This window comes from Cetorhinus maximus, chromosome 14, assembly GCF_964194155.1.
Source record: "Cetorhinus maximus chromosome 14, sCetMax3.hap1.1, whole genome shotgun sequence".
NCBI lineage: Eukaryota > Metazoa > Chordata > Chondrichthyes > Lamniformes > Cetorhinidae > Cetorhinus > Cetorhinus maximus.
The window spans coordinates 14,833,995-14,894,942 of record NC_135892.1 but is presented as its reverse complement, the minus strand read 5'-3'; the positions used below and the strand labels follow the sequence as shown (position 1 = coordinate 14,894,942).

General features: G+C 43.0%; 1 protein-coding gene across 2 annotated transcripts; it reads left to right on the top strand.

Moving 5' to 3' along the window:
- Window positions 1-211: 211 nt before the first annotated feature.
- On the top strand, window positions 212-57,121 carry b3gnt2b (UDP-GlcNAc:betaGal beta-1,3-N-acetylglucosaminyltransferase 2b). 2 transcript variants are annotated; one of them, XM_078556551.1, is made up of 3 exons: window positions 212-321; window positions 51,330-51,759; window positions 54,849-57,121. In XM_078556551.1, the coding sequence occupies exon 3, from the start codon at window positions 54,858-54,860 to the stop codon at window positions 56,043-56,045; it is 1,188 nt and encodes a 395-aa protein (XP_078412677.1). In that variant the 5' UTR covers window positions 212-321; window positions 51,330-51,759; window positions 54,849-54,857; the 3' UTR covers window positions 56,046-57,121. The 2 variants fall into 2 exon arrangements, with proteins under 2 accessions (XP_078412677.1, XP_078412678.1); XM_078556552.1 differs by lacking the exon at window positions 51,330-51,759 and having other exon boundaries at window positions 244-321.
- Window positions 57,122-60,948: the final 3,827 nt, after the last annotated feature.

The following is a 60,948-nucleotide window of genomic DNA, read 5'->3' as shown; positions in this document are numbered from 1 at the left end:
TCAGACTCCGCCCTCTCGTTCCCTGCTCCTCTCCGAACCCGGCCCTCTCTCAGACCTCGCCCCCCTCATGACCCGCCCCCTCTCAGACCCCGCCCATCTCAGACTCCGCCCTCTCGTTCCCTGCTCCTCTCCGAACCCGGCCCTCTCTCAGACCCCGCCCCCTTTCATAACCCGCCCCTATCTCAGACCCCGCCCATCTCAGTCCCTGTTCCTCTCAGACCCCGCCCTCTCTGACCCCGCCCTCTCCAGTCTCGCTTTGGGTTTTGCTGTCCGATTGTGCGAGGGGGTCAGACTGGTAGTGGATGCGGCGTCAAGCGGCAGGTAGGCGGCTTCATCACCATTAACCCCCAACCCCCCACCCAACCGTCCCCGAACAAACCAGGAGCCGGGCCACACTCCCGTTGGATTACAGGCTGCGGCGGGGAACCTTTGCTTGGGGATCCCTGGCCAGCCTCGGGTTCCCAGTTCTCGGGCCCCCGGGTTCCCGGCGCTCGGGCCCACGGGTATTGGGAGGAAAAGGCAGTTTATGTGAAAAGGAACTCGGAGCCGAAGAGAAAACAGCGGCCGCGATAAGAAAATTAGTCAGAGTGCTGATCATATGAATATTTATAACAATACCTTTATCATTATTTGTCAACCACCACTCATCAAAGATATTAATAACTTGAGCAATATCATTGATCAATATTAATCTGACTATCACTGATCAATAATCTGAATATCACTGATCAATAATCTGAATATCACTGATCAATATTCATCTGAATATCACTGATCAATGTTAATCTGAATATCACTGATCAATATTCATCTGAATATCACTGATCAATATTAATCTGAATATCACTGATCAATAATCTGAATATGATGAGAAGACAGAAGGGTGACGAACTGAATCCTGCCAAACCCTTAGGGCAATAGAAATGGGCGAAGGGCCCCCAATGATTTATTTTCCCCCCTCCCCCAAGTTTTATTTGGCCCAGGTTTGTGGGGTAGGAATGGGGAAAGAGAAAATAGTGTCAGGCAATCCTAGTTTGAATTTGTGAATTTCCCAGTTGCTTTCAATGCAGCAGTTTCCAGCTATTGCCTTTGTATGCTGTGAGGGAGTTTGCATTTTGAGGAAAAAATTTAAAAATTGTATGGAAGAAAAATAAGCTTCAAGGTTAATGTAAAGGCACATGTTGCCCAAATAACTAGTTTGTTCAGCGTCCTAACGGGATTGTTTACTTAGTGATTGGTTAGTTCTTGGGATTAGTAGGTAGTGTAAGAACAGTGATTATGATGTTTCTGTGTTTTATATCTGTTTAATTCTGATCGCTGAGAGCTTTAGGGTAAGAATAATAAGGAAATTCCGACATCTAAGTGCTTCTGGAGAAGACAGAATTTGCATTGCAGCTTTTCAATTGCAAATGAAGAAAGCACCATTGTTAATGGATTTGTAGGAGTGATGTGTTATAATTTTAATACAATATTTGGTAATACTATTTAGTTGCTTTTTCAGCATTATCTGACTACTATATACTGATTTAGAATGCTTATTTTCATCTAGTGAATGGTGAAATGATGGGATTTAAAATGAGCCTACATTCTTGATTAATTGTCGTGAACCTTTAATTTGTAATAATTGAAGATATGTATTATAAATAAATTCCACAGCTTCACATGGCCCAGAATTATCATGTAGTACATTTGTTCCAAATAAACTGTCTCCCCTAGTCAAAATTTTACTGACTACCAAACTAATGATTTAAAAAATTTTTTTTACGGGTTTCGGGGTTATCACAATATAGTTTAAAATGAAAATGTGTTGCAGACACTGCAGACAGAATTATATCCATGTTGCTGAGAGGTTTTCACAAGCAGTATGTCCCGCATAGCTCTTTGCAATCAACCAAAGTTGAGAAAAACATCTATTCTTATTTTTAGGAAAATCATGCTATGGTCAGAAACATGGATACATGTCAGATTGTCCTGGGGCTGTTGTGTGAGGCTGTAAATCCTATTAATTATGCTAATAGTAATAGTAATTGATCTATCACCTGGGATTGTGTGAAGCACTGCTTCGTGTACCTGGAGTTTTCACTGATCAGGTGTGAGGTTTTGAAGTCCTGCTTGGGGTAATTAGTTGTTACTGAAATCAGACCTAGTGGTTTCATTAGTGTCCACTATGGATCCTGGTTTTAAGGAAATGGCTTCAATAACAGGGAGTTATATTTTTGCTAAGTTCCTTTTTTAGATAACTGCTTTACTTGCTAGCTCAAAGATCTGAAATGGAATCCTCCTGTTGTGCAAGGATGCATTGACTCACTTATACCATTCTTGTCTGTCGAATCATCATAGAGTCGCATCCAGAGAATCACCATCAGTGGCCTATCTTCCCACTCCTGCAGTGTAGCGTGTAGCTTCTGGTATCCTCTTCCCAAGGATCTACACTTGCCCTCTCTCTCTTTCTCTCTCTCTCTTCCCCCCCCACCCCCGCTCTATTTCTCATCTACATGCTGCTCCTTGGTGACATCATCTGAAAACAGTGTCAGTTTTCACACGTACACTGGCAACACCCAGCTCTACCTCACTACCACCTCTCTTAATGCTCCCCCTGCGCACAATGCTGTCTCTAGATTGTCAGACTGTTGATCTGTCATCCAGAATGAAATATTGGGAAGACTGGAGCCAAATTCTGCTCCCCACCACCACTTCAGTCCCTCTTCCTGTTTGAAGCTGATCCAGCCTGTTTAGAGACTTGGTGTCATGATTGAGAATAATTTATCCACACAATCATTGAGACTGTCTATTTCAACCTCCACAGCATCACCCATCTTCACTCCTGCCTCAGCTTTTTTGCTGTGGAAACCCTCATCCATTACATCTAGACTTGACGATTCCAACACATTCCTGGCTGGCCTTCCACATTCTATCCTCTGTAAACCTCAGGCCATTCAAAACACTGTTGTCCATGTCCAAACTCACATCGAATGTCATTCGCCCATCACCCCTGTGTTCACTGTTCTACATTGGAGCCTGGTTAAACAATGTGTCAATTTTTAAATTCTCATCCTTGTTTTCAATTTGCTCCATGGCCTCATCTTTCCCTATTTCTGTAATTTCCTCCAGCCCCACAATCCTAGAGATATCTATTCTCCTCTAATTCTGGCCTCTTGAACATCCCCAATTTTAATCGCTCCAACATTTGTGGCCGTGCCTTCAGCTGCCTGAGCCTGAAGCTCTGGAGTTCCCTCCATAAACCTCTGCCTCTCTACCTCGCTTTCCTCCTTTAAGATACTCCTTGTCTACATCTTTGAGCACGCTTTTGGTCATCTTACCTAATGTCGCTTTACATGGCTTGGCGTCATGTTTTAATTTATAATGCTCCAGTGAAGTGCCTTGGGATGTGATATAAATAAAAGTTGTTGTTGCATTTGCTCTAGTATGTTTGAATTGATTTCATTGGGGTGTATTTAAAATGTGCATGTACTCAGTTTCGACATTCAATCTGTATACAATATAAAACATAAATGCAAAACACCAGTCAAGGGTTACAAACAGGAAACTTAAACTGGGCAAAATTATAACCAGAAATCTGGTTCTGACTGTGCAACTTGGATGTGAGTTTCACTCACCACCATTATTGGCTTGACATACTGACGGCACTATGATATGTAAAGCAAGACTGAGAACATTTCTTCATGCTACTCTGAGTACCAGTTTGCAATGCCATAAACCTTCAATCCCTATATTCTTCAATTTATTTTTAACTCTTGTACTGTGCTAACCTGCCGACCAGATATTAATAAGAAAAGTAAAGCATTATTCAGCCAGACTGTATACTGTATCCAATACATGAGCTGCAGCCAGCATTGATTTTAAAGCTGTAATCTTGACCCTTCTTGATTATAAAACATCATATTTAGTTTAAGAAGTCTTTCTAGCCACTTGATTAAATTAGTATTTTGTAATCTGGTGCAAGATGTTTGGCTTTCTTTGAAAGTACAAGAAACATTTTATTCTCCTCTTCCAAGTTTTGTTGGGCCAATGTGCTGAGCGATTGGCAGGACATTGGCTGCACTGTTAGGAGATGCACAATGTATCCTGATATTGGATTCAACATCAGTTTCCCTGGTGTCAAGAAACTGAAACCACTTATGTTTCTCTGTAACAAAGGAGCTGAGATTTGCAACTTGGAGTGAAGGGTCTGTAACCCTTGGTTCCAGATTGCTGCATGTTGATGCTCTTTATATCCTGTTAATTCACCCACTGTCCATGAACAACTGTGTAATGACTTTCACTTCTGTAAAACCTTTGACCTGTAAACAGCCCAGGCTGGCTTATATAGTGGGAAAGATAGATGAAAGGAGTAACGGAGCAGACACCGAGTCCCGAGGCAGTGAGGCTTAGGAAGAAAGCTCGAGACGGCTTTGCCAGCAGTGGTTGTACAAAAGAAGAACGGAATGAAGGAAAGGCCAGAGTTGCTGAGACAGCCAGGAGAATGTGAGGCTGTATAAGAAATCAGACAGGTCACAATGCTGGTAATGCTAATTTCTGGCTTCCTAACTTCAGTGGCAAAATCACAGCCACAAAAACAGTGGGATAACGTGAGGGAGCTGGGCTTGGTGTAGCGATGTCTGCAGTCGGCCAATAGATCCCAGACTCCCAGAATGTGAAATGAAACAATAGCAATTTTAAAGAGACTATAAAAACTTTAGATGCTGCTTGTCCTGCATGAAAATAAACATATTTAAATCTGACAAGTCACCGCCTAATGTTTTTTGTTTTTCCTGTTTTTTAGGTGGGGAGGATGACTCCCTTATCTGTTAATTGTGTAATATATGTGAGAGAACAGGAGAGAACTTTGTAACTTTTGTTGTTTATTTTCACAGAGCGAAGTCAAGTACAATAATTTGCTTCAGATTCTGTTTAACCTTTAAAAGTATAATTGTTTTATCCTGAGGTAGCAGTCATTCTATGTGCTTATTATCACCCAAAGAGGTTAAGGTGCGCATCAGTGTTCTGTACTGTTGGTGTGCGTGTGTGTCAGTGCTCTGACCTGTTGGGGAGGTGTGTGTGTCAGTGCTCTGACCTGTTGGGATATGTGGGGATGTGTGTGTGTGTCTCAGTGTTCTGTACTGTTGGAGCTTGTGTCAGTGTTCTGTACTGTTGGATGTGTGTGTGTCAGCGCCTTGTACTGTTCAGGTGAGTGTGTGTGTCAGTGCCCTGTACTGTTCGGGTGTGTGGGGATGTGTGTGTGTATGTCTCAGTGTTCTGTACTGTGTGTGTGTCTCAGTGTTCTGTACTGTGTGTGTGTCTCAGTGTTCTGTACTGTGTGTGTGTCTCAGTGTTCTGTACTGTTGGAGCGTGTCTCAGTGTTCTGTACTGTTGGAGCGTGTCTCAGTGTTCTGTACTGTTGGATGTGTGTGTGTGTCAGCATCTTGTGCTGTTCAGGTGAATGTGTGTGTCAGTGCCCTGTACTGTTTGGGGGTGTATGTGTGTCAGTGCCCTGTACTGTTTGGGTGTGTGTGTGTGTGTCAGTGCCCTGTACTGTTTGGGGGTGTGTGTGTGTGTGTGTGTGTGTGTGTGTGTGTGTGTGTGTGTGTGTGTGTGTGTGTGTGTGTGTGTGTGTGTGTGTGTGTGTGTGTGTGTGTGTGTGTGTGTGTGTGTGTGTGTGTGTGTGTGTGTGTGTGTGTGTGTGTGTGTGTGTGTGTGTGTGTGTGTGTGTGTGTGTGTGTGTGTGTCAGTGCCCTGTACTTTTGGGGTGTGTGTGTGTGTCAGTGCCCTGTACTGTTGGGGTGTGTGTGTGTCAGTGCCCTGTACTCTTGGGGTGTGTGTGTGTGTGTCAGTGCCTTGTACATTTGGGGTGTGTGTCAGTGCTCTGTACTGTTGGGGTGTGTGTGTGTGTGTGTCAGTGCCCTGTACTGTTGGGGTGTGTGTGTCAGTGCCCTGTACTGTTGGGGTGTGTGTGTGTGTCAGTGCCCTGTACTGTTGGGGTGTGTGTGTGTGTCAGTGCCCTGTACTGTTGGGGTGTGTGTGTGTGTCAGTGCCCTGTACTGTTGGGGTGTGTGTGTGTCAGTGCCCTGTACTGTTGGGGTGTGTGTGTGTCAGTGCCCTGTACTGTTGGGGTGTGTGTGTGTCAGTGCCCTGTACTGTTGGGGTGTGTGTGTGTCAGTGCCCTGTACTGTTGGGGTGTGTGTATCAGTGCCCTGTACTGTTGGGGTGTGTGTGTTTTTTGCATTGCTCCCAGTGAAAACCTCAATGGTAAGATGGTTAACTCACTGCTGGAGCCCCTTCTTGATACATGCATACTAGATGAAGTTTTAAGTGTTATCAGGGGTGTACCAGCATGTGGATGCTAACCTTTGTAGTGAGCACAATGGAAACTATCAAACGAAGCCTCAAGTTGTAATCCGCAATCTCTATTGTAATACATACATTGTTGCAATAAGCTTTGCTCCCAAGTTGAGAATTGTAGTGAGAATTGTCTGACTGTTGCTTTAGATAATAAGATGGTTGTTAACTTGACAAAATCATTACTATTTACAGAGTCCATCTAATCATTTGCATTTGTGTTGCTCCTTGTGTTGAATGCCTCACTAGAACTTTAGTCTGCTCAGTGGAGAGAGCTTTGTTCCTTATTCCAGGACGTATCTGCAGTCTGATGCTGGAAAATATATTGTCAGGCTACAGTTCTTTTAAAATTGCAGGTGAGCTTGTTTGACTCTAGGATTAGTGCCGATTTAGAGTACCAAAAACAAGTGCAGTGGTGACATGAAGCTGCTGTCAACATGAGTATTTTTAAAAACATGTTCCGAGTTTGATCCCCAGACTGAAACAAATGGACCAGAGGACAGTAGAGTATGGGTATGGTTGTGCTCTTCTTGCGTTACAGGGCCAGTAATCCAGAGGCCTGGTTGCAAGCTCAAATCCCACTAGGGCAGTTTTGAACTCAGTTTGGTAAAAGATCTGGAAATAAAAAGCTGGTACCAGTAAAAGTGACCACGGAGCTGTTGGATTGACATAAACACCTAACTGCTTCATTAATGTCTTCATCTGGTCCTGCCTTTATATGACTCCAGTACCATACCAACTCTTAACTAGCCTGATAAGCACTCAGTTGAATAAAATTGCTGCAAAGAATATTGCAGTGTTTCAGAAAGTGTGAAAGAAAGATTTGGATATATATCATGACTTCCCCAACCTCAGGATGTCCCAAATATAGTCAATTAAGTACCTTGTGAAGTCTGATCACTGGTATAATGTAGGAAATGTGGCAGCCAATTTCAACACAGCAAGATCCCACAAACAACAATGATAATGATCAGATCATCTATCTTAATGATGTCGATTGGGGGATAAATATTGGCCAGAACACCGGGTTTAATTCCCCTGTTCCTCTTGGAAATAGTGGTCATGGAATCTTGAGAGGGTGTCTGAGAGGACAGACAGAGTCTTGCTTTAACATCGGAACCAAAAGACAACACCTACTGCAGTAGGAATGCCAGCCTTGATTGGTTTTTTCCTCAACTACAGGCTTTTTGGGTCTCACTGGCGATTCCCAATTCTCAATGAATGAATAACAAAATGTCTCATGTCGTCTAGATTTCTATTGTTGCTTATGGTCCAACTGTAGCCTCTTGTAATATGTACTTCCTTTGCCCCACTGATGATAACCAGGCCATCAGCCCCATGTTCTGGAATTCCCTTCCTAAACTCCTCCACCTCTCCTCCCTTTCCTCCTTGAAGATCTACCTCTTTAACCAAGTTTGACCATCCTCCCTGACATCTCCTTGTTCGTCCCATCATCCATTTTGTCTGAAATACCAGGCGATGAGTTTTGAATTTAAAGGAACTAAGTGCAGTTTATAGTTCCAAGCCTTTGGTAATTGATTTTCTTGAATATGGTTTTTTGTGTATTTATTGTGAGTTGGTGCCAGTTTGATTCATACATTGAGTTTGAGATACTGAATTGACAGTACTCAATCTGGGCCTAGCTTTGCTTAGATGGATAAATCAAGTCGTTTTCCTCCAAATGATGACCTTCTGTACTATAACCAACCTATGATTGCCCACTTAGATTAAATTAATGGTGTTTAGATTGCAGATGCAATTTCTCACTGGAAATCCACCTTGTGGGAATGATTGACAAAAACTCAGCTAATACTGTTGCTCCTGTGAGGGTAGGAATGGGAGAACACAAGTCTGTCAGGGAGTGAAAAAGTCAGTCTGACCTTTCAAATGGCTAAAGGTGACCCCTGTTGTTGATCTCAACTCTAGCTCCTAAATGAAGAATGACTGACGTCAAATGAAACAATCCCAGCATATCACACTTTTCAGGAGTGTGAAGGAGTTTGATTTATTGTGATTATTTTTCCTCCCTTATTCCCATTTTTCCTGAAGGTTGTTGAATTTGTTGGAGTTGGATTTGCTGAGTGTTGCTTTGTTACCTTGCCAAAACACTTTTTGTGTGAGACAGTGTAGCAACTGTCAGCATTGATGGGGGTGTGCGAGACAAGCTTGGCTGTGTGCATACGTTAGAGCATTGAACAAGTATCCACTGGTGGATGATGTATCTGGCACACGGCTGTATTGGTGCTCTTAATTATTAAAGAACAAATAAACTTGCATTTACTTTGGGTCTTTTACATTCTCAGGACATTCCAAACTTGAAGAATATACTTGTTTGTTGCAACCCCTGTAACAAAGACAGAGGATCAGTTCTGCAGGCTTGGATTAGGAATGCTGTGATTAAACAGCCCTGGATAAAGTCCAGACTATAGTTTCCATGTTTATCTTGTGCTATTTTAAACATCCTTTCATGTATTATTGTTTCAGTTCATACAATCATTACACAATACAGGTACACACAATGTACGCGCATAGCACAACTGGGCCAGATTCTGCTGTACGAGTGAGTGACTCTAAAAGTGTCTGCCGTTATTTAGACTTGCTCTTCCACATTTAGGATTTTAAATATTTTGCGTGGCAAGTTGTTGAGTGAGAGTTGATAATGTCATAGCGGGAGAAACAGGGCACCAGAGATCGGAGTGGACAGGCCAGGTAACTGTGTATTTCTTTAACCAATCAAACTGAAGGACAGTGAAATCAACAACACACAGGCTGTGAAGGAAGTGTAAATTAGAATGAGTAAATTCAATGTCAAATAAAGTACAGAAAGACCAGTAACAAGAGGGAATTAAAGATTGGGTTGAGGGAAAGAAAGGAAAAGCCAAAGTAAAAATGAAAAGTTAATCACAGAATTGTTACTGCGCAGAAGGAAGCCATTCGGCCCATCATGCCCGCACTGTCTCTCCGAATGTGCAATTCACCCAGTTCCATTTCCCTCTCTTCTCCCCGTAACCCTGCACATTCTTCCTTTTCAGATAACAGTCTAATCCCCTTTTTGAATGCCACAATTGAACCTGTCTTCACCACACTCTCAGGCAGTGCATTCCAAACCTTAACCACTGACTGCATGAAAATGTTTTTTCTCATATCACTTTTGCTTCTTTTACCAATTACTTTAAATCTGTGCCCCCTCATTCTCCATCCTTCCACCAATGGGAACAGCTTCTCCCTATCTACTCTGTCCAGACTTCTCATGATTTTGAATACCTCTATCAAATCTCTGAACCATCTTTTCTCTTGATGATAACTTCTCCAATCTATCTTATAACTTAAGTTCTTCATTCCTGGAACCATTCTCGTGAATGTTTTCTGCATTCTGTCCAATGTCTTCATATCCTTCCTGCAATGCAGTACCCAGAACTGGGCGCAGTACTTGAACTGAAGCCGAACTAGTGTCTTATACAAGTTCAATGTAACCTCCTTGCTTTGACTTTGACTCTAATTTGACTTTTATAAAAATCTCTAACAATTAAAACCTGAGGGATTTAGACTCCTCACTTGTAATAGTTCATTTACAGGGCCAGAGATGTTTATTGGCAATAATTAACACTTATCGCATTGTTAAAAGGATACTTGGACTGAAATTACAAGATTTAACTTTCTGTGGCAAGTTTAATACATATCTATCGCACAAATGCAGTAACCTCACACCAGTCAGTGTATCTCCATGGCCGTCTGACAGGGAGATGCTGTTTTCGTGAAGCTTAACAGTGGAACTGTGCAGCTCAGAAACCAACGTTTGGATTTCTGCATGTCTGCCCCGTCCTGAACTTACTGTACCATTCAACTTTCAGTGACGCCCTTAGCCATAACATTACTTTGAGAGCAAAATCTGGGCTATTTTGGGTAAATTCGAAAAGGAAATGGTGGCTTAGTTAACTTCAAGCTGTTCAATAATTTGAAGACGCTAAAGACCTTTTTTAAACAAATCTATGGTTTAACATATGATTCATTGAATATTGATATGCATTCTGTGCTCTACATGTTAATGATTATACTTGTCTAAAGCAAATGCCATTTACCACCATTTTCTGAGTTTGACTTGTTTTGAAGCTTTTGAACACATTGTGTGTGCCTGCATCTTATTTTAAGTCAGTCTGAAGGGTCAAGGTTGTAAGTGCAGAATACCATAAAAGAAAAGCAAGGATGAGTTATATGTCAAACTTGTGGAACCAATGTCTGAAGGTTTGTTGGAGATAAATAGTTGCAATTTTGAGATTTTGGAATAGAATAATTTACAGGTGGAGGTTGAGAATGCAGGAATTGAATATAGCACAACAGAGGGCAATAATGAGAGTAAATCAGTAAAATCAAGACAAATACAATTGTGGGAGGTGGATAGTGGCATGAAAGTGAATGCTTCTTAAGTGACATTCCAGCTTTTTATTGCATGATGGTGGTGAGGTTTTGGTTGATTGTAGGGGTTTGAAAGGTAAGGGTATGGGTGGATGTGGGATGGGGCTTTTAGGGCGTGGGTAGATGTGGGGCACTTTGAGGGTGGGTGAGGTTTTAGGGTGGGGGTGAGTTTGAGGATGAGGGTGGGAGTATAAGTTTGAGGATGAAGGTTTGAGGGTGGGTTTGAGGGTGGAGGTGCGTTTGAGAGAGGTATAAGTTTGAGGGTGGGTGAGGGGGTTGAGTGAGAGGGGTTTGAGGGTGGGGGTATAAGTTTGATGGTATGGGGGGGTTTGAGGGTGTTGGTATAAGTTTAAGTGTGGGGGTACAAGTATGAGGGTGGGGTTATTAGTATCAAAAATGCACCCCCCCCCCACCCCCAAAAGATATGGAAGCAGTTGTCAAATTTTGGGTAGACTTGAATTTTGTAAAAAGTACGAACACTGATTTGTGGAAAGGACTTGGCACATGTTGAAAATGTGTGTGGTGTTTTACATTTTGAGAATTTCATTGTTTATTTAACAAGTCAGCCTGAAAACCAGTGCAGCAGGCTTCTTGTGACACACCCAGATTTCTTTCAGCAGAAATCAGCTGGGGGATCACTTGCCAAAACATGGGGAATATGGAAGAAACGTTAAATAAATGTGGCGTTTTGGATATTTTTGGAAAAGCCTATCTCCTAATTCTATGAAGATGAAAAGTAATCTGGCCTCTTTATTCCGATGATATTGTCTGCTGGAATCGACAAATTATTAGCATCTGGTGCATTTAAATGAGTTAACCCTAAGCTGGAGAGAACAGGGTTTCACTTGTAGTATTTTGTGGTGTTCTAAAACGGAGGATATTCCATGCAGTAGCTCACCTGAAGATTTTCAACGGATTTCTCCAGGTATCCAATAACTCCAATTGCTGAAATAGAAACCCAAGGGGCCTGATGGCTCACAGGATCAGACCTACAAGATGCCAACTGCACTTTTTCTTCAATTTTTTTAATATAGAGCAAGATTACAAGCATTAAGTGACCGTTACAAAACCAATAGCAATATCGTCTCACCCCTTCCGATCTCTGTAATCTCCCCTAACTCTACAAACCTTAGATCTCTGCGCTTCTCCAACTCTGGTCACATGCGTATTGCCAATATACCTTCAGCTGCCTAGGCCCCCCGCTCCGGAATTCCTTTACTAAACCTCTCCGCCTCTCTACCTCGCTTTCCTCCTTTAAGACATCCCTTAAAGTCTATTTCTTTGATGGAGCTTTCCATCATCTGCCCTAATATCGCCTTGTGTGGCTTGGTGTCAGATTTTGTTTTATGATGTCCCTGTGAAACACCTTGGGATATTTTATAATGGAAAGGCTCCCCGCCCCCAGATTGTCTGTCTTTAATGAGTTAAATAATTCTAAGATGAATCTTTCACATGTCACAGTCCCACCAACTCTCAACCCCTCAAATGAGGCTGAAGGTTTTTAAGGGTTTGGAATTTAGTTGTCATTGTGCAGTGGGACAGGTTCTGGAGATTAACACGGCAGGAGCTGTTATGATCCCAGTTGCGATTATCCCTGGACAAGCCTGATCCCAGGGTGGAACCCAGCTTGATAGATCCTAACTTTTATTTGTTTGTTTAGATACATGGAAAGTAGCTACTGAACAGCCACAGCGGTCAGCTGATGAACTTTTAACAAAAGAATAAAACATTTATTAATCAAGAAAATATGAGCTATATTACAATACTCCTTCACCCACAACTATACATTTACACATATATACAGATTTGTAAGGATACCACTAGTTACAAAGCTACCTTATACTCTAATGTCCACAGTAAGTACAGAATCCATGGACCAATAGACACCCTGTGGTCAGACACACCACACTCTGAAACCAAGTGACAGATGCTGTGGATCTGTCCTCAACTCCCCCCAGACGCTTATCACACCATGCCAACAGTCTCACTGCACTCTGTCTTTCACACGAGGGTTTCCACTCTCCAAGAACTCACCTTGGAATCTTCTCCCAAACCGACGCTTTCTCTTAAAACGCCTTCTGCAGAGGTTCACTTCCAGGGTTTCGAACTCTCCTTCTTGTTCCTTTTTCCTGGGTCACCACATGCATTCAAGCTGTCTTCCACATGCTCTCTCTCACCGACTCAACCGTCAACAGTACCACTGCTTCATGTACCCATAGCAAAGAGTTGCAGACCTTCAGTTGTCTCTTTGGACGTTCTTGCCTCTTGCAAGCTGTTCTCACTTTAAATCTGTTTTTTGCAGCTTTTGTCTCTTTAAATCTGAAGCTTGGAGCCTTTCTCTCTGCCCCTCACTCTTAACTTCACTTAACAGGACTTTTTCCAGGTTCCCGTCCTTCCTTTGACTAGAAGGTGGTCTTGGGGCTTTCTTCTGTTCCACTCCTCTGGATCTTGGGGTATTCCCTTTAGCTTGGGACTTGCTATCTGTCCCCTTTGCTCCAGTCTCTCGTCGCAGCTACTTTCAAAACCAACTGAACTCAAACAGCTTCCAAATTTAAACTGTTGTTTTTCTTCTTGCGTGTGTGTCTGTGGGAGGGACCTGCCTCTCTCGACCCATTTTGCTAAAGCTAAATTCATTCCTAACGCCCACAAATACAAATATAACTTATTTAAACTGTCTATTTCCCAACAGAGCATGCCCTGTTTTACAGCCTGTCCCCATAGTCATAGTAACAGTTGTGTTTTAGGTATTAGGTTTTCCCAAAATTAACCTTGTGCGAGGTACTTTTCATTCAAAAGTTAAGACCATCCTGCAGTGTAATTTTCTTAAAAAATGAACAATCTGATTTGGAATTTGAATACAAAATTGAGAGTATTTTGAAACACCAGATTATAATTTGAGGAACTGGGACAGGGGTATACCCGCCATGCACTGAGATTGCTGATGGAGTATCAAAGTGTATTAAATTGAAACACTGCACTAGGGGTTCCATGGAGCCATTAGAATATTAATTACTGTGGATGCAACTAAAATACTGCCTGTGCCTGAAATCAGTGTTTGTCTAATAAGAAATACTTTATCCGTTTCCTTTAAAAGTACTTTACATCATTTACAAACATACAACAATATAGACAGGGAAAAACCCTCCAGCCCACCCAGCCTCTCCCACACAATGACATGTCACACCTAGTAGGGAGAAAGGAATTAAAGGATCTGTAATGGCATGAGATGAATTAAGTGGAGGCTCTTCTGGAGGTTAAGGTGTTGCTTTAAAGCAGGTGATTATTGCTTGAGATTAGGAAATGCTGTCTCATTGAGGAAGCTGAAATTTTGGATCAAGAATTTAATTCCTTTTCATTTAGCTACACAAATTCTGACAGCCTTTGCATGTTTGAATAACCTGAGCATTTCTACAAGCTTGTGAGGACTCCGATTTCGGTGCTTGTCTTATTCTGAAGATCAAAGAAGTGAAGGTTTTAAATTTGCAGTGGGTTGTTTTGGTGAAACGGTGGAGACAAGAACTTAATGGGTGCCGTGCTAATAAGACACACCTATTTGAAAGTCAAGATTTAGCGCACAACTTTGATCTTAATTGCTGATTACCATAATTTGAACGTGCCTGTAGGTGCTAATCGGAAACCAGCAGCTTCAGCACTCAAGTGCTGATTCGATCTGTTTTCCTTGGGTAGTGTATGTGGACCGCTCGCACTCACTTCCACAGAAGAATGCACTGGCTGACGTGCACTGACATGTTACAGGATGGCTCAGAAACTGAGGGAGAGGAGGCATGGGTTCTTCAAGGAGGTGATACTGGACATTCTGTTGGAGGAGGTCCAGAGGACGAGCAATGTCCTGTCCCACACCTCACCCTCCTGCCCCTCTCTCCTGCAGCACTGTGGTTCTACCTGTACAAGATGGACTGCACTGGTTCAGGAAGGCAGCTTACCACCACCTTCTTGAGGGCAATTAGGGATGGGCAGCAAATACTGGCCTAGCCAGAGACACCACATCCTGTGAAAGAATTTTTTAAAAGCTGGTTCTGCACTGCCTGGGCTCAGGTCCTGCTCCTATTCCTCCTGAAGACCAAGGGCCTCCTAGCAAGATTCCCCATGACAAAGCACTCCCTTCCTGGTGACTGCTATAAAGTGAACTAGCACAGCACTCAGTCTTTATAGGTGAAGTCCTTAGAAAATTTGCAGACTAAATGTTTATAGACCATTGCTGAAGGCTAGACAAAGTGTCCCAGAATCATAGAATGGGTTACAGCACAGACGGAGGCCATTCAGCCTGTTGAGTCCATGCCAGCTCTCTGCAAGAACAATTTAGCTAGCCCACTATTCCCCACCTTTACCCTATAGTCCTGCAATTCTTTTCTCTTCAGGTGTTTATCCAATTATCTTCTGAAAGTCACAATTGACCTGATTTCCAGCACACTCTCGGGCAATGCATTCCAGATCCTAACCACTTGAGTTAAAATGTTTTTCCACATGTCTCCATTGCTTATACGAACATACAGCTAATCTTAGGAGCAGGAGTAGGCCATTTGGCCCCTTGAACCTGCTCTGTCATTTGATAAAATCATGGCTGATCTGATTGTGGCCTCTACTTTCAACCCTACTTTGCTGTCTACCCTCCATAACCTTAGATTCTTGATTGAGAAGGGAGTCAATCCAACTCAGCCTTAGAAATATTCAGTGACCGTTCCTCCACTGCATTCTGGGGAAGTGAATTCCACAGACTAAAGACCCTCTGAGAGAAGAATATTTCTCTTCATCTCTGTCTTAAAAGGGAGACCTCTTATTTTTAAACTGTGTCCCCTAGTTCTAGTCTTGCCCATAAAGGGAGACATCCTCTCAGCATCCACCATGTCAAGTCCCCTTAGGACCTTGTGTTTCAATAAGATCACCTCTCATTCTTCTGAATTGCAATAGATACAGGCACAGCCTATCCAACCTTTCCTCATAAGACAACCCCCTCATACCAGGTATCAGTCAAGTGACCCTTCTCTGAATTGTTTTGAATGCAATTATATTATTTTTTGAATAAGGAGAGCAAGACTACACACAGTATTCTAGACTTCCTCTAACCAAAGCCCTGTACAAGTGTAGCAAACATCCCGACTTTTATATTCCATTCCCCTTGCAATAAATGCCAACATTCCATTTGCCTTTTTAATCACTTGCTTGCAGTACCTGTGTACTAACTTTTTGTGATTCATGTACTAGGACATCCATATCCCTCTACCGTAGAATTCTGCAATCTCTCTCTATTTATATAGTGTATTGATTCTCTGTTCTTCCTGCCAAACTAGACAAGTTCATTTCTTTTGCCAATCACCTTAAGTTGGTGTTCTCAGGTTCTCAATCCCTCAATCAGTGGGAACAGTTTATCTCTACTGCCTGGAAGTTTCAGAGATTCTCTTAATTGCTCCAGCAGCAATAAACATAAAATGGTGAATATTCCTTTAAATAATGAGCAATGTTCCCTCTGAGCTCAACAGCCACACAGCAACCCACTAGTTCCCACGCAGGCCGAACTTAAGCCAGCCCTTGAAGTTATTTTGTGTGCGCAACAGTGTGAAAAAAGTTTAATGGTCCCACTCACTAAAATGTATAGACTGTGTAAAACAAAAAAAAAATGATGGGATGTTGGTGGTGAGTATCCCTTTAAGTAACTTGAAATCAACATCAACACTGTTTACTTCTCGTCAGCTGGTCAATGTTGATGATCGCTTACGGATGTTTTAGGTGGCCATCAGCTCCTTAATGAGCCTCCAAGCAGCCATTCCTAGTGTTGGCTTCAACTCCTTTACCAAGATGGCATTTTGTGTTGAATGTTAAACCAGTGTTTCAGCCTAAGACCCTACTCTGGCTGACTCAGAGGATTGTTAGCATCTGAAAGCAATGCTGAAAGGCACACCCCATTACTGATCAGAGAATTGTTATAGCACAGAAGAAGGCCATTCAGCCCATCATGTCTGCACCAGGATCTCCAAATAAGCAATTCTCTTAGTGCCATTCTCCTACTTTCTCCCATAACCCTGCTCATTCTTCCTTTTCAGATAACAGCCTAATCCCCTTTTGAATGCCTCAATTAAACTTGCCTCCACCACACTTTCAGGCAGTGCATTCCAGGCCTTAACCACTTGCTGCAAGAAAAAGCGTTTTCTCATATCGCTTTTGCTGCTTTTGCCACCTACTTTAAATCTTTGCCCTCTCGTTCTCGACCCTTTTATGAGTGGGAACAGTTTCTCCCTATGTACTCAGTCCAGACCCTTCATGATTTTGAATACCTCTATCAAATTTCTTCTCAACTTTCTTTTCTCTAAGAAAAGCAATCCTAATTTCTCTAATTTATCTTCATAACTGAAGTTCCTCATCCCTGGAACCATTCTCGTGAATCTTTTCTGCACACTCTCTAATGTCTTCACATCCGCCCTAAAGTACAGTGCCCAGAACTGGACACACTACAAACTAATGTCTTACACAAGTTCAACATAACCTCCTTGCTCTTGTATTCTATGCCCCTATTAATAAAGCCTAGGATACTGTATGCTTTATCAGTTGCCCTTTCAACCTGTCCTGCCACCTCAATGACTTACGCACATATACACCCAGGTCCCTCTGCTCCTGCACTCCCTTGAGAATTGTACCCTTTAATTTAGATTGTCTTTCCATGTTCTTCCTACCAAAGTGAATCAGTTTGTGTTTCTCCGCATTGAACTTCATCTGGCACCTGCCCGCCCATTCCACCAACTTGTCCATGTCCCATTGAAATTTTACTCTATCCTCCTCACAGTTCATAACGCTTCCAAATTTCCAATCATTCCAAACTTTGAAATTGTGCCCTGTGCACCAAGATCTAGGTCGTTCATATATCACGGTATATTTACAGTGCAGTTGGAGGCCATTGAGCCCATTGAGTCTGCTTTGGCTCTCTGAAAGAGCATTCCACCTAGTCCCACTCCCCTGCCTTATCCCCATAACCTTGCACATTCTCTCTTTTCAGATAGCAATCCAATTCCCTTTTGAATACCTCAATCGAACCTGCCTCCACGACCCTTTCAGGAAATACGTTCCGGGATCCAACCACCCTCTGGGTGAAAAGACTTTTCCTCACCTCATATTTGCTCCTTTTGCCAATGATTTTGAATCTGTGCCCTGTCGTTCTTGATGTTCTCTTGAGTGGGAACAATTTCTCACTATTTACCCTGTCCATATCCCTCAGGATCTTGAATACCTCTATCAAGTCTCCTCTCAGCCTTTTTTCTCCAAGGAAAATAGTTCCAATCTCTCCTCATAGCTATAGCTCTTCATCTGGGAATCATTCTTGTGAATCTCCTCTGTACTCTCTCCAATGCTTTCACAGCCTTACTCAAGAATGGCGCCCAGAACTGGTCGCAGTACTCCAGATGAGGCCAACTTGTGTCGTATACAAATTCAACATGACCTCCTTACTCTTGACCTCCTTACTCTTGCCTGAGATACTATATGCTTTATTAACTGCTCTCTCAACATGCTCTGCCAACTTCAATGACATATGTTCCTCTATTCCTGCACCTCCTTTAGAGTTTCTCTCTTTATTTTATACTATCTCACTGTATTCTTCCTGCCAAAATGAATCACCTCACACTTTTCTGCATTGATCTTCATCTGCCACTTGTCTACCCAATCCACCAACATGTCTATGTCCTTTTGAAGTTCAAGGCTATCCCATCACAGTTAACAACACTTCCAATCTTTTATCATCTGCAAATTTTGAAATTATGCCCTGCACACAACAGCCTAGATCGTTACTATATATCAGGAAGAGCAAGAGTCCCAACACTGACCCCTGGGGCACCCCACTACAAACCTTCCTCCAATCAGAAAAGTAACCATTTATCACTACTCTGTTTTCTGTCACTCAGCCAATTTCTTATCTAAGTGCTTACTTTCCCTTTTATTCCATGACCTAGAATTTTGCTCTCAAGTCTGTTGTGTGGCACTGTATCAAATGCCTTTTGAAAATCCATATACACCTTATCAATCTTCCCTGTTACCTCCTCAAAAAACTCCAAGTTAGTTAAATATGATTTTCCCTTAATGTATCCATGCTGGCTTTCCTTAATTATCCTGCACTTGTCTAAGTGACTATTGATTTTATCCCTTACTATAGTTTCCAGAAGTTTCCCTACCACTAAGGTCAAACTGACTGGTCTGTTGCTGCCTTTTTACACCCTTGCACCCCTTTTTGAACACGGGTGTAACATTTGCAATTCTCCAGTCCTCTGGCATCACTCCTGTGCCTTAGGAAGACTGGAAGACTATCACCAGTGCCTCTGCAATTTCCACTCTCACTTCCCTCTGTACCCTTGGATGCATCTCAGCCAGTCCTGGTACCTTATTTATTTTAAGTAAAGATAGCCTTTCCGACACCTTCCTCTCGATTGTACGTTCTTCAAGTGTACCAGTTACCTCCTCCCTCACCATGGCCTGGGTAGCATCTTGTTCCTTTGTAAAGACAGGTGCAAAGTACTGTTCAACACCCCCATTATTTCTCCAGCCTCCACATGCAAGTCCCCGTTTTTGTGTCTAATCGGCTCTACTCTTTCTTTTACCACCCTTTTATTATTTACATGCTTATGGAAGACCTTGGGATTCCCTTTTATGTTAGTTGCCAGCCTCTTCTCATGCTCTCTCCTTGCTTTTCTTATTAGTTTCTTCACTTCCCCTCTGGTCCTTCTATATTCAGCCTGATTCTCCATTGTATTTTCTACCTGACATCTGTCGTACATGCACTTCTTCCTTTTCATCTTTACCTCTATCTCTCTCCTCATCCAGGATGCTCTGGATTTATTTGTCCTACCTTTCCCCTTCAAGGGAATGTACTTTGATATTGCCTGCAGTACCTTTTCTTTGAAGGTGGCCCATTAAGGGGAAGTGGTAGCATAGTGGTATTGTCACTGACTCGTGTTCCAGAGACCCAGGATAATGCTCCCGGGACCAGGGTTCGAATCCCATTTCGGCAGATGTTGAAATTTGAACTCAATAAGAATCTGGAACAAAATCTGATACAAAAACGTATCTAGTTCACTAATGTCCTTTTGGGAAGGAAATCTGCTGTCCTTGCCTGGCCTGGTCTACATGTGACTCCAGACCCACATCAATATTGTTGACTCAAGGGCAATTAGGGATGGCCCAGCACCGTCCTTTCTGCCAACATTTGATTCCAACTCATGACTCATCTCATCAAAGTTGGCTTTCCCCCAATTAATTATCCCTGCTCTGGATTGTTCTCTGTCCTTTTCCATGATTAGCCTAAAGCTTATGGTCACTGCCCCCTAGAGGCTCTCCCACTGATATTTGATCCACTTGGGCCAATTCATTCCCCAGAACCAGGTCAAAAAGTGCATGTCCTCTCATTGGACTGGAAATATACTGCTGCAGAAAATTATCTTGAACACATTCCAGGGACTCTCGCCCCTCTTGTCCCATTGTACTATTTCTATCCCAGTCTATATTTGGATAATTGAAGTTCCCCATTATGGTTACTCTATCATTTTTGCACCTCTCTGTAATTTCTTTGCAAATTTGTTTCCCCACACCCCTTCCACTAGTTGGTGATCTGTATACTAATTATTGTACCTTTTTCATTCCTTACTTCTAGCTGGAGAAATTCTGTCCTTGGAGCATCCTCTCCAGTACTGTAATGCCATCTTTAATCAATATTGCCACTCCACCTACCCCACCACCACCCCATGCTTCCTTTCCTGTCTCTCCAAAACATCTTGAACCCAGGTATATTTAACCCCAGTCCTGCCCTTCCTTGAGCCAGGTCTCTGTTATAATTTCATTTGTCAACCTTTGCCTGCAGTTCTCCAATCTTATTAACCACATTCCGTGCATTCACATACATGCATATTAGCCTTGATTTAGGCTTTTTTTACTTTCCCCCTTATTCTGACCCCATCTAATGACTTACTGTTGCCAACACTAATTCTATCAAATGTTCGAAGCATTCTATCTACCTTGATACTATTCTCTGATATATCCTCCTCTGATTCTTTACTACTTTCCACTGCCAGTTTTTCTTCTCTGCACTCTGAATTTCCTTCCAGGTTCCCATTCCCCTGCCAATCTAGTTTAAAACCTCCCCAAAATCACTAGCAAACCACCCCTCGAGGATATTAGTCCCAGTCACAGAATCACAGAGTTTTAACAGCACAGAAGGGGGCCATTTGGCCCATCGTGTCTGCACCAGCTCACCAAATGAATATTATGACCTAGTGCCATTGCCTTGCCTTTTCCCCCACACAATATTTCTATCGAAGTAACCATCTAATGCCCTCTTGAATGCCTCGATTGAACCTGTCTCCACCGCACTTCCAGGCAGTGCATTCCAGACCCGAACCACTCATTGTGTGAAAAAGTTTTTTCTCATGTCACATTTGCTTCATTTGCAAATCACTTTAAATCTGTGCCCTCTCATTCTTGATCCTTTTACGAGTGGGAACACCTTTTCCCTATCTACCCTGTCCAGCCCCCTCATGATTTTGAACATCTCTATCAAATCTCCCCTTAGCCGCCTTCTCTCCAAGGAGAACAGTCCCAACCTCTCCAATCTATCCTCATAGCTGAAGTTTCTTATCCCTGGAACCATTCTTGTAAACCTCCTCTGCACTCTCTCCAATGTGTTCACATCTTTCCTCTAATGTGGCGCCCAGAACTGTTTCAAATTCAAGCTGAGGTCTAATGAGTGTCTTACATAAATTCAGCATAGCCTCCCTGCTCTTGTACTCTATGCTCCCATTAGTAAAGCCCAGGATACTGTATGCTTTATTAACTGCTCTCTCCACCTGTCCTGCCACCTTCAATGATCTATGCACATATACACCCAAGTCTTCCTGCTTCTGCACCCCCTTCAAAATTTCACCCCTTATTTTATATTGTCTGTTCATGTTCTTCTTACCAAAATGCATCACCTCAGACTTCTCCACATTGAACTTCTGTCACCTGTTTGCCGACTCCACAAACTTGCCTACGTCCTCTTGAAGTTCCACACTGTCCTCATTGCAGTTTACAACACTCCCAAGCTTCATATCATTGGCAAAATTTGAAATATATATCAGGAAAAACAAGGGTCCCAATACCGATCCCTGGGGAACACCACTACAAACCCTCCTCCAGCCCAAAAAATATCCATTGACCATTACTCTCCGCTTGCTATTTTTCAGTCAATTCTGTGTCCATTTGCTACTGTCCCTTTTATTCCATGAGCAATAACTTTTCTCTCAAGTCTGTAGTATGGCGTTATGTCAAATGCCTTTTCAAAGTCCATGTACACCACATCAACAGCATTACCCTCATCGACCTTTTCTGTTACCTCTTCAAAAAAACTCCAGCAAGTTAGTTAAACACTGTTTCTCCTTTAGAAATCCATGCTGGCTCTTCCTTATCAACCCATGTTTTTCCATGTGACTACAAATTCTATCCCGAATAATTGTTTCTAGAATCTTGCCCACCACTGAAGTTAAACTGACTGGCCTGTAATTGCTGGGCTTATCCTTACAACCCTTTTTGAACAAGGGCATAATGTTTGCAATTCTCCAGTCCTCTGGCATAACCCTGAGTCTAGGGAAGACTGAAAGATTATTGTCGGTGCCCCTGCAATTTCTACTCTCACTTCCTTCAATATCCTTGGACGCATCTTGTCCACTCCCAGTGCCTTGTCAGCTATAAGTACCGACAATCTATTCAACACTTGCTCCTTATCAATTTTGAGCCCTTCTAGTGACAGAGTTTCCTTGTCCATCACCATGGCCTGGGTAGCATCTACCTCCTTGGTAATGACAGATGCAAAATATTCATTTAATACCCCAGCCATGGCCCCTTTGTCCATGTGTAAATTCCCTTTTAGGTTTCAAATCGGCCCTACTCCTCCTTTTACCACACTTTTACTGTTTATATGCCTATAGAAGACTTTGGGATTCCCCTTTATGTTGGCTGCCAGTGTCTTCTCATAATCCCTCTTTGCTTCTCTAATATGCTTTTTCACCTCCCCTCTGAACCTTCTGTATTCCTCTTGGTTCTCAATTGTATTTTCTACCTGACACCTGTCATAGGCTCACTTTTTCTTCTTTATCTTAATTTCAATCTCCTTTTTCATCCAGGAAGGATTTGTTTGCCTTACCTTTCCCTTTCGTTGGAATGTAACTTGACTGTGCCCGAACCAGTTCTTTTTTGAAGGTAGCCCATTGTTCAGCTACAGCTTTCCCTGCCAATCTTTCATTCCGGCCTATCGGGCCCAGCTCCGTTCTTGCCCCATCGAAGTCAGCTGTTGTCCAGTTAATTATTCTTACTCTAGATTGCCTATCATCTTTTTCTATCATCATCCTAAAACATACAATACAATGATAACTGTCTCCTAAATGTTCCCCCACTGAAGCTTGATCTACTCGGCCTACCTTATTTCCATGTGGATTGGACACATACTGCTGTAAACAATTTTCCTGAACACCCAATCCAGGAAATTTTGCCCCTCTCCGCCCTTTACACTACCACTGTCCCAGTCTACATCTGGGTAATTAAAGTCACCCATTATAACTACTCTATAATGCCTGCATCCCTCTGTAATTTCCCTGCAGATTTTTTCTTCTACGTTCTTCTCACTATTTGGTGGTCTATAGACTAAACCAAGCAATGTAATTGCAGCCTTTTTGTTCCTTAGCTCTAGCCAAATTGATTCTGTCCTTGAACCCCCTGGGACATCCTCTTTGTCCAACACTGCAATGGACTTCTTAACCAACACCCCCCCCCCCCCCCCCGAATCTTCTGAACACCTTGTATCCGGGAATATTTAACACCCAGTTCTGCCCTTCCTTGAGCCAGGTCTCTGTTATCGCCACAACATCATATTTTCACATGGCAATCTGCACCTGTAACTCCTCAATCTTATTTACTATACTCCGTGCATTTACATGCATGCATAGTAACCCTGATTTAGATTTTGTTACTTTCTCCCTTACCCTGACTTTATCTATTAACTTACTATTCTCTCTACTAGTTCTATCTATCCCTCCCAGTATTTTGTGCACCCTGGTATCCCCCTCTAATATTTTCTCTTGGGTCCCATATCCCTGCTGAGGTTAAGGTGTAAACCATTCTGGTCCCACCTGCCTAGAACTGATCCCAATGCCTCAGAAATTGGAACCCCTCCCTCCTACTCCATTTCTCCAGCCACATGTTGAACTGCTCAATCTTCCTATTGTTATGCTCAACAGCAGTGGCACTGAGAATAATCCTGAGATTGCTGCTCTGGAGGCCTTGCTTTTTAATCCCCTTCCTAACTCCCTAGAACCTGCTTTCAGGAACTCACCCTCTTTCTTACCTATGTCATTGGTCCCAATGTGGACCACGACCTCTGACTGTTCACCCTCCCCCAAAAGAATGTCCTGCAGCTGCTCTGTGACATCCTTGACTCTGGCATAAGCAAGGCAACATACCATCATGTCTACAGCCACAGTAACACCTGTCTGCCCCCTCTAACTATGGAATCCCCTACCACTACAGCACTTCCACTCTTCCTCCTCCCCTCTTGTGCAGCTGAGCCACCTGTGGTGCCATGGACTTGGCTCTTGCTACAGTCCTCTGAGGAACCATCTCGCTCACCAGTATCCAAGATGGAAAAGCGGTTAGAGAGCAAGATAGCCCTGGGATTCCTGCACTGACTGCCTGTTTCTCTTAAATACTCTGGTGGCCACCCATTTCCTCTCTGCCTGTGTACCTCTTAGCTGCTATGTGACCACCTTTCTAAACGTGCTATCCACATAATCCTCAGTCTTGCAGATGCACCACAGTGACTCCAGCCACCACTAATGCTCTGCAACTCAGAGCTCACGTTTCTGCAGCTGGTGACATTTCCTGCAGGTGTAGTCATCGAGGGCACTTTGTGCCTGCATGAATTCCCACATCCTGCACATTCCACATGGCCAAGCTGCACTGACATTCCTTAAACTTTATATAAAGTGCTTACTACAGTATGCTATAATACAATAACTCACCTGTCACTCACCAATCGTCTCCTCTGTGTCAAGTCCAGAAGGTCTATACTCACCAACCAATCAACCTAGAGGAGAGTGTGAGAGGAGGACCCTGGGACAGGCAGTCAGCAGCACCTAGAGGAGAGTGCGAGAGGAGGACCCTGGGCCAGGCAGTCAGCAGCACCTAGAGGAGAGTGCGTGAGGAGGACCCTGGGCTAGGCAGTCAGCAGCACCTAGAGGACCTGGTCTATCTAGAGGATCTAGCATCTAGTCTATACTCAAGTAAGAATAAGGGTAAAATAAAAGCAATGTTCATATTCTGTTTAGTTAGGGTATGTCTGGGGAGCTCAGCCCTGTGATTTGCACATCCTGCACTATGTGGGAAATCCTAGATGCTCCTGACGGCCTGGATGACTTTATGTGTGCGGGAGGTGCCTCCGACTGGAGCAACTCAAGCTTCGGGTTTTGGAGCTTGAGTGGCAGCTGGGGGCACTACAGTGCATTCACAATACTGAGAGGTTTGTGGATAGCACATTTCAGGATGAGGTCACCCCGCAGCTTAAGGAAGTGCAAACAGAGAGGGAATGGGTGACCGCCAGACAGAAGAAGGGGACCAGGCAGGTAGTGAGGGAGACCCTGAGTTCATCTCGCTCACAAACTGTTTTTTGGCTTTGGAAAACGGTGAGAGTGACAATTCCTCTGCGGAGGCCAACCAGAGCCAAGACCATTGCACTATGGGTGGTCCAGCTGTTCAGCTGGGGAGAAAGAAGTGTGCAAGGGCAATAGTGGTAGGCGATTTGTTAGTGAGGGGAGTACACAGGCGCTTCTGTGGCCATAGACATGACTCCAGGATGGTATGTTGCCTCCCGGGTGCCAGGGTCAAGGATGTCACGGAACGGCTGCAGGACATTCTGAAGGAGGAAGGTGAACAGCTAGAGGTCGTGGTCCCTGTTGGGACCAATGACATAGGAAGAAAGAGAAATGAGGTCCTGCAAGCAGACTTTAGGGAGTTAGGTAGGAAATTGAAAAGCAGGACTTTAAAGGTAGTAATCTCAGGATTACTTCCGGTGCCACACAGTAGTGAGTATAGGAACAGAAGAATAGAGCAAATGAATGCGTGGCTGGAGAATGGTGCAGGATGGAGGGCTTTAGATTCCTGGGGCATTGAGATCATTTCTGAAGGAGTTGGGACCTGTACAAGTTAGACGCGTTACATCTGAACAGGAACGGGACCGACATCTTCTTGGGGAGGTTTGCCAATGCTGTTGGGGCGGATTTAAACTAAATTGGCAGGGGACGGATTCTGAAAAGTAATTCAGAGGGGAGAGAAGCTGAGATGGAATTAGAAGTTAAAACGCGAGTGAGTGAGTCTGGAAGGCAGAGGAAACATAGGCTAGATAAGAAAGAAGTGAGTTTAGCAAGGCTAAATGGAATAAATTTTAATGCAAGGAGCCTGAGGAATAAGACAGATGAGCTGAGGGCACAGATAGGCACGTGGGAGTATGATATCATAGCACTGACCGAGACTTGGTTAAAAGAAGGCCAGGATTGGCAGCTCAACATTCCTAGTTATAAGGTATTTGGATGAGATAGAGGGGGATAGAAGAGGAGGTGAGGTCGCTATATTGATCAAGGAATCAATTATAGCAGTGAGGAGGGATGATATTTTGGAAGGATCATCAAATGAGGCCATATGGGTAGAAGTAAAACAAAAGGGGGCAAACATGCTGTTGGGTGTGTACTATAGGCCCCCAAAAAGTCAGGGAGAGATAGAGGATCAAATATGTAATCAAATTTCAGAGAAGTGTAAGAATAATAGAGCAGTAATAGTAGGGGATTTTACTACCCAAATGTTAACTGGGATAGTTTTAGTGTGCAAGGTAGGGAGGGAGCAAAATTCTTAAGTTGCATCCAGGAGAACTTTTTTAGCCAGTAGGTAGAAAGCCCAACAAGGGAGGGGAGCAATTCTGGACCTAATATTCGGAAATGAGCCCGGGCAGGATGGAACGCATATCAGGAGGGGAGCATTTTGGAGATAGTGACCAGAATTCAGTTAGATTTAGGATAGTTATAGAAAAGGATAAAGTTGGGCCAGGAATAAAAGTTCTAAACTGGGGAAAGGCTAATTTTACTAAGATGGAATACGATTTGGCCCAAGTGGACTGGGAGCAGCTGCTTGCAGATAAAATTGTGTCTGAGCAGTGGGAGGCATTCGAGGAGGAAATAGCGAGAGTACAGGGCATATGTTCCCATAAAGACAAAGGTGGGGGGCCCCAAGTCCGGAGAACCCTGGATGTCAAGGGACATAAAGGTTAGGATTAAGAAAAAAAGAGAAGCTTATGGCAGATACCAAAGGCTCAATACAGCAGAGTCCCCAGAGGAGTTTAAAAAGTGCAGGGGGGATACTTGCTGCAATTATACAGAGCCTTGGTGAGACCACACCTGGAACATTGTGTGCAGTTTTGGTCTCCTTATCTGAGGAAGGATGCTCTTGCTATAGAGGGAGTGCAGCGAAGGTTTACCAGACTGATTTCTGGGATGGCAGGACTGAAATATGAAGAGAGATTGAGTCGGTTAGGATTATATTCGCTGGAGTTCAGAAGAATGAGGGGGCATCCCATAGAAACCTATAAAATTCTAACAGGACTAGACAGGGTAGATGCAGGAAGGGTGTTCCCGATGATGGAGGAGTCCAGAACCAGGGATCACAATCTGAGGATATGGGGTAGACCATTTAGGACTGAGATGAGGAGAAATTTCTTCACCCAGAGAGCGGTGAGCCTGTGAAATTTGCTACCACAGAAAGTAGTTGAGGCCAAAACATTGTATGTTTTCAAGAAAGAGTTGGATATAGCTCTTATCCAAGCTATAAGGGATCAAAGGATAGGGGGAGAAAGCGGGAGCAGGCTATTGAGTTGGATGATCAGCCATGACCATAATGAATGGCGGAGCAGGCTCGAAGGGCCGAATGGCCTACTCCTATTTTTTATGTTTCTATGTTAAAAAGAAGAAATTAGGAAAGCTAAGAGAGTGCATGAGAGAGCATTGGTGGGTAGAGTAAAGGAAAACCCAAAGGGGTTTTTAAAAAATATATAAAGAGCAAGAGAATAACTAGGGAAAGAGTAGGGCCAATTAGGGACCATAGAGGTAATCTGTGTGTGGACCTGGAAGACGTGGGTACAGTCCTCAATGAATACTTGCGTCAGTCTTCACGATGACAAAGGACAACACAGGTTTAAACATCAGGGTGGAGGACTGAAATATTAGAGGAAATTAACATAGAGAGAGGAGCTATGAGTGGGTTTAGCAGCTTTAAAAGTGGATAAATCCACAGGCCCATATGAGATGTATCCCAGGCTGTTGAGGGAGGCAAGGGAAGAAATATGGGGCCCAGGCAGTAATTTTCAAATCCTCTCTGGCCACAGGTGAGGTGCCAGAGCACTGGAGGACTGCTAACGTTGTCCCATTATTAAAAAAGGGAGGAAGGGATAGGTCAGGAAATTACGGGCCAGTCAGTCTAACCTCGGTGGTGGGGAAGTTACTAGAAAGAATTCTGAGGGACAGAATATATCTGCACTTGGAGAGACACGGATTAATCAGGGATAGTCAGTATGGATTTGTTAAGGGAAGGTTGTGTTTGACAAATTTGATCCAATTTTTTTGAGGAGGTAACCAGGAGTGCTCATGAGGATAATGCATTTGATGTGATCTACGTGGACTTTGGTAAGACTTTTGATAAGGTCCCTCGTGGCAGACTGGTCAAAAAAATAAGAGCCCATGGGATCCAAGGCAAAGTGGCACGTTGGATCCAATATTGGCTAAGAGGCAGAAAGCAGAAGGTGATGTTGGAGGGATGTTTCTATGACTGGAAGTCTGTTTGCAGTGGGGTTCCGCAGGGCTCGATGCTCGGGCCCTTGCTGTTTGTGGTGTACATAAATGATTTAGACTTAAATGTAGGGGGCACGATCAAGAAGTTTGCGGATGACACAAAAATTGGTAGGGTGGTAAATAGTGAGGAGGATAGCTGTAAACTGCAGGAGGATATCAATGGACTGGCCAGGTGGGTAGGTGAACAGTGGCAAATGGAATTCAACCTGGAAAAGTGTGAGGTAATGTACTTGGGGAGGGCTAACAAAGCAAGGGATTACACTATGAATGGTAGGGCCCTGGAAAGTACTGAAGATCAGAGGGACCTTGGCGTCCATATCCACAGATCTCTAGAGGTAGCAGGGCAGGTAGATAAGGTGGTTAAGAAGGCATATGGGATACTTGCCTTCATTAGCTGGGGTGTAGAATACAAGAACAGGGAGGTTATGCTGGAACTGTATAAAATGCTAGTTAGGCCACAGCTGGAGTACTGCATGCAGTTCTGGTCACCACACTATAGGAAGGATGTGATTGCACTGGAGAGGCTGCAGAGGAGATTTACCAGGATGCTGCCTGGGCTGGAGGGTATGAGCTATGAGGAAAGATTGGATAGGCTGGGGTTGTTTTCTTTGGAGCAACGAAGGTTGAGAGGGGACCTGATAGAGGCGTATAAGATTATGAGGGGCATTGACAGGGTGGATAGGAAGGTGCATTTTCCATTAGTAGTAGGATCAATCACCAGGGGGCATAGATTTAAGGTAAGAGGTAGAAGGCTAAGAGGGGAGTTGTGGAGAAGTTTTTTCACCCAGAGGATGGTGGGAGTCTGGAACTCACTGCCTGAAAGAGTGGCTGAGTCAGAAATCCTCATAACATTTAAGAAGTATTTAGGTATTCACTTGTGATGTCATAGCCTCCAGGGCTATGGGCCAAGTGCTGGGAAATGGGATTAGTGTAGTCAGATCTTTTACCGGTGCGGACACAATGGGCCGAATGGCCCCCTGTGCTGTAAAGGCCTGAGTCTACAATCATGTAAATGCATCGAAGTAAAATTCAGAACTTATTTCTCTACTGGTGTTTCTTGAGTAGAATTTTGATGTTTCTTCCACTTGTAACCACAATTACCCTGCCTTTCCCGGAACTGATTACATTTGAAGGTAGAGTCAGAAGAGAAATACTTGTGGCTTTCAGTTTAGTTATCTTTGTTTTATCTCTCTCAACGTCACATCATGGATGTGCACTTGAATGTTCTTGCCAATACTCTAACCGCTCACACAGCTTTTCCAATCTCACTAAATATTTCATTATCCACCAGTTCTAGAGCTTCAAATTGTGCAAGTTATTACTGGCAGCTTAAATTGGGACATTAAACCCAGGTGCTATATAAAACCCCATGGCACTTTTCAAAGAAGGGCAAGTAACTTGGCCAACATTTAATCACCAGTACCAGTTTGTGGGACCTTGCTTTGAGCAAATTGTCTTCTGTGACAACACAATGAATACACTTCAAAAGCTCATCATTTGCTGTGAAGCATTTTGGGTTTGTGAAAAATTCAAATTTGTTCTTTGTTGTGGGTGAGATGTTTAAGCAGACAAAGGAGAGTGCTGGTGACTGCGAACATGGTAGGCTGCTGAAGAAAGGAGTAAAGGCCCAGGCTTTGCCTTGTTGAAGAGTATGGGTGTTGAAAGATTCTGCATCCACAATGGGGGACACGGTGGCATAGTGGTGGTGTCACTAGACTAGTGTGGTAATCTGATTGTAATATACCTTTAAGAAGAATGTTATAATGGAAGACTGCATGCTCTTTGTATCCAATAGCAGAGTAGCGTGGCCTACCATATTAGCCAGTAGTCAAAAGTTAGAGTCTGTAATCTTGAGACAGGATTTGAGTTGTAAGCACACAGTGTAGTTGCTGAGTTCCTTTGTAAATAAATAGAATGTGTTCTACATAAGAACTGTCTGCTGATCTACTCTGTGGTACCAACTTAGCCACTCCGACACAAACGTGCAACCCGGATCCATTAGTCCAACTAAACTAGTGACCAGGATTCAACAAACTGGCGACGAGGAAAAAAGCATGAAAAGGTGAGGAAGGAAATCAAGTGAACTGAAATCGGGCCATACCTCACACAGTAATTGTGATTAGAATTTCTGTCCTAATCGTCGAAGCAGACCCCTCGAAGCATGCTGCAGTTTGGAAGAGTTGATCCTTTTGACCCAACTGCGGACGATTGGTCTCATCATGTTGAATGCCTTGCGTTCTTTGTCCAAGCTAACGGCATTGTGGGGAAGGAGAAGAGGTGAACGATCCCCTTATCCGTGTGTGGGAGTAAGACCTATGGATTGATTTGAAGTTTGACACCCAGTGCCCTGGATTCGGAAAGTTTTGATGACTTAGTGAACCTTGTGAACAGTCATTACCAGCCCAGGCCCTCAGTACCGATACAACGGTTCAAATTGAACTCAAGAAATAGAGCCTTAGGGGAGACAGTTGCTTGTTATGTGGCAAGTCTGAAACAGTTAAGAGAATATTGCGAGTTTGGTATATCTATAAATGATGTGCTTAGAGATCATTTGGTGTGCAGTATAAATGAAGATACGATTCAGAAGAGATTACTGCCTGAAACAAACTTGGATTTTCGGAAGAAACTAGAAATAGCACCGGCCATGGAAAGTGCAGTGACGGACTCGAAAGCCATACAGGGAGTGCAAAATGGCGCCATCCTCCACGTTGGGTGGGGAGCCCCAGCCAAGAAGGGTATGAAAGTGCACAGCTCTGATGAGAAGTAGGAAGCAGCCACTGCTTGCAGACAAATAAAAAGAAATGACTTAGCAGCGAAAACATGGAATGACACTAACAGAGTTGGAAGCAGACAACCTTGTAATGAATAGAAGTTTAAAAAAATGAATGTTTTTATTGTCATCGAAACGGACACCTCATGAGACATTGCAAGGATAGAATCAGGCAGACTTTCAATCAAAAGAAAAAACCCCGTGAGATCCGTAACACAGAAGAGCCTGAAGTAACAGATTCAGATATTTATTTGTTGCGCAATTTAAAGGTAGGAAGAACAGAACCAATCTATGTAACAGTGAGGGTGAATGATAGACCTATCAGAATGGAGGTGGACATAGGAACTTCCACTACAATAATAAGTGAGCGTACCTTCACATACCTGAATTATGGGGAATGTAAATTAAATTTGGAAGAAACAGATGCCAAATTGAAAGCTTATGTGGGAGAAGACATCAAAATCAAAGGCATAAGCAGGGTTACTGTACAGTATGGAAGTCAGTCGGTGAAATTACACTTGATGGTGGTAGCAGGTGAGGGGCCAAGCTTCCTTGGATGAAACTGGCTGAAAGAAACTAAATTGGTTTGGGCTGAGATCTTCCAGCCGAGAGCCAGTGGGCTACGTGAGCTACTACAAAAATACACCTCAGTTTTCCAAGATGAACTCGAGAAGATCCAGGGGCTACAAGCAAAAATTCATGTGGATCCAGACGCTACCCCCCGATTTATGAACGCAGACCAGTACCTTATGCAATGCGGGAAAAGGCAGACACTGAATTGGATAGATTAGGGAAACTGGAAGTTATAAAACCTGTGCAGTTCTCAGAATGGGCAGCACCAATAGCCTCTACTTAAACCCAACCAAAGCGTTCGAATTTGTGGAGACTACAAATTGACTTAATGAAGTGGCTAAGTTGGACATACACCCGATATCAAAAATTGAAGACCTGCACGCTGAGCTGGCAGGTGGAACCACCTACACGAAGCTTGATATGAGTCATGCTTATCTACATTTGGAGTTAGAGAAGGCCTCCCAGAAATTTGTCACAATTAATACACACAAAGGGTTGTACCAATATACCCGTTTGCCTTTTAGTGTACCCTGTGCATGCGCCATATTCCAGAGAACAATGGAAAGTTTACTGCAGGGATTGCCTCACGTTGTAGTTTATTTAGATGATGTTCTGGTGACAGGACTCACTGAAAAGGAGCATTTGGCAAACTTGGAAGAAGTTTGGAAACGTTTCTCACAGGTGGGAGTGCGTTTAAAAAAAGAAAAATGCACGTACCAAGCGAAAGAGGTGATTTATTTAGGTCACAGGGTAGATTCACAGGGGCTCTACCTGGCTGAGGAAAAAGTAAGAGCCATTAGAGAAGCACCAGCGCCAAAGAACACCTCTGAGCCCAAATCATTCTTGGGGATGATCATTTACTATGGATGCTTCTTGCCTAATTTGTCAACAGAACTGGCACCCCTGTATTACCTACTCAAGGAAAACCAATGTTGATCTTAGTAAACACCACAAAAAGAAGCTTTCACAAAGGTGAAACAACTGTAGCACTCATCCACCCTATTTGTACCTTTTGACCAAAGAAAAGAGTTAGTTTTGACATGTGATGCATCTCCCTATGGAGTGGGAGCAGAACTCGCCCATCGAATGGACGATGGCTCAGAACTGGAAATGTATCAAGAACACTCAACACAGCAGAAAATGGATACTCACATAGAAAAAGAAGATTTGTCAATCATCTTTGGTGTCAAGAAATTTCACTATGTACGCAGTCGTCATTTTCCTATCGTTTTGAACCACAAGTTTTTGCTAGGGTTGTTCAGCGAGGACAAGGCTATACCACTCATAGCTTCAACAAGAATACAGAGATGGGCATTGACCCTGGCAGCATATGAGTATACTTTCATCCACAGGCCTGGAAATCAGATTGCAAACGCTGATGCACTTAGTCATTTGCCTTTGAAGAAAACGATGAGGATATTCCAGTTCCTCAGGAACTCGCTTTATTATTGATCTTCTTCGATTCATCACCAGTATGTGCTCGACAGATCAGCGATTGGACAAGTCGAGACCCAGGCGGTCTCTTCACGGTTGGCCACGAGCAGGAATCTGATGAAATGAAATTGTATTTTCACAGCAGATGTGAGATTACCAGCCAGGATTGTATCTTATTGTGGGGAGATCAAATGATTGTTCCTCCAAAAGGATGAAAGCCATTGTTAACTGAACTACGTAGTGCACATCCAGGTATTTCCTGAGTGAAGACCATGGCACGCAACTATCGATGGTGGCCTAGAATGGATGGAGAAATAGAGAGCTTAGTATAAAGTTGTATGCAGTGTCAGCAAGTGCAAAAGTTACCTCCAACAGTTCTGTTACACCCTTGGAGTGGCCAGGAAGGCCATGGGTATGATTACACATTGACTATGTGGGCCCTTTTATGGGAACAATGTTTCTCCTTAATGTTGATGCTCACTCAACATGGATAGACATATATGAGGTGAAGTCACCAACATCTTCTGCTACAATTGATAAGCTATGTCACTGTTTCACCATTAACGGACTACCAGAAGTGGTCCTATCAGGTAACGGCACGGTATTTACGAGTGCTGAGGTTCAATGGTTTATCAGCCTCAACGGTATCACTCATGTAAAAACTTCACCGTACACCCTTCCTCGAATGGACTGGTGAGAGAGCAGTTCAAATATTCAAAACTGGTGTGAAGAAATTAACTGGAGACTCCATAGCAACCAAGCTAGCACGTTTCTTTTCCATTATAACACCACCCCTCCCACAACAACAGGTGTCACACCCATGGAATAGTTGATGAAACGCCGTTTCGGAACGAGCTTTAACACCAAATTTAGGGGGGGAAGGTGGAAAGGAGTCAAGGAAATCAGAAAGCTGGACATGACTGGCATGTCCAGTCCAGAGGACAGAAAGTTTACCGTAGGAGAGACGGTATATGTGAAAAATTTTGGAGAAGGATCCAAGTGGTTATCAGGTGATATAAGTGCAGTGACTGGATCTCTTTCTTACCACGTGAAAGTGGAAGACCGAGTCATATGGAGGCATGTGGATCAAATAAGGAGGAGAGAAACAAAGTATCAGGAAATTATTCTTCCAGTGTTCATGACTGCATCAACATCTCCTGTTGAAAGAATTCAGCTGAGTACAGATGTGTCTGGAGGATTGGCTGTACCTGCAAGAGTTGAGGAAACAGATTTGAGGCGCCCACCGAAGAACATGATGTTCGGACAACACCAGAAAAGGAGATTTTCCTGACAAAGCATCTGAAGCTATAGATGAGATGTCCTACACGCATAAGGAAACCCCGAGAAAGACTGAATTTGTAAATTACTTATCTGTGTAAATAATTTGATATTTTGAGAAAAATTATAATTGTAACTGTAAAATGTATTTCTGAGTAAAGGGGGAGGGATGTGGTAATCTGATGTGTGATACACCTTTAAGGAGAATGTTATAATGGAAGATCACATGATCTTAGTATCCAATAGCAGAGTAGTGCAGGGTACCTTAGTAGTCAGTGGTCAGTAGTGAGTAGTCAAGAGTTAAGAGTCTGTAATGTAGAGACAGGGTTTGAGTTGTAAACACACAAGTGCAGCTGCTGAATTCCTTTGTAAATAAATAGAATGTGTTCTACATAAGAACTGTCTGCTGATCTACTCTGTCTATGGCGCCAACTTGGCCATCCCGATACAAGCCTGAATGAGTGAAGCTCCAGCTCAAGAAGCTTGACACCATCCAGGACAAAGCAGCCCTGGTTGATTGGCACCCCAGCCACCACCTTAAACATTCACTTCCTCCACCACAGACGCACAGTGGCAGCACTGTGTACCATCTACAAGATGCACTGCAGCAACTCACCAAGGCTCCTTCAACAGCACCTTCCAAACCTGTGACCTTCCCCTCTACCATCTAGAAAGTCAAGGGTAGCAGATGCATAGGAACAGCACCACCTGGAAGTTCCCCTCTGAGCCACACACCATAATGAAAGCAAAATTCTGTGGATGTGTAGCAGCATGTGTGGCGAGAGAAACAGAGTTAATGATTTGAGTCCATATGACTCTTCAGAGCTCTGAAGAGTCAACACCACCTTTTCAAGGAGAATTAGGGATGGGCAGTAACCAGTGGCGCCCACCTCCCATGGAAGAATAAAAGAAAAATCTCTGTTCCTTTTCTGAATTGCTTTATTTGCAGTGGGCTTTGCACAGACTCCTATTACAGATTCTTATCATTTTCTGGATTGTTAATACTTACCACTTGTGAATGTTTATCTTCCTTTTTGCATCCTCTGCAATGCTTCCACCTTCTCCCAGAACTTCTGAAATGTCCTATTTCCTCAAATGAGGTTCTCTTTTGGAACCCATCATAGCTGTCTTGTTTTTTTGTGCATCTGTTTTAGCCCCTTTCCTTAAGCTGATAACAATGTGCTCACCTTTCCAGCCTCTACATTCATCAAACTATCTTCCACCATTTCTCTCACTTACAACATTATTCTACCACCAAATGTATCCATCCTCTCCCCCATTCATTCTCTGGTGTGACTGCCTCTTCCAGAAATCCTTGTTCATTCTCCCAACATCCAATAACCTTCACCTTGGCTCCTTTCTGTGGAATTGCAACAACATCTTTGCCACTCACATCTTCCTGCACCAGTATCCAGGGCCTCAAATGTTTCTTTTTGTGAGTGATAGTGGTATACCTATAATTTAACTCTGTGATACTGTCTTCATTGCTGTTGATGTGGATTGCTGTATATTGGCAAGGCTGATTGCAGATTTCTTGGGGTGGGCGGTGGGGGGCACTATTGTCATTAATATCACTCATTGCTTTGGCCTCCCCTCCTATTCCCACCCACACCTCTGTTTGGTCTCTCATACTGCTAAAAACCCAGTTCAACATAACCTTTGGGCACAGCATCTCCTTTCTGCTGACTACTCAGTTGCCCTGTGCTGTGAACATCAGATTCAGTAATCTCAAACCTTCTATATACTCCATATGGATTAAATCTTTGCATGTCAAAGGCCATTGAAATTTAGGTGCTTATTGTCATATTGTTCTCCTGTAACCACCCACTTCCAAATATTTAATATATTATCTCCCCAAAGCTGCTCCATTTTGCTTAATTAATGGCTTTGGGTTATTGAGATCACTCCAGTGGGCCTGTCCAGATTTGTGGTCCTTCCTCGTCACGGGAACTGTAACTGGAAATAAAGTTGATCAGAAACCCCTCAGTACCCACCAATTCCTTCAAAAGTTACAGATCTCCTCCCCTCTACCCTTTTGTCTTTCTAAGTACCCTGGGGGGTCCTTCTTGGTGCATTTATTGGCATTCAGCTTGTCTAGAATTTGCTCTTTAAGAATCCTAATGACTCCCTCTGTCCCTCAGGTCCCATCAAAGAGTCTGTCTGTCTTTATCCAATCTCCCTATTCCCATGCATGTCATTTTGTAGTCAGTTGAACTGTAGAAATATTTTACTTTGCTTTCCCACTGAGGACATTCAGTTGACCTATTGAAAGATATCTTCTATCTGCCTTTCCCGAACATGTCTGAAATCACACTGAATAAATCATTTGTGTTCCATTGCTCAATGAAGATGCTTTTAGAAAATGCAGTCTAAAAGTGCTCACATTCTTTGGCTGATTTGAGTAGATGGTTGCACTTGAAGAACTGCCGCAGCAATGACACTGGAAATGTTTCCTGATCACATTAATTGTGGCATTTTTCGCTTTTGCACTTAGTTGCATCAATCTACTGGGAATTTGAAAAAAGAAAAACTTCCATTTAAATAGTGCTTTTCATGAGCACCAAACATCTCAAAATGCTTTACAGCCAATTAAGTCACTGTTGTAAGGTAGGAAATGTGGCAGACAATTTGTGTACAGCAAGATCCCACAAATAGCAATGTGATAATGACCAGGCAATATGTCTTTTGTGATGTTGATTTAGGGATAAATATTGGCCAGGACACGAGGATAACTTCCCTGATCCTCTTCATAATAGTGCCATGGGATCTTTTACATCTACCTGAGAGGACAAACAGGGCCTCAGTTTAACATCTTATCCAAAAGACAATGCCTCTGACAGTGCAGCACTCCCTCCGTACTGCACTGAAGTGTCAGCCTGAATTTTTGTGCCCTGGAGTAGGACTTGAACCTGAAACCTTGTGACCCAGAGGCAAGAGGGCTTCAACTGAGACACCAGTGACAGTTTACAAGGTCACAAAGTACCTTTGAATTAAACGAATTAATTGGCCAATTGACAGCCACATCCCTCCACCATTGCATGGGAAGACTGGCAGGTAAACCGTGGTGACCTCCATGTAGCTTCCTGGGGTGGGGGATGCCACCTTTAATGGCCAATCCACAGCCCACAGAAGAACTGCCACTGTGGCTTTGACGTTGCCATTGGAGGTTCACCCCTCTGATTGTCAGGGCCTGCCTCCTGGCCCCTGCACAGTGGTAAAAAAAATACGTAGCTGGCTCTGAGGATGCCCCATCATTGAGGTACCTTCTTGCAAACTCAATACTGCATGTGTATCTCATTAGGCTGTGTTCAAGTTTCTGCAATCAAAGGCTTTCTGACTGTGTGATAGCCAAGTGGATGTGCCCAATATTTGTGCTATGGTGTTGATATTTAATTAGCAATAAGTTATGTGGCTTTACGATGTTTAAGTTATCACTCCTTCATTTCCACTGTGCTGTACAGCACAACAGATTGTACATGAATGCTAAATATGTATATATTGTGTGATACAGTGTACATCTCATGTTATTATAAGGCACTAGGGCCATGTGTAGTGGATGGTAGGAGCTAGGCCCCCAATGTCACCATGAGTATCCCTGATATAACAAAACAAGGAAGTGGATTTGAAAGCCTAATGTTTCAGACCAGAAACAGACCTTCAGGGACGAGGATACGCCGAGGACTGTGATAAGTGTATTTTTGCCAGAATAAGACTATTTGGTTACATTGAGCTGCATTCCTTTGATGAGGCTGAATGTGTATGGAGACCAGCGAAAGGTGATGCAACTGCTGACCACCCTGATTGCTGCTGCTTCCATTGTTCTTCTCTTCCGCTCCTTCCTGTCCCAAATGGGACTGAGCATTCCTATGGCTGCCCATTGTCACTCACTACAAAATATACACTTTCACAAGAGCAACTGAAGTTGGACAGTTGTTCCAATAGGAGTTCTGCAGCTTGGTGGGGAATTATGATCTGGAACAAGCTGCAGAATTAAACTTAACCAAAATGTCAGTTTAGTTTCTGTGTTAATCAGTTATGGGCAGATTGCAAGAACTTCTCCTAGAAAACATTATTTCAAACCATTTTAATGGGTAGAACAGATGTGAATGATATTGGGCAAGGAATTCCCTTGTAACATTGTTCTAAAACATTGATCATGGAACTGATTACAAATATTAGGTCCTTAACTTATTAATAAATAGTGATTAGAAAAGTGAAAGGATCTGCCAATTTTCACTTCAAATCTCTGTGCGTTAGAGGGTTTTTTCGTCTTTGACCCCTCAGATGCACAGCTTCATACCCCCCAAGAGTGTGAGTCAGGAAACTGGGCACATTGAAGCGCCCATGATTTTCTAGCCAATGAATGAATGGGCATAATACTGAGGGAATAGCACAGCGAGTGAATGCACTGGGTGATAAAAGGTTGCGAGACAAAGCAAGTGAGGAGCCAGGAGATAAAAGAGCGAGAGACGGGCCTGGAGATAAAAGGGAGCGAGAGAGGGGCCGGGAGATAAAATGGAACGAGAGAGGGGCCGGGAGATAAAAGGGAGCGAGAGAGGGACTGGGAAATAAAAGGGAGCGAGAGAGGAGCCAGGAGGTAAAAGGGAGCAAGGGAGGGATCGGGAGATAAAAGGGAGCGGGAGAGGGACCGGGAGACGAGAGAGGGACCGAGAGACGAGAGAGCGAGAGAGGGGCCGGGAGATAAAAGGGAGTGAGAGAGGGGCCGGTAGATGAGAGAGCGAGAGAGGGGCTGGGAGTTAAAAAAGAGCGAGAGAGGGGCCGGGAGATAAAAGAGAGCGAGTGAGGGGCCGGGAGATAAAAGGGAGCGAGAGAGGGGCCGGGAGATAAAAGGGAGCGAGAGAGGCCGGGAGATAAAAGGGAGCGAGAGAGGGGCCGGGAGATAAAAGAGAGCGAGAGAGGGACCGGGAGATAAAAGAGAGCGAGAGAGGGACCGGGAGATAAAGAGAGCGAGAGAGGGACCGGGAGATAAAAGAGAGCGAGAGAGGGACCGGGAGATAAAGAGAGCGAGAGAGGGACCGGGAGATAAAAGAGAGCGAGAGAGGGACCGGGAGATAAAAGAGAGCGAGAGAGGGGCCGGGAGATAAAAGAGAGCGAGAGAGGGGCCGGGAGATAAAAGAGAGCGAGAGAGGGGCCGGGAGATAAAAGAGAGTGAGAGAGGGGCCGGGAGATAAAAGAGAGCGAGAGAGGGACCGGGAGATAAAAGAGAGCGAGAGAGGGGCCGGGAGATAAAAGAGAGCGAGAGAGGGACCGGGAGATAAAAGAGAGCGAGAGAGGGGCCGGGAGATAAAAGAGAGCGAGAGAGGGACCGGGAGACAAGAAAGAGCGAGAGAGGGTCTGGGAGATAAAAGGGAGCGAGAGAGGGACCAGGAGACAAGAGAGAGCGGGAGAGGGACCGGGAGATAAAAGAGCATGAGAAGGGGCAAGAGAGGGGCCAGGATATAAAAGAGCAGTCAGGGTGAATAAGGGTCATATGGACTTGAAATGTTAACCCTGTTTCTCTCTTCTCAGATGCTTTCAGACATGCTGAGTCTTTCCAGCATTTTCTGTTTTTATTATAAGTTTTGGTTGTAGGTGGTACTAGCTTTTAATAAACACAGTAAATTGTATATGTAGGAATTATCCTATTACTCAAAGTAATTAAATTAACTAACATAACACCTGCCCTTCAGTTGATATTTACATTGCAGCTGTGGAATGTGGGAACTTCTGGATGCCAATGCGATCCAGGACAAACACGCCTGCAGAAATTGTGAGCAGCTAGAGGAATTCTGGATCAGGATTATTGATCTGGGAGCTGAACTGCAGACACTGTGCAACATGAGGGGGAGAAATACCTGGACACTTCGTTCTAGAAGACAGCTGCACCTTTTAGAATAGGGTTGTCTGTTTTGGTCAGCAGTGAAGGACTGGAGGATGTAACCGTGATGAGGCAGGTAAAAGGACTGAGCAAAAATTGTGGAGGAGCCTCAGTCTGGTAAGAGGTGTTTGCTATCTGTGTGGATGAAAGTAAGGGCTGTGGCACCGTGGTACAGGAAGCCGTTCAAGTGGGTGGGAGCAAAAAAGAATGTAGTGGTAGTAGGGGACAGTATAGTGAGGGGGATTGACACTGCTGTCTGTAGCAATGAGCGAGAGTCCAGACGGTTGTGTTGCCTGCCCGGTACCAGAGTTCGGGATATTTGCTCAGGACTGGAGAGGAACCTACAGTGGGAGGGGGAGGATCCAGTTGCCATGGTACATGTAGATACCAACGACATAGGCAGGACAAGGAAAGAGGTTCAGCATAGTCAATATGAAGAGAGAAGCACCGAATTAAGAAGCAGAACCTCAAAGATAATCTCTGGATTATTACTTGAGCCGCGTGCAAATTGGCATAAGGCAAATAAGATTAGGGAAATTAATGTGTGGCTCAAAGTCTGTGTGGGGGAAGAGGGTTCCAGTTTGTGGGGTACTAGGGAAAGTGGGGGTGGTACTGTTGGGACAGTCTACACCTGAACCGTGCGAGGGCCAATATTCTAGCGAAGTAGAGAGGGCTTTAAACTAAACCAAGGTTAGTGGGGTGAGGGATCAAGCTTTTGGTAGATGTAGCAAATCAAGGGATAGAGTCAAGGCAGGAGAGCAAAATAGTAATATGAAAAATAAAGGTGAGAGAATGACAGGAAGGGACAGTGGCTGGAAGAAAACCTAAGAATACACCAACAGTCAAGATTGGGTGTAACAAAAAGACAAAACTAAAGGCTCTGTATCTGATTGCGTGTGACATTCATAACAAAGTAAATGAATTGATAGCGCACATTGATTAAGTAAATATGACTTGATAGCCATCATGGAGACGTGGCTGCAGGATGTCAAGGATTGGATCTTGAATATTATGGGGTATATGACATTCAAGAAGAACAGGAAGCTAGGTAAAGGTGGAGGGGTAGCACTGTTAATTAAGGTGGCATTTGTGCAATAATTAGAGATGACCTTGGTTCAGGAGATCAGGATGTTGAATTGGGTTAGGGTGGAGATGAGGAATAGTAGGGGAGAGAAGTCACTAGTGGGAGTGGTCTACGGGCCCCCTAGCAGTAACCACAATGTAGGGCAAAGTATACGAGAAGAAATATTTGGTGCTTATGTGAGAAAGGGATGGCAATAATCATGGTTTAATCTACAAAAAAGCTGAAAAAATCAGATTGGCAGTGGTAGCCTGGATGAGGAGTTCATAGAATGCTTTTGAGATAGTTTCTTAGAACAGCACATTCTGGATCCAACCAGAGAGCATGTTATATTAGACTTGGTATTGTGTAATGTGACAGGATTAATTAATGACCTCATAGTAAAGGCACCCCTAGGTAGCAGCAACCACAATATGATTGAATTTTATATCCAATTTGAAAGGGAGAAGAGTAGGTCTAAGACTTAGTATTTTAAACTTAAATAAGGGCAACTATGTGGGCATGGAAGCTGAGCTAGCTGAAGTGAACAGGGATACGAGGCTAGGGATAGATCAATAGAGAAGGTGGTAGACATTTAAGGGGATATTTTAAAATACACAGAATAAGTATATTCCCACTATAAAGAAAAAGTCTAAGGGGTGGACCCACCATCCGTGGTTAGCTAAAATTAGGGAAAGCATCAAACTAAAGGAAAAAGCATATAACTGGGCAAAGATGAATAACAGGTCAGATGATTGGTCAGAATGTAAAGAACAGCAGAGATTGACTAAAAGGTTAATCAGAAATTGTCCAAATGCAGCAAGACCTGGACAATATCCAGGCTTGGGCTGACAAGTGGCAAGTAACATTCGTGCCACACAAGTGTCAGGCAATGACCATCTCCAACAAGAGAGAATCCAACCATCGCCCCTTGATATTCAATGGGATTACCATCACTGAATCCCCCACTATCAACATCCTGGGGGTTACTGTTGACCAGAAACTGAACTGGACTATCCATATAAATACTGTGGCTACAAGAGCAGGTCAGAGGCTAGGAATCGTGCGATGAGTAACTCGCCTCCTGACTCCTCAAAGCCTGTCCACCATCTACAAAGCACAAGTCAGGAGTGTGATGGAATACTCCCCATTTGCCTGGATGAGTGCAGCCTACACAACACTGAAGAAGCTGGACACCGTCCAGGACAAAGCAGTCCGTTTGATTGGCACCACATCCACAAACATTCACCACCAATGCACAGTTGCAGCAGTGTGCACTATCTACAAGATGCACTGCAGGAATTCACCAATTCACCACCACCTTCTCAAGGACAAATAGGGATGGGCAATAAATGCTGATCCAGCCAGCGAAGCCCACATCCCGTGAATTAATAAAAAAATGAAAATTAGTGTGTGGTAGGAAGCTAGCTAGCAAGAGTTTCTACAGGTATTTAAAAAGGAAAAAAGTAAATTGAGTGTTTGCCCTCCAGAGAATGAGAATGGGGAGTTAATAGATAATAAAGAAATGGCGAATGAAGTGAACAAATATTTTGCTCCTGCCTTCACTATAGAGGATACAAAAAACATTCTAGAAATAGCTGTAAGTCAGGAGGTGGAAGGAAGAGAGGAAATTGGTCAAATTACAATCACCAGCGAAGCGGTACTGAGCAAATTGTTGGAACTGCAGGCTGACAAGTCCTGATGGACTTCATCCTAGAGTCTTAAAAGGGGTGGTTAATGAGGTAGTAGATGCGTTGGTATTAATTTTCCAAAATTCACTTGATTCTGGAAATGTTCCATCAGACTGGAAAGTAGCAAATATAGCCCCTCTATTCAAGAAGGGAGGGAGGCAGAAAAATATAGGCCAGTTAGCTTGACGTCTGTCATGGGGAAGGTGTTAGAATCGATCATTAAGGAGGCTATAGGTGGGCACTTTAAAAAAAAAACTCAAGGTAATTGGGAAGAGTCAGCATGGTTTTGTGAAAGGGAAATCATGTTTAACCAATTTATTGGAGCTTTTTGCAGGAGTAACATGCACCGTGTATAAAAGGGAGGCTGTAAGCATCCTGGATTTCCAGAAGGCATTTGATAAGGTGCCACATCAAAGGTTATTGTGGAAAATAAAAGCTCATTGTGTTGTTGGCAACATGTTGGCATGGATAGAAGATTGGCTGGCTGGAAGAAAACAGATTATGCATAAATGGGTCTTTTTCTGGATTGGCAGGATGTGACGAGTGGAGTCCTGCAGGGGTCTGTGCTGGGGCCTCAACTTTTTACAATTTACATCAATGGCTTAGATGAGGGGAGCGAAGGCATGGTAGCTAAATTTGCAGATGACACAAAGATAGGTAGGAAAGTATGTTTTCAAGAGGTCATAAGGTTGCAGGTGGAAATAGATAGGTTGAGTGAGTGGGCAAAAATCTGGCAGATGGAGCGTAATGTGGGAAAATATGAAGTTGTTCACTTTGGCAAGAAGAATAAAAAAGCAGAGAATTGCTTAAATGGAGAGCGACTGCAGAATTTTGAGGTGCAGAGGGATCTAGGCGTTCTAGTACGAGTCACAAAAAGTTAGTATGTCGGTACAGCATGTAATCAAGAAGGCTAAAGGAATGTTATCCTTTATTACAAGAGGGATTGAACATAAAAGTAAGGATATTATGTTTCAGTTATACAGGGCATTGGTGAGACCAGATCTCACATACTGTGGGCAATTTCGGTCTCCTTATTTAAGGAAGGATGTAAATGTGTTGGAGGTGGTTTAGAGGACATTTACTAGATTGATAACTAGAATGAGCAGGTTCTCTTATGAGAAAAGGTTAGGCAGACTGGGCTTCTTTCCACTGGCATTTAGAAGAGTGAGGGGTGACTTGATTGAAGTATACAAGATCCTGAATGGTCTCGACAAGGTGGACGTGGAAAAGATGCTTCCTCCTGTGGGTTTTTAAAAAATTTGTTCATGGGATGTGGGCTTCGCTGGCTGGGTCAGCATTTATTACCCATGCCTAGATGCCCTTCAGATGGTGGTGGTGAGCTGCCTTCTTGAACGGCTGCAGTCCATGTGGTGTAGGTACACCCACAGTGCTGTTAGGAAGGGAGTTCCACGATTTTGACCCAGCGACAGTGAAGGAACGGCGATATATTTCCAAGTTAGGATGGTGAGTGAGTTGGAGGGGAACTTCCAGGTGGTGGTGTTCCTATCTGTCTGCTGCTCTTGTCCTTCTAGGTGGTAGTGGTCATGGGTTTGGAAGGTGCTCTCTAAGGAGCCTTGGTAAATTCCTGCAGCGCATCTTGTAGATGGTACACACTGCTGCTACTGTGCGTCGGTGGTGGAGGGAGTGAATGTGGTGCCAATCAAGTGGGCTGCTTTGCCCTGGACAGTGTCCAGCTTCTTCAATGTTGGAGGACCTGCACCCATTCAGGTAAGGGGGGGTATTCCATCACACTCCTGACTTGTGTCTTGTGGATGATGGACAGGCTTTGGGGAGTCAAGAGGCGAGTTACTCGTCACACGATTCCTAGCCTCTGACCTGCTCTTGTAGCCACAGTATTTATATGGCTAGTCCAGTTCAGTTCTGGTCAATGGTAAGCCCCTAGTATGTTGATAGTGGGGGATTGCCATTGAATGGTAATGCCATTGAACGTTAAGGGGTGATGGTTGGATTCTCTCTTGTTGGAGGTAGTCATTGCCTGACACTTGTGTGGCATGAATGTTACTTGCCACTTATTAGCCCAAGCCTGGATATTGTCCAGGTCTTGCTGCATTTGGACATAGACTGCTTCAGTATCTGAGGAGTCGCGAATGGTGCTGAACATTGTGCAATCATCAGCAAACATCCCCACTTCTGATCTTATGATGGAAGGAAGGTCATTGATGAAGCAGCTGAAGATGGTTGGGCCAAGGACACTACCCTGAGGAACTCCTGCAGTGATTTCCTGGAGCTGAGATGACTGACCTCCAACAACCACAACCATCTTCCTTTGTGATATGTATGACTCCAACCAACCAGTGTTTTCCCCCTGATTCCCATTGACTCCAGTTTTGCGTGGGTTCCTTGATGCCACACTCAGTTAAATGCTGCCTTGATGTCACCTCACCTCGGGAGTTAATTTCTTTTGTCCATGTTTGAACCAAGGCTGTAACGAGGCCAGGAGCTGAGTGGCCCTGGCAGAACCCAAACTGGGCATCAGTGAGTGGGCTATTGCTAAGAAAGTGCCACTTGATAGCACTGTTGATGACCCTTTCCATTACTTTACTGATGATGGAGAATAGACTGATGGGGCGGTAATTGGCAGGGTTGGATTTGTCCTGCTTTTTGTGTACAGGACATACCTGGCAATTTTCCACATATCCGGGTAGATTAGATGCCGGTGTTGTAGCTGTACTGGAACAGCTTGGCTAGCAAGTTCTGGAGCACAGGCCTTCAACACTATTGCCAGAATGTTGTCAGGGCCCATAATCTTTGCCGTATCCAGTGACTTCAGCCATTTCTTGAAATCATGTGGAGTGAATCGAATTGGCTTAAGACTGGCATCTGTGAGGCTGGGGACCTCCGGAGAAGGCCGAGATGGATCATCCACTCAGCACTTCTGGCTGAAGATTGTTGCGAATGCTTCAGCCTTATCTTTTGCACTGCTGCGCTAGGCTCCTCCATCATTGAGGATGGGGGTATTTGTGGAGCCTCCTCCAGTGAGTTGTTTAATTGTCCACCACCATTCACAACTGGATGTGGCAGGACTCCAGAGCTTAGATTTGATCCGTTGGTTGTGGGATCACTTAGCTCTGTCTATCACTTGCTGCTTATGCTGTTTGGCATGCAAGTAGTCCTGTGTTATAGCTTCTCCAGGTTGACACCTCATTTTTAGGTATGCCTGGTGCTGCTCCTGGCGTGCCCTCCTGCACTCTTCATTGAACCAGGGTTGATCCCCTGGCTTGATGGTAGTGGTAGAGTGGGGGATATGCTGGGCCATGAGGTTACAGATTGTGTTTGAGTGCAATTCTGTTGCTGCTGATGGCCCACAGCGCCTCATGGATGCCCAGTCTTGAGTTGCTGGATCTGTTTGAAATCTATCCCATTTAGCACGGTGGTAGCACCACACAGCACGGTGGAGGGTATCCTCAGTGTGAAGGCGGGACTTCGTCTCCACAATGACTGTGTGGCGGTCACTCCTATCAATACTGTTATGCACAGTTGCACCTGCCGCAGACCCAGTTCAGCAGCTATGTCATTTAGGACTCGGCCAGCTTGGTCAGTAGTGGTGCTCCCGAGCCACTCTTGGTGATGGACATTGAGTCCACCCAGAGTACATTCTGCGCCCTTGCCACCCTCAGTGCTTCCTCGAAATGATTTTCAACATGGATTCATTAGCTGAGGGAGGGTGGTACGCAGTAATCAGCAGGAGGTGCCCATGTTTGACCTGATGCCATGAGAGTTCAGTGGGGCCCGGAGTCGATTTTGAGGACTCCCAGGGCAACTCCTTCCCGACTGTATACCACTGTGCCCGTCGGTGGGACAGGACGTACCCAGAGATGGCAATGGAGTCTATAAGGTATGATTCCATGAGGATGACTAGCCTGTGAGACAGCTCTCCCAATTTTGGCACTAGCCCCCAGATGTTAGTAAGGAGGTCTCGTAGGGTCGACAGGGCTGCGATTGCCGTAGTCGTTTCTGGTGCCTCGGTTGATGCCGAGTGATCTGTCTGGTTTCATTCCTTACATTCCTTCGGCTTGCTAAGCCATTTCAAAGGGCATTTAAGTGAACCACATTTACAACAACCGACAATGGCCAACAGTGGACTTTTAATTCCAGATTTTTGTTGAATTCAAATTCCAATTCCAATGGGATTTGAACCCGGGTCCCCAGACCATTACCCTGGGTCTCTGGATTACTTTGTCAATACCACTCTGCCATCGCCTCCCCTGGGAGCTATAATGTATAATATATGAACTATAATGTCTTTCCAGTATATCACAGAATTAAATTTCAGTATCACTGTATGCATCAAGACATTCCACCCAGCCTCTTGCTTGTGCCATTCTACACTTTTTCTGGAGTTACTATTTAAAGCAAGTTTAATAGTTGCTCTCCCAATATTGTGCAGTGTCTTCAAAGTCAACTTAGCTTTTTTAAAAAAAAAACTTTGCATAAGTTCCGTCTCTGCAGCATTGTGTACTTTTGCAGTAAACCTCACTGTGGGGTATTAAGAGAATCTGAGCACATGGGAGCAGAGAATTTGAGATTAGAATGCTCATCCTCCTTGTACCAGTAATCTCCTCTGTCCTCTTCCTTGATATGCTTCCCTACACTGGAGAGCAAGTATATAGAGAATAAAGAATAAAATCAAGAACTGAGCTTGCCCATATTTTTTGGGACTATTTTGAACCCTCCCATTTTAAAAATATTTTATTTTGGTAGGCATTTTTGCCTTGGTAACATTTAAAAAAGCCAAACTTCTTTGTGCAAATTGTAGAAATATGATTACCTGTGAGAAGCTGCATTTCGTATCTGATGCATTTGCTGCTCTAGTTTTGAATTCCTGCTTCTGTTTCCTGTTTCATGCACTTTTATCATGATTTAGTTTTCTATACTTCCTCTCGATGCTTCTTACTCAAAGACTTGAGGTATGTTATTTGGCAAAACAGATATTTGACAAACTTTTACTTGCAACTTAAAATGTTAACATTTATTGGACAGTTTTGGATGACTTGGTGTGAAGTCGACATGAGGGATTTTCCAGCCTCCATTTGGTGCCAAATTGATGTTGAAATATGACAAATATTTGCAAATGTGTCTTACGTTCAATAGTGTAATAAAAGCTGACATCTTTAAATTTGTTTTTAAGCTGTAATGCTATTGATTGTTGACTTTATTGAAGTTACTGTAAAATTGGAGACATTTTTAAAAACAATTAGCTAGGAATTAAGATGTCAGTACTTCATTGGCTGAAAATTAATGCGATTTATTGTTTAACTTGTATTAAATGTGCCCAGAGTGAGATTGCATTAAATCTAGAATTGTCTTCCCATAAAGCCAATAGAACACAAATCTGGATTTTGCACTGATGATTATTTATTCAATTTTCTTCTTCTCTTAAATGTGAGTTTTTCATACGATTTCAGGGTTCCACCCTCATTCTACTCCCCGTAAACTGCCTGTGTTTTAACTGGCAGCAAGCCCTCTACCCTATCACCCCAATGCTTGCTGACCTACAGTGGCTCCCAGTCAAGCAATATCTTGATTTTAAAATTTTCATCTTTGTTTTCAAATCTCTATTTCTTATCTCTGTAATCTCCTCCAACCCCAAAACCCTCCGAGAAAATCTCCATTCCTCTAATCCTGGCCTTTTGTGCATTCCCAATCAGAAATGCTCCACCATTGGTGGCTGTGCCTTCAGTTGCCTAGGCCCCAAGCTCTGGAATTCCTCCCTGACTCTCTACCTTGCTTTCTTCCTTTAAGACACCATTTAAAACCTTCTTCTTTGACCAAGATTTTGGACACTTCCTTATGTGGCTCTGTGTCATACTTAACATACGAGCATACAAATTAGGAGCAGGAGTAGGCCATTTCACCCCTCACGTCTGCTCTGCCATTTGATAAGATCATGGCTGATTTGATTGTGGCCTCAGGTCCAATTTCCTGCCTGTCCCCCTTTACCCATGTTAGTCAAGAATCTATCTTAGCCTTATAAGTATTTAATGACCTGCCTGCACTGTTGTCTGAGGGAGAGAATTCCACAGACTAACAACCTTCAGAGAAAAAAAATTCTCCTCATCATCTTAAATGAGAGACTTCTTATTTTTAAACTGTGTAACCTAATTCTAGTCTCTCCCACACGGGGAAATATCCTTTCAGCATCCACCCTGTCAAGTCCCCTCAAGATCTTATATGTTTCAATAAGATCGACTCTCATTCTTCCAAACTCCAATGGATATAGGCCCAGCCTGTTCAACATTTCCTCATAAAATAACCCCCCTCCCCCGTCCCAGGAATCAGTTAATTGAACCTTCTCTGAACTGCTAATTACATCCTTTCTAAAGGAGACTAAAACTATACAAAGCACTCCAGATGTGGCCTCACCAACTGTAGCAAAACTTCCCAAATTTTAAAATCCGTTCCCCTTCAACTAAACACCAACATTCCATTTGCCTTCCCAATCACTTGCTACACCTGCATACTATCTGTGATTCATGTCCCATGACACCCAGATCCCTCTGTACCACTGAGTCCTACAATCTCTCTCCATTTAAACAATATCATAAATTATATTAATAATAATAAATTGGCGTACTAGTTGAGAAATCTGCTAGGGGTTCTCTACTGCGGTCTACTGTAAGCCTGCCTTCACTGATGAATACACGTGTTGGGATTCTTAAAGTTCCATGTGCTATAAGATTGGCCTTATTGGCAACCTTGTAAATAGGGCCCAAGCCATTTGCTCATCCTGCAAGCTTGATGCTGAAATAGAGCGCATCAAAGACATCCTGCAGGATAATGGCTACCTTAATCAGATTATTTTGCGCTGTATATCACGCAAACTCATGAACGGGCCTAAGGCTGTCACTTTCGGCCCTGACAAGTGCCAAGTCTGTTTCAGATTACCCTGGAAGGACAAAGTATCTCAAAAGTTTGAACAACAGTGACGCCAGCTGTTTCATGCTGTGTAGAAGCAACACGATTGGTATTCTCCACGAACAGGATGCTGCTGTCAGGCCAAAAAGATGTTCTGCCTATTTTATGCCAGCGTAGTGCTAGGTATATAGACCATACGTCCCAAACGCTGGCTAATCGTATCAAAATGCATGTCCCTTCCACTGTTTGCAATGGGCAAGGTACAGACTGTACCCAACCAACCCATGCTTGCAAAACTCAAAACAGATTAGATATGATTTTGCAATTGGACAACATTTGCTGAATAATCCTCAGTGTGCTAAGAATTACACTGACAACCAATTTAAGATTGTCAGTCAGGCCCACAGTGTGGTGCATTTGCATGTACTGGAAGCTACATATATTAATACACAGGGTCCTGTTCTTTGCAGACAGAAAGAACACATATGCATATTGCACCTGTTTTAGCTAAACAAAACAAGTGACAGCCAATCACTGGTTCATTCCTCAGAGCAATGTTTTGACAATCAGAGTCAAGCTGCCTGGTGTAAATTTCTAACAATACTTGGCAGTTAATTGTCAGTCACCATCAACTGGTGTATTCTCCTTGGCAATGCCTCTACCAATCGGAGTCTACTTGCCAGCCAATCATCATTCTCTTCTCATGCGGTATAAATTGTTGTTCCCTTTGCATTTGTTATTCTTGTGTATTTATTATTTATTTTTCATTTTTAAAATTAATGCCTCTATCACCAACCTCTTATTTTACTAATTTAAACCTTAGTCACTCTCACAAACCTTATCACTTATAAGGCAGCTAATTGAGGGTTATTTTTAAAAATGTATAATTTTACGCTTTTCTAATTTTCTAGCTATTTACAGTTACTCACCAATCAATCAAATTTTGGCTTTCCTGTGATGTCACTGTTAGATTTCTTTTCCTCGCTCTTCCATCAAATCCAGCACACGGTGACTTCTAGCCACACTTTTATAATCGCTCCTGTGAAGTGTCTTGGGATGTTTCATTAAGTTAAAGGTGCTATATAAATACAAGTTGTTGTTTGGTTTGTTTCAGATGCAGGAAATTGTTGGAAAACAGTGCACAGGATATAATATCCAGCATATGGAGGAAAATCACATACTTATGTGTTGACTGCAAGCAGGACTCCTGTAGGTGTTCTGGTGATGCCTCTGCCCCTCCCATTTTTGGGGAAGAAAGGGAAGCGAAAAGAGATTTGTTGAGTGAGCCTTGTATCTGGACTGTGCGTAGTTACATATTTTACACGTTTTTCAGTATGAAACTTTAACAGATTGTGGCCAATAAGGAGAAGGCTTTGTCTTTTGTGTTGAACACTGGTCCATTTCTTTGGAAATCCTGTGGAGATTCCCCAAGAATCTGGTGCGGTTGTGGTATTAGACATCTTTTTCATCATTTACTTCCGGGTGGAACTACCTTGAGCAATGTGGCTGAAACCTTCATTCATTGCAAAGACAATTTATCAGAGGTAATGTTACAAATTTGCAGATTTCCTGAATATTGGGTCTCCATATGTCGAGAGTTGTGAACACTGTAAGCTTCATTTCCACTGCTAATGTTCTGGGCGCCCTGGACTCAGTCTTTCCGATAAATTACACTTTTAATTTTCCTTATTCTTGATTACACATTTACCTTCGCATTTATAACCCACAGAAGGTGTTTATACGGTTTTCCTCCCTTCCACTGATGTGGCTTTAGCATCAGGTCCATTATACTTTTGTTGTTGCTTTGATTTTCTTGCCTTTTGTAAAACATTCTTTTTGTTGGGTTGCTTTTTTTGGTAGATTGCTTTTTATCGATCTCTTCAATTACAGCAGCGTGAATATTTTTAAAGTTTATTTTTAAGCCAAAAGACATTCCATCTTGTAACCCTTTTAGAATGCATGTAAATGTTGTACAGGGAATAACTGAGCCAGAAAACTAGGGCACTCCTGGGTGTAATTCTCATCCTCTGAGTGCTTAGCTAATCTCAGTTGCAATTTTACCATTGGCCTTTAAAATTGGGAAGAATAAAATTGACCACAACAGCAAATTATTTGGATTCCTGTCCTGGGAGCCCTGCTGGATCTGAGCTGATATATGGGGAGGATAAGATTGGTTTCAGTTCTGATGGTAACCCCCCCCCGCCCATCATTCCTCCCACTCTCACTCCCTCTTGCTGTCCACTCTCACTCCCCCTCCCTGTCTGCTCACACCCATTCCCTCCTGCTCCCCCTTTCCCCCTCCCACTCTCTTGACCCCACTCACCCCCTGCTCGCCTGACCCTCTGTGTACTGCTTGCCCACCCCACCCCTTGCCTGACCTCACCCCCACACACACTCGGTGATTAAGTGGCTTGTCAATATTGTCTTCATTCGCACATCAGATTAACTGCTTAGGTGTGGTACCCAAGTGTGGAAGGTGTCTGTGGAATTATATGCTAAATGTAAGCTAACAGCTAAGGAGCAGAGAGGAGAAAATTGGATGAAAAGAGGTGAATGTTGAAGGTTCCATAAATTATTTGAGCCTTCATTTGTGTTCCTGGCAAGACAAAAATTTGGCAGACAGTAGTTTTGGTATAACAAATTAGAAAGGATTTATAAAATAACAAAGCAATACTAAATAACTAGGCGATAGTTTATGAGTCACACATGGCTGTTGCTCTCTGGAGTAGCTCAGACACAGGTTAGTGCTAGTTCTGGTCTGGTTTGACTCCTTTCTTCTGTTTCTTTTAACTTCTCTCTTTCCTCTGTGAACCCACACACCTGTGTGCTGGATATTTTCAGAGAGCCCTTTTATCCCCCTCTCATTCTGGTATTCAGGATTTCTCCTCCCATATTTGATAAAAGCAATTGACTTGCACCATTCATAATGATCAATATGATTAAACTGCTTTCATAGTTGCATTGGTAGACCATTGATACACAATAAATAGCTACATCCTGAACTACAATGAAAGTCTAAGGCATGCTGATGATTTGGAGTCTAAATCGTCCTTTGGTAACACCTTTGATAGGGTTTAGCAATACAGTCAAAAATATGCAATCAGCCTATTCATTCATCCTTTTCCTGTATCGTATTGGTAAACTGTACATTCCACAGACTCAACCATTTTAAATTGTTCTGATTTCTATTTAATCATTCTGAATTGTTTTAACTTATTAGCCTTTGTTGCTATAAATGCCTAGTTTCATACAACATGATATTCCTAATCATCACATGACATCCTTTATTTACACCAAACCTAATCAATGCAAACAACTCTTCACATAGCAACAGTTCACGGTTTGTTTACCAAAAGCCCACACAAACACTTATAAAGTACAATACCTGTTTCTTAGAGGCGGTGGAGGAGAAACTATCAATAATTTTAAAATTGTTCCAGTAAAAAGTCACTGTCAGCCTGACCAGTTATCTGTCCTTGGTAGACAGCATTTTAACACTGTTTAAATTGGAATATTACCTTGTATAATTTAAAATGTTATGCTTGGAAATCTACCCTCATCGTGTACTTGCTCGCTCTGAGTTACTGGGGGAGCTCTCTCTGAGTTACTGGGGGAGCTCGCTCTGAGTTACTGGGGGAGCTCGCTCTGAGTTACAGGGCAGACTCGCTGTGAGTTACGGGGCGGGGTCACTCTGGGGGGTCAGGGACGGGCTCACTCTGGGGTTTCAGGGATGGGCTCACTCTGGGGGTTCAGGGGCGAGGTCGCTCTGGGGGGTGCAGGGATGGGTTTGCTCTGGAGGTGGGCAGGGATGGGCTTGCTCTGAGGTATAGCTTTGTCCTGGTTGGTGACTGGGCACTTTTGCATCTGATTTATTGTGAGAACCCCACATTGAAGGTGTACTGAATGGCATTACTGTTGCTATTGTAAGAGTGTGCGACGTCTGTGTGCACCGTCCAAATTATTTCAGTAAAATACTACTGTACCTCTGGAACCAGCAACAAAGAGCAGTCCTGGGCTGGGGGGATGGGATTTGGGCTGGAAGCCCTATCTTTCTTATCGTGGTCTATTATAGTTCTATTTACTTTGCTGCTGTTGGTAATATCACTGTTTTTATTTTAATTTTTATGGTTCATTTTTCTTTTCAATAATGTCTCTGCTGAAGTGTTAGTGAGGAGTTGTGTTGGAGCAGCATCATTCCACCTCATTCTTGTCAGCAGGGATAACATGCCTCTATACTCAGTGCAGAATTGCAGGATTCACTGTGTTGTCTTAAGGTTTGATTTTAAATGTAAAATTAGATCAGAAATCTGGTGGAAATATTAGTGATTGGTAAGTGGCATGGAATATTGAAATATCAACTTAGAATGGAACTATAATCTTAGAATTATGGAGATTTTAACTGGAGCTTTCAGCTGCCAGTGTTTAAAACACTTTTTCAGAATTACTATGTCTGAAAAGTCGGGTTAGCTTTCTTCAGTAACTCGAAGTTGTAAGTTACAGAAACTAGCTCATCATTTGGATTCTGGCTCTAATTCAGTGACTGTTGTTCATGTAGGAACAGTCTGGCTGGTGGTCAGAGGATGTAATTCTGATTCTCTCCATTTGATTCATCTCTGTTTAATTTTTCTTACAGGTATGAAAAATGAGTGTGGGACGCAAAAGGACAAAGCTGGTGGGAATTTTGATGATGGTAAACTTCTTCATTTATATAGTTGTAGAGATTTCACGGAGTGGCCACCAAGACAGAAACTCTAGCAAAAATGTGATCATTTCTAACAGTGTATTTTGGAAGCCACTGGTTCATATTAAACCGTATTGGAATCGAGAGCAGCACAGACTGGACGAGTTGTACAACCCTGTTACTGCTGCTCTACACAACAGAACTGTAATGGAGAACTTAAACTTCACAACTATGTATACATGTGAACCTAACTCTCAGTTAAAGGATGAGATCAGTAATTTTGATTCTTTGCCGGACCGGTTCAAGGATTTTCTAACCTACCTGCGATGTAGGAGCTATCCATTAATAATTGACCAACCAACCAAATGCCAGAACAAGCCTGTACTGCTGCTGGCTATAAAATCACTGGAATCTCACTTTGATAGAAGGCAGGCCATACGTCAGTCATGGGGGAATGAAGAAACTATTGGGAATAAGACAGTCGCTAGGATCTTTTTACTGGGAAAGTCATCTCCATCAGATGATTTTCCTAACCTCTCAGATATGCTAAAGTTTGAGAGTAATCAGCACAAAGATATTCTTTTGTGGGATTACAGAGACACATTCTTTAATCTAACTCTGAAAGAAGTGTTGTTTCTGGAGTGGGTAAGTAAATCATGCTCTGATATCCAATACATTTTTAAAGGAGATGATGATGTCTTTGTCAACACGGTACAGATTCTGGAATACTTGAACTCGCTGGACAAGGACAAAGCCAAAGATCTGTTTGTTGGTGATGTTATTACAAATGCAGGACCTCATCGAGAGAAGAAACTGAAATACTATGTTCCAGAGAGCATATTTGAGGGGGTGTATCCTCCCTATGCTGGTGGAGGTGGGTTTCTCTACTCTGGACACTTGGCAAAGAGACTCCATAATGTGTCATATCAAGTAGCACTCTATCCAATTGATGATGTGTATACTGGAATGTGCCTTAGAAAACTTGGCCTTGCTCCAGAAAAGCACAAAGGTTTCAGGACTTTTGATATACTACAAAAAGATAGACATGTTACCTGTGCATATAAAAACTTAATATTAGTCCACAGCAGAAATCCTCAAGAAATGATAAGAATCTGGAGCAGGCTGCAGGATCCTAAATTGAAATGTTAGTATAAAAAACCTTAAAAGGAAAATGATTGAGAGAGTTGAGGCATGTTTCCATTGGATGTGAAGGGTTATCTTATTTTGCACACTTATTGATGTTACGATGCTAATAGGCTGTGTGAAGGTGTGTGTCCAAATCTGCCACCACTAACGAATCTGGGAGAAGCATAGTGGGTCCAAAAGAGCCTAGACTTCCCCAGGAGGATTTGTTGAAGAAAATGCATCAATTCTGTTGGTCAGTTTATTTGCTCATCCTACTGAACGTACTGAATGATTTCACGGACTCAGCAATTTTGCACTCTGCCTCTGATGTAACAATCTTCCAAAAAGTATCATTTCCATTCTCAATCAAAGAAAATCCTGGAAGATGATTATGGACCCAATTAAAGTAAGCTTTGGTAATCATGACAACAAAGAGGTTCACTTCTAGGTCAATAGATGGTATTATACACAACTGAGATTACTGAATGTTACCCTGTACAATTTCAGCAGTTATCATGTGTACACTGATAATTTTTGAGGTTCACTATCAATCATGTTTGATTATGTCGTGTTTGATTATGTTGTACTGTACATCATGAAGGGCGATATTTCATGTCTTCAGAGAAGAATGTAAATGGATTTTGTTTAATAAATCTAATTCCTGAATGGAAAGTTGATGCTATTCAACTTTTAGTGGGTGGTTTATGTAAATCCAGAGAATTTTTAAAATTCTGGGCATTTACCAGATTATTTCCAATCTATTAAAGGATGCTGAACATTCCCCAATATATGTAAGCATGTGTGCTTCCAGTGTTTATGTGAAAGAGTGTTTTATTTATTCAGATCAAAAGACCAAATTGTTTTTAAAATGGAAAATATAAACAATGTATTATTTTGTCTGTAAAACTTCTTAAGCGTGACTTGTCTGTAAATAAACTTGGTTAGTATCATCCTTAGCATGATTGAAAATGTAACCAAATTCTCCAGTATGTATTTTTTCTAATTTTAGAAGGTGGGTTAGCTCTAACTGTACATAAAACAGGATATGTGACTATTATTTGGTGGCTGCATGTGTATCAATAAAACCAATTTATAACTTGGATTCTCTTCAAACAAGTACCTGACAGCAAAATTTACCATATCCACAAATATTGCCATGAAAATACTTTGCCTAATTTCCCCCCAAAAAACTTTAATTTTAATTTGATTTTAGCTGTGATTTGCTAATTGAGCCCATCATCTGTGTGACATTTTATTAGAAAAATGTTGCCCCCCACCCACCCCTTTCCTCAGCTCCACCCTGGCATTTTGTGTTTGGCTTGGGCAGATGTTGTTAATTTTTTTGGTGAGGGTGGAGAAAGGGGAAAAATGCAAAAGATCCCATTAATTTTAAGGTATGTTATTTTTAATATGAAAACGTATTTGGACCTTGTCGAACTTTTTCATGGGAGTGTTGAGCACCTATAGAAACAATGCAATTTGATATTTTTCAATTTAAATCATTTGATTTGTATCTCGAGCATTACTGATTGTGTATGTGTATGTACGTGTGTTTTGCAAGAGTTGCCTTTGAAGTGAATTGTCCTGGTATTATCATTTGCACATTGTATTCTACTTTTTATAGTATGAAGACACTGTCAGTATTTTAGTTGATTTCAAATTTGGTTTCGCCTCTGACAGACGCCAATATTTTGTGAACACTTTAATAGTTAGTTTAAAATACACCAGTCCATCTTTCATAGTCAGAATAGAACTGTATGTTATGTGAGGAACAAACTTCACTTCTAACTTTATAATGATTCTTTTGCTCAAATACACATGCGCTCAAAGGAGTTCTGGATGTTTCCTGGTTTGTATATAAAGAATTAACCGCACCATGTGAAACAAGATACACCCAATTGAAGGTAACCTGATTTTTAGCAGTACCAGGGAGCGAGGAACACCGTTAACCGTACCTGAGGGCAGCCCTGGGCTTTTGTAGACCAGCTCCTGCGGCTTGGAAAATCTGAGTTGGCTATCTGGAGTTTAGTAGCATGAGGTTTACTCAGTACTAAGTCTGCACTGGCTTGGCCATGTTCAGCAGATCGATGATGGCTGTATACCCATTGACCTTCTGCACAGGTGAACTGGCCACCGGGTCATGATTTCCTGAGATGTGAAGATGGCGGACATTGACACTGACAACTGGGATAAGCCACTGACGGCTGTGACCTCTGGAGGCTGACTGGTGGAAGGGCATTGGAAGCGGGAAGCAGAAACCAAACTCTCAACTGGCTAAGAGGGCCCAGAGAAAACAGAGGCCAGTCAATTGTGCACCTTCTCAGCCCACTGTCTTCCTCTGCAGCAAAGGCAGCAGAGACTGCTATGCCAGAGTGGTGTTCCTGAACCACATCGGGCGATCATTAACACAGAGTTAACCACCATGGTGCAAACAATTGCAAAAGGGATGGAGGGCTGCCAACTAGTAGTTGTCCTTTAATCTGGCTGAAAAGGTTAATTTATGAGGGCAGGTTGCACAGCTTGGTTTGTATTCAATTGAGTTCAGAAGATTGAAGGCTGATTATAATTGAGTTTAAGGTTAAGATCCTTAAAGAATTTGAGAAGGTGGATAGAGAAAGTATTTCCTCTGGTGGGAGAGTCCAGAACAAGGGGCATAACTTTAAAATGAGAGCTAGGCCATTCAGGGCTGATGTCAGGGAGCACGTCACACATTTTGCGAGTTTAACCTCCAACTTTAGAATAATTGCCTGTAATATGAGAGATTTTTTTAATTCAACTCGAGCATTCTACCTCCTAGATTGCTTGGCAAATACAAATATTCAAAATAAATGCAAGTCTTTTACAGTGAGAGAAACCTGCCTAATGATTAACTTCAAAAATTTGTGGAGTCAATTCTCAAAAAATTGAAGAAGCAAAGAATGGCAAGGGGTCTTATTCTCATGTTATTGCACAAGTACATATTTGATTTGGAGAGTCAGCTTTCAAAAATTAAACATAAGGCACTGAGTTTATAGATGGCACTGCCCTGAGACAGATACTGTTGGTGGACCTGAATTTGTAACCACAGCACACAGTTATTGCAGTCCATGGAATAGAAGCATTGAGAAATGCAGCAGGTATTTGCCATCTGTAGTGTCACATCCACAAGGCTCCTAGATGAGTCAAAGCTGGAAGATGGTTCTGTGAGTCTGCATCAGGAAGAGTATCTGCTCAGTCCAAAAGATGAAGCCCAGGGCTGCGTGAGAGAGCTAGGAACCCAAGTTCTTCACGGAGGGAGGTTGGTAGTTGCCAAGTGAGAGTCTAAAAAGGGCAAGAAAAGACAGGGGGTTTACCAAAATTTGCTGGATTCATGATGAAGGCAGGAGAAGGGATCACCCACCCACAAGAGAGACCTGTTGTCCATGGGAGGAGAGCACTTAGGTGCCCCTCACTGCTTTCCCGAAATGTCTGCCCAAATCTGGCTCCTAGAAGTGTTGGCTGTTCACTGGATTCATAGAAATTGACATTGATTAGTTAAGGAGAAGTTAACTAGAGAATCTTCTGGAAACTTCAGTGGATGTGGCAGGCTCTTGGCATCAGCCAACAGTTAGCACTCCTAGTCCAGGCAAGGAGGAATTGGATGGTACCCTTTAGAAGAACATATTTAGACTATATTTAAGTGGCTACAGTCAAACCTGTTCTTAGAAAATCCTAATTGCAAGGTTTTCTCTCTTTTTCAAGCATGTTAAACTTGAATTTTTTTGTTCTGTTTTTCTCCTGTCTTGCCTGCAGGGTGATACATGTGCTAGATGAGTAGAATCTTCCATTGTGTGTTCTATACTGCTTCCGTTATATTGAAGAGTGTTTAGTAAGCTCCCCAGGCCTTTGAAGCCGCTGATACAAAGCGTGAATGCATTGCCAGAAAGAAACCAAGAAAGCAGAGATTCTCAAGCTGAGCTTCACTTACTTGCACATGGTAATTTATGCCAAATTTCTGTTACCTACAATCAGTGGGCATATAAAAGTTGTCATACTTTGTTACTTTTATTGCATTGCTATGACCTTTTTATAATTCAGGAAATCCCCCAAAATTTCCATTCTCACAACAAATGCGTGGGATCTATCTCAATGTGAAGGTCTGTACTGAAACCAAGTTTTTACTGTTGCAATGGGACATAAACTGAGATCAAAAAGATTGTCCTTCATTTGGACAAGAATACATTTTCCCTCTCAAAGACGGGCGGGGTGGTTACTCTGGCCAAGATTAATCCCATTTATCAGAAACACAACAGTTTGATAAAACTTAATAGCTGGAAGTTCAGAATGTGCGCTTGTGTCTGAAAGAAGCAGTTGTCAAGGAGTGACACTGGCCCCCTCACAATACACAGCACCAGTCACTCCATGCACTGGAATCAGAATAATTCAGCCACTTTCTGGGACAGCCCCAGTTAACATTTAACAGGAGTCAGTTAATTAGTTTTCCCATCCTGCTACTCCATTGAAAACATCACTCCCCATTCTGTATAAAACTCCATTTCCTTCTTGGGTACAAGTCAGTAGTTACAGCACAGAAACAGGCCATTCAGCCCAACTGTTCTTTGTCAGTGTTTGTGTTCCACATAAGCCACCTCCCACCCTATTTGTCTAACCGCATCAGCATGTAACCCTATTTCTCTTTCTCTCATGTGCTTACCTCATTTCCCCTTAAATGCAACTATGCAATTTGCCTCAATTACCCTATGTGGTAGCAATTTTTGCACTCTAACCATTCTTTGTTAAAGCACTAAAGTATTACCTTGTACAGAGAGTGGATAGTGAAGTTCATGTTTTCCAGATTAGAGCTTTCCCTGATTTTGAAATCTCTCCCCACCCCCACCCCCATCCCAATTCTGTATTAAATTCCCACTCCCCATTATGTGCTGGCATTCCTTTGGGACCTGAAGATTCA

Bases quoted from the DNA above. Each gene is read 5' to 3' on its own strand.
- b3gnt2b (XM_078556551.1), top strand. From the start codon at position 54,858: ATGAGTGTGGGACGCAAAAGGACAAAGCTGGTGGGAATTTTGATGATG.